Source organism: Sorghum bicolor, chromosome 6 (assembly GCF_000003195.3).
Source record: "Sorghum bicolor cultivar BTx623 chromosome 6, Sorghum_bicolor_NCBIv3, whole genome shotgun sequence".
Lineage (NCBI taxonomy): Eukaryota > Viridiplantae > Streptophyta > Magnoliopsida > Poales > Poaceae > Sorghum > Sorghum bicolor.
The window spans coordinates 53,117,325-53,178,272 of NC_012875.2; the positions used below are offsets into that span (position 1 = coordinate 53,117,325).

The 60,948-nt window shown below is 43.4% G+C and overlaps 8 protein-coding genes across 9 annotated transcripts; 4 read left to right on the top strand and 4 right to left on the bottom strand.

Moving 5' to 3' along the window:
- On the top strand, positions 13,851-20,336 carry LOC8155556 (acyl-coenzyme A thioesterase 8). 2 transcript variants are annotated; one of them, XM_021462876.1, is made up of 17 exons: positions 13,853-14,079; positions 14,161-14,253; positions 14,773-14,840; positions 15,316-15,397; positions 15,528-15,574; positions 15,698-15,820; positions 16,135-16,212; positions 17,133-17,220; positions 17,895-18,007; positions 18,508-18,570; positions 18,648-18,703; positions 18,989-19,081; positions 19,249-19,305; positions 19,383-19,484; positions 19,584-19,632; positions 19,719-19,787; positions 19,878-20,336. In XM_021462876.1, the coding sequence occupies exons 1-17, from the start codon at positions 14,064-14,066 to the stop codon at positions 19,953-19,955; spliced, it is 1,275 nt and encodes a 424-aa protein (XP_021318551.1). In that variant the 5' UTR covers positions 13,853-14,063; the 3' UTR covers positions 19,956-20,336. The 2 variants fall into 2 exon arrangements, with proteins under 2 accessions (XP_021318550.1, XP_021318551.1); XM_021462875.1 differs by having other exon boundaries at positions 13,851-14,253.
- LOC8155394 (acyl-CoA thioesterase 2) lies at positions 22,246-28,394 on the top strand. The gene is made up of 17 exons (XM_021462877.1): positions 22,246-22,454; positions 22,529-22,621; positions 23,234-23,301; positions 24,031-24,112; positions 24,241-24,287; positions 24,427-24,549; positions 24,852-24,929; positions 25,545-25,632; positions 25,994-26,106; positions 26,707-26,769; positions 26,845-26,903; positions 27,169-27,261; positions 27,431-27,487; positions 27,565-27,666; positions 27,760-27,808; positions 27,895-27,963; positions 28,054-28,394. The coding sequence occupies exons 1-17, from the start codon at positions 22,433-22,435 to the stop codon at positions 28,129-28,131; spliced, it is 1,284 nt and encodes a 427-aa protein (XP_021318552.1). The 5' UTR covers positions 22,246-22,432; the 3' UTR covers positions 28,132-28,394.
- On the bottom strand, positions 28,564-31,125 carry LOC8064638. Its single transcript, XM_021462878.1, has 2 exons — positions 30,260-31,125; positions 28,564-28,986 (listed from the first exon to the last, which is right to left on the bottom strand). Exons 1-2 carry the CDS (start codon positions 30,489-30,491, stop codon positions 28,787-28,789), a joined length of 432 nt encoding a protein of 143 aa, XP_021318553.1. The 5' UTR covers positions 30,492-31,125; the 3' UTR covers positions 28,564-28,786.
- Positions 33,348-34,257, bottom strand: LOC8064639. Its single transcript, XM_002448270.2, has one exon. It carries the CDS (start codon positions 34,121-34,123, stop codon positions 33,758-33,760), a length of 366 nt encoding a protein of 121 aa, XP_002448315.1. The 5' UTR covers positions 34,124-34,257; the 3' UTR covers positions 33,348-33,757.
- Positions 36,762-39,420, top strand: LOC8064640 (subtilisin-like protease SBT1.4). The gene has a single exon (XM_002446882.2). It carries the CDS (start codon positions 36,830-36,832, stop codon positions 39,215-39,217), a length of 2,388 nt encoding a protein of 795 aa, XP_002446927.1. The 5' UTR covers positions 36,762-36,829; the 3' UTR covers positions 39,218-39,420.
- On the bottom strand, positions 41,086-43,284 carry LOC8056592 (subtilisin-like protease SBT1.7). The gene has a single exon (XM_002448271.1). It carries the CDS (start codon positions 43,282-43,284, stop codon positions 41,086-41,088), a length of 2,199 nt encoding a protein of 732 aa, XP_002448316.1.
- Positions 50,279-52,865, top strand: LOC8064641 (rop guanine nucleotide exchange factor 3). Its single transcript, XM_002446883.2, has 7 exons — positions 50,279-51,016; positions 51,112-51,228; positions 51,318-51,472; positions 51,551-51,625; positions 51,745-52,032; positions 52,122-52,454; positions 52,552-52,865. The coding sequence occupies exons 1-7, from the start codon at positions 50,689-50,691 to the stop codon at positions 52,669-52,671; spliced, it is 1,416 nt and encodes a 471-aa protein (XP_002446928.1). The 5' UTR covers positions 50,279-50,688; the 3' UTR covers positions 52,672-52,865.
- Positions 53,120-59,575, bottom strand: LOC8056593. The gene is made up of 7 exons (XM_021463087.1): positions 58,508-59,575; positions 57,719-57,902; positions 57,529-57,581; positions 55,384-56,857; positions 54,462-54,556; positions 54,120-54,369; positions 53,120-54,035 (listed from the first exon to the last, which is right to left on the bottom strand). The coding sequence occupies exons 2-7, from the start codon at positions 57,852-57,854 to the stop codon at positions 53,458-53,460; spliced, it is 2,586 nt and encodes an 861-aa protein (XP_021318762.1). The 5' UTR covers positions 57,855-57,902; positions 58,508-59,575; the 3' UTR covers positions 53,120-53,457.

Genomic DNA, 60,948 nt, shown 5'->3' on the forward strand with positions numbered 1-60,948 from the left:
TCACCTGGGCCATGTCAAGAACGACAGTCTTTTTATGACATAGCTTAGGCCATGTTTAGATTGAGGCCTTGTTTAGTTTCTGAAAAATTTTGCAAAATTTTTCAGATTTCGCGTCACATCGAATCTTTAGACGCATGTATGGAGTATTAAATATAGATGAAAATAAAAACTAATTACACAGTTTGGTCGGAATTGACAAAACGAATCTTTTAAGCCTAGTTAGTCTATGATTGGACAATATTTGTCAAATACAAACAAAAGTGCTACAGTGTCCATTTTCCAAAAAATTTTGGAACTAAACAAGGCCTGAAGATGAAAATTTTTTGAGTGTCCCACCTCTTCTTTCATTGTCCTTTTTCATTTTCTTGTTGGTGGAGTCTTCAGGTAATAGTGCCAAATAGTATGAGCGTTTGCCAAATTGTGGAAATTCTTAAATCTCAGCTTCTTGCACCTTTTTTCATGGATGTAATAGTAACAATGTGTTGGGCAATTTGGTCCTCGCGAAATGATAAGATCTTCAGAGGCATTGACAACTCTATCTGTCGCTGTAAGGAGCTCTTCAAACAAGAATTTGCTCAGGTTATCCTACGAGCAAAGAGTGACTTGCAACCATCGATGAAGACATGGCTACAAGCTTATGTATAATATTTTTTTATCTTTTTCCACTCTTTTTTTGTCTCCTAAGTGAGGCTTGTAACACTTTGTACTTTTTGTTCTTTTCAATAAATTCCAGTAGGGGGTGAAACCCCTCATGTTTCCTCAAAAACATTGGATATGTCAGAAGAATGTCGGTAGGAGTTTTTAGAAACTAATAAAAAACAAATTACATAGTTCGTCTGGAAACTTCAAGACAAATCTATTAAGCATAATTAATTTGTCATTAGTACACGTGGGTTACTGTAGCACTTAAGGCTAATCATGGACTAATTAGGCTTAAAAGATTCATCTCACGATTTTCAACTAAACTGTATAATTAGTTTATTTTTTTATCTGCATTTAATGTTCCATGTATGTGTCCAAAGATTCGATGGGATGGATTAAAATTTTTTGGGTAGGGAACTAAACAGGACCATGCTAGAACAAACTTATTTTTGGGATCGAGCAAGTATGTTCGTGGAAGTTCGATTCTTACTTTGAGCTAATTTTTATTTTTATTTCTTTTGTTTTCTTAGGCCAATCTCAGTAAGGTTTCATAAAAATTTTATGTGCATTAAATATGCTAAAGTGACATTGTATTGATGAGAAGAGAGATGATAAAAGTTTTATAAAAAAAAAGAAAAAATTTCATGGGAGTAAAACTCTTTTGCATTGTTTCCAAAAAATTTCTGATCTGATACAATTTAGACGTATACAACCCACATACTCTATACTCACACATGTGTGCGCGTACCCTCTACACTCACACACATCTTAAGTTTGAAACAACAGAAACCGTGGTTTCGTCACCGAGCTAAATCGGTTCTACAACATCATAATCTAATAAGAATCATTTAGTGAGATATTGCTCCATTGTCGTGCCATATTCATTATAGAAGACTACATTTATTATAAATATATTTAGCCACATTTATTGAGTGTGTTTTTTTGACATCTTATTGAGTATGTTGTCTTCTTCGAAGTTGATGAAAAGATATAATCAAGACTTAAATGTCCCTTAGAGAGTAAACAACAAGATATAAGGTCAGTCTCAGTAGGAGTTTCATCTAAGTTTCATTCACATTAAAGAGGCTGTCACATAGGCATTTTGGATGACATGACACTGTATTTAATAAGGGAGAGAAGAAATGAGTTTTATCTAGATGAAACTCTCTTGGCACGATTACCAACTCTCCATGAATCTTGAAATTAAATGTCTATGAAACTATGGAATGAAACTCTCCATTAAAAGTGGCTGTTTCATACAAGTTTTATTTCATTTCACATGACATGGCAACTTTGGAAACAACGCTATGAAACTCTCAATTGAGACTGGCCTAATCAAGACTTAAATATCTGTCACATTTTATTGAGTGTGTTGCATGTATTTTTCGAAGTTGTCTTCTTCGAGCTTAGGCCTGCTTAGCGAGTGTATGCGCTAACTTACTACGTGATCTATTTATGTAAGAAAACTAAAAAATCAAGAAAGGCATTTCTAAGAGCATCATTCTCCTCCAGAATTCGTCTATCACGGACGGTCGGACGCTGAGTTAATTTCTTTCTTCTTCCACGGCTGGACCAGCTCTAAGCAATCAGTTTCCAAATGAATTCGTTGCACACCATCTTGTCTAGATAGCAACATTGAGAGCGTCCCTGCAAACCAGCGCCTCCCTCATGCAGACATCAAGGCCCGATCATACCACCTTGCCCGAGCTGACGGTAATTCACCCTAGTGATCACGGAGAGAACACACGTCTCTCACCCCATTATTCAGATCCGCATAGAAGGAAGCGTCAGAATTTGCTTTAACCCAACCTAGTTCTGGCGGCACCCATCTAGGCTTCAGAGGCTCCTTTCTCCTTCGGATAATAACGAGATGAAGCAGCTGTCAAAGGCCATAGGCTGTGTCCTAGACCCAAATCACTGCTAACATAGATTGTTGATCATGTCATCAAATACTTTGCTTGGGCCCAAAAATCTTTTGGCACCGTGCAATCCAATAGAACATGTCTTATAGATTCTTCCTGTTCCCCACAAACTTCACAGGAAGCGATCGGGTTCGGTTCTATATGTCGTTTGTGTAGAACTTGGCGTGTTGTAAGGAATTGATGGAGGACTCGACACCAGAACACCTTCACCTTTGGGGGAACTACCAGCTTCCACACTGCCCTCCACGTACCATCTCCTGAAGAGCTTGGTTGATGAGAAGCCGCTTCATTGTGTTTCCTGCTATACACCAATTTGCAGGCTGACTTAACAGAGTATACTCCATACTTCTCCAAGTTCCATGTCCACACCTTGATCACCTGATCCAATAGGAAAAAAGCTCCCCCGAATCAGAGGCTCATTCTAGAATTTTTTCGTTGTCAGCAAATCAGAAACTCGTGAGGGATTCAGCTCTACCTTGGGATTGATCGACTTTCCAGCAAAGTTCCTACAGATCCACTCCATTTGCCACTCTTCTTTATCAGGCCATATTGCAGCAGTTCTCTGCCTGCTAGAATTGCCCGCCAAGTTTTACAAGCATGATTTTTCCTTGTAGCGTGCATAAACTTTGAATCATGGAAATATTGTCCTTTTAGAACTCTAGCACGCAAGGACTTAGGTCTTGTTATTAACCGCCAACCCTGCTTATTGTCAAGCATTGCAATATTGAAGGACCTGAGACCACGACAATTCATACATCCTTCGGGTTTTGGTTGGGTCAAGCAATCCTAACTTATCCAATGCATATGCTTTGTTGTCTACTGAGCTATCCCACCAGCAGTTGGAGATGGCAGTTCTCATCGTAGAGATAGGCAACAAAAACAACTCATGGAATATGTCGATACTGCCTATGCGACCGACTTCAACAGAACCTCCCAACCTGAATAGCTGGCCTCTCTCCCACTCTATCCATTAATCCGATTTTTCACTTGAGCCGGTATATATTCAAAAGCTTGACTCTCGTAGCTCTACCAGCCCCAGTATATAAGCACACCATTAATTCTAATAGAGAACGACACTAATGTCATACTTCCTCTATCCTGTTCTAAAAGTTTTAAGACAAATTAAGAGAGAACATAAAAGACGCATGTATTCTCATTTTATTTTCTAATTGGTTGCTATTATCAACGTGATTAAAGTTGATTGGTTGATAAATAGAAAGTATTTAATGCAAAACTAGGTATTGTCCCTCCAAAATGTATTATATTTGATGACAATTTTTAAATGCTAGATCTTTTTTTAGATAAAGGAATCAATGCATTCCGGCCTCCCACATTCATAAACGAATGGATGCAACCCAGCTGAACCAACACAAAGTTGTGATCCATGATCAACAAACTGCTAAGCAGAAAAACTTTCCCCCTAGACCGCCAAAACTTAAGCAACAAAAGCAGTACCTAAAACACTGTGGTCCGGCAAAGACCGAACCACAACCTCCTCAACAACTAAAACAACCAAATTCCAGCTCGAAGCTGCAGCTAGATCTAGAATGCATTATATTATAGAATGGAGGGAGTAGTACACCTCTTAGATTCACGAAGGTGTTATGAAAAGGGAGCTTCAACATAATTTTTCACAGAAATTCCAACTCCATCCGATTATATGCTTTTGTCATGTCCAATGTCTTCCTTTTCAAATAATGAATACTCCTACATTCATACGCAATTAGCACATTGTCCGTGATCAGCCGACAGGCATGCCAGGACCAGGAGCGCGTTCAAGGTGACAGCTATCTACAATAACCTGATATGAGACACGTGCAAATACGTTGCGGTCAGATTGCAATGGACGGATGTGGAAAGGAAATGCGATGCAGCCTGTTCGTTGATCTAAAAAGTCATGATTAAAAATACTGTTTGTTGATTTATTATGAAAAAAATAATATTAGCTAGTAGAAAAAGTATGTGATATTTGGGTGTATGGACCACAAGCTCGATAGTGACCCCGGCTGGACAAGCACGTGCACATGCCAATCATGCACGCATTAATCAAGTAACCATTTTAATTGACAATTGACCAAAACCACCACGGATGCATTATTGCGCACACCGTTGTTCCATGCTTGCTTGCTCGTAACCCTGTCTTTGTACGCAACACTCACCTATAGTATCATTGGCATCATTCGTGCCCTCCCTGTGCTTGCATTCGTTCCACACGCTTAGGGATACTAAGTGTGAAGATAAGTTTAAAGCTAACATAACTAATGGTATCCGCTCAATTAAGTGGAAGAATGTTAGAATGTGATGTCATGCCAAAATATTAGGTCTATCTGTCAGTGCCAAATTGTTAGATCATTTGCTGCGATCAGCAGCAACTCTAAGGGTTATCTGGGGTCAGCCCGGGACTTGCAATTGTTGGTTTGATCTCCCACCAATATGGCCCAATGGCCTTATTGGGCCTTGTCTCGCACCCTGATCGGGGGCGCCCAACCCTATATGGTTGGTGGGCCCCCGTCGCACTGCGCTATAAATAAGAGGTGGGGGCCGGCGGCACTGTTCACGAGTTGAATAGTAGCCACTCCTCCCCACCGACATCCAAACCCGAGAAAACCCTAATCCGATCTAGGGAGCGCAGCCAGCGACGGGAAGACTCACCGACGCCGGATCTGCGCCGCCTCGACGTCCGCATCACTGCCACCACCGACGTCGAAGAAGATCCACTCCGCCACTGACGTGATGGCCTCGGGATCGTCTTCCGCCGCCCCTGCTGCTCCTTCCGTCGACGGTCTAATTCTATTAATCCCGATCTATTTAATCCTCGTATTTACAGTTTCCTTTTACATCTTGTATAGAACTTGTACTCTGTTGTTTACAAATCAAAGAACGTACCCGCCTAGATCTACTGCTAGTCGATCCTATGCGCAGATTATTTCTATCAATGGTATCAGTCGCCTACCTAGTTAGTAGATCTAGATCGGGAAAGAAGAAAACCGACCGGTTCGGATCTGTCAAACCTAGCAGAGAATAGACAAAGAAAAGAATATATTTTTTTCCTCGGCTTCGGCTCATAAACAGAAAGCCTAACCCTAACAGAAAAGAAAAAAGAAACACACACACAGATCCGCGCGGCGAAGGGCACCACCGCGGGGCCACTTGACGGTGCCGCGCGCGGCTCCGGCCGCACGCGTGCTCCGGCGAGGGGCGCCGCAGTGGCGCTGCTGTCTCTCCTCCGGTCGAGTCGCCACGGCGACTGCAGGCCTTGTCTCGAGCTGGGCATGGCAAAGAAAAGGAGAGGGACAGGATAGAAACAGAGAGAAGAAAAGAAAACACCGGCCGGACTTGGTCCGACGGCGGCCATCTGGTTCGCTCGCCGGAGCTGCTACTGCGGGCCGCCGTTTCTCCCTGGGCGGCGCAGTGTAGAGAGAATGGAGAGGGAGGAAAAAGAAATGAGGGCTAGGGTTCCTGGAGCCAGCCGCTGGGGGTTTTGATGCGCCGAAATGCGTGCGGCGCCGTTGGATCAAGAAAACCTAAATCCTACGGCTCAGATCTGCCACGCGACATCGGGCCAAATTTGGCCCAGGCGGGTGCAAGCTTTCCCGGCCCAGGCCCAGGTTGCGGCCTGGGCGCGGGGGTGCAGTGCCTGCAGCTCGTTCTCGGGCCGAAATCCGCCAGTGGCCCAACTACTCAGAAACAAAAAAAAAGACCGCGGCCGCTGGGCCGCGCTCGGAGCCGGGCCGCGCGCGCGCCAGCCGCTGCTGGGCCGCGTGGGCCGCGGGCTTCTCCCAGGCCGAAATGGCTATTTACACAGTAAATTACACAGTTTTTCCTTTTCTTTTTCCAGAAGCAGTTTTATGCATATTTAATTATATTTTGCACAGATTTTATTGCTTTTCTCTGTATAATTTTTGTCCAACGATAATTTTATTCAGAGAACAGTAAAGTATTCAAATGTTTCTGGAAAATATATAAAGAAATTATTAAAGTTTCCGCTGCGTATTTACAGATATTTGTTTCACTATTAAATTCGAACCAACGGGAGAATTTAATTTTGAAAATAGATATGTTTTCCAGATTATTATAATATTGTTATTATTCTTACCAACGTTGATTAATGACATTATTATGATGTAATTAAAAGATTATTATGCATTAATTCTATTTCTGCCCAACGGTGATATAGTTTTATTGCATAAACAGTTGTATGTTTTAATTTTGACCAACATTGATACTAAGGCATACAATTGTGATTATTTATGTTCTCACCCAGAGGTTTGTGTTTCAGGAGCTTACTCGTTGATGACGTTCATCAACACCATTCCACCACTCAAAGGGGACAACTACGTTGAGTGGAGGAAAAAGATCGACATGGCCTTCACCTTTGCTGAGGTGGACTGGGTCCTTGACACAGAGCGTCCCGTCCAGCCCGTGCCACCTGTGCGGGCAACAGATGAGACAGATGATGCATGGCAGAAAAGAGAAAGAGAGTTTGCTCCCATCCAGATGTCCTATGACCTTGAAAAGAAAAAGTGAGAATCAGCAAACAAGAAATGTAAAACGCTTGTACAGAACACGATGGAGTCTCACATATCAGATTCCATTCCAGTAGTAGACAGCGTTAAAGATTACCTAGATACTATAAAGAGGCAGTTTACTGGCTCTACAAAAACGTATGCAACAGAAATGATCAAAGAACTGATCTCACAGAAATATACTGGTGGTGGCACTGGTATTAGAGAGCACATCCTTAGAATGAGTCACTTGGCATCTAAAATCAAAAAGTTCAAGGATCTCACCATTACTGATGCTTTCCTTGTTCATTTGGTTTTTGCGTCGTTGCCAAAAGAATTTGAAACCTTTGTTGTTAACTACAACATGCAACCAGAAACATGGGACTTAGAAAAGACTATTGCTATGTGTGCTCAAGAAGAAGAGAGAATCAAAGCTTCAAATGGTGGTTCAATCAACCATTTGAGGGACAACAAGAAAAAGATTTACCATTCTCCTTCAAAGAACAAGGGAAAGGGCCCTATGCAGCAACAGGGCAAGCCTTCCACCCAGCACCAGGGCCAGAACCAGTCTCAGCCTACCATGCAGCATCTCCCTCAACAGAACCAGTTTGTAGTGAACCAAAACCAATGTCTCTACTGCAAGAAAGAAGGACACTACAAGAAAAGATGCCCTGATTGGCTACAGATGAAACTCAGATCATGTGGTGAGAATATTATTACCTTTGTAAATGAATCCCTGTATATAAGTTATTCTAAATCCACTTGGTGGGTTGACTCAGGTGCAACTGTTCACATTGCTAATTCTTTACAGGGGTTCAGCTCGACAAGGACGACAGCAAGAAGAGAAAGACACATTAGAGTGGCGAATGGAGTCAGAGCAGATGTTGAAGCTGTTGGCGATGTCTCCCTGGAACTTGCTAGTGGCTTCACACTTTTACTTAGAGATGTCCTTTATGTTCCTTCGCTTCAGAGAAATTTGATTAGTGTTTCACGATTGGACGATGATAATTTTGCTTGTCATTTTGGTGATGGCAAGTGCCAGATTTATTGTAATAATGACTGTGTTGGTGTTGCATTCCAACAACAAGATCTTTATTTATTATCACTTCGTGAAAAACTGTGAATTCCGTATGTGATGCTACAGAAAATACGTCCTTGTCTCAGAATGAGAATAGAAAAAGAAAGCGAACTCAAGATGTATCATCGAAATTATGGCATTGTCGCTTAGGCCACATTTCGAGGGGGAGAATAGAGATATTAGTAAAGAATGAAATTCTTCCTCCACTTGAGTTCTCAGAATTAGATCAATGCATAGACTGCATTAAAGGAAAATTTGCAAAGAAAATTAAAAAGAATGCCAAAAGAAGCACAGGGATTTTAGAAATAATCCACATGGACATCTGTGGACCGTTTCCTGTGAAAAGTATGGATGGCTATGACTCGTTCATAACATTCACAGATGATTACTCCCATTTTGGGTATATTTATCCAATTAAAGAAAGAACAGAGGCATTAGATAAGTTCAAGATATTTAAGGCTGAAGTTGAAAATCAGCACAACTTAAAGATTAAGATAGTCAGATCCGACCATGGAGGGGAGTACTATGGTCGGCACACCCCTTATGGCCAAGTTCCTGGACCTTTTGCAAAGTTCTTACAGGAGCATGGCATAGTAGGCCAGTATTCTACACCGGGCGAGCCTCAGCAGAATGGAGTAGCTGAAAGACGCAACCGTACCCTGATGGATATGGTGCGAAGTATGATAAGTTACTCTACATTACCGCTAAGTTTGTGGATGGAGGCATTAAAAACCTCCATTCACATTCTAAACAGAGTGCCCAGTAAATCGGTGCCTAAAACACCGTATGAGTTGTGGACAGGAAGAGTACCCTCGCTAAGCCACTTGCGTGTGTGGGGGAGCCCAGCTGAGGCTAAAGTATTTAACCCAAACATTGGAAAGCTAGATCCCAAAACAGTTAGTTGCCATTTCATTGGCTACCCAGAGAAATCAAAGGGTTATCGTTTCTACTGTCCAGACAGATATACCAAGTTTGTAGAAACGAGACACGCCGTATTTCTAGAGGATGAGCTGATTAGGGGGAGCGTGGTAGCTCGAAAGATTGATCTTGAAGAGAAGCGGGTGTATGCGCCCACTCCGATGATTCAAGAGCCATTTTTTGAATTACCCATTGTGAATGCACCGATAGTGCCCGACACTGTGATGCCAGAAACAATTGTTCACTCTCCTATGGCAACAACAGATGAAAATGAGGAACCTGTCCTTCAGGAGCCCATAGAAGAACCAGTTGCCACAGGCGAGGGGGAGCAACAACAGCCCCAACCAGATCAAGTGCCAACTGTGGAGGCACCGAGAAGATCTCAAAGAATCAGAAGGTCAGCCATCCCAGATGACTATGAAGTTTTTAACACAGAGGAATTTCATATGGAGGGTGATCACACCTCATATGATGAGGCCATGAGAAGCGCCAACTCACAGAAGTGGCTAGAAGCTATGATAGAAGAGATGAAATCCATGAACTCCAATGGAGTTTGGGATTTAGAAGAAATTCCTAAAGGAGCCAAAACAGTAGGCTGCAAATGGGTCTACAAAACCAAGTATGACTCCCAAGGGAATGTAGAAAGATTTAAAGCGCGACTTGTGGCAAAAGGCTTTACGCAAAGAGAAGGGATTGATTACAATGAGACATTTTCTCCAGTCTCATGTAAGGATTCCTTCAGGATCATAATGGCTCTAGTAGCACATTATGATTTAGAATTACATCAGATGGATGTTAAGACGGCTTTCCTACATGGGGATTTAGAGGAAAATGTTTACATGGCACAACCGAAAGGTTTTGTCATGGAAGGAAAAGAGCGAATGGGATGCCGCCTAAAGAAATCCATTTATGGATTAAAACAAGCTTCAAGACAGTGGTATTTGAAGTTTGATGAGACCATAAGAAGTTTTGGGTTTAAACAGAATGTAGAGGACAACTGCGTTTATGCAAAGTTTAAGAATGGGAAGTACATCTTCCTAATCTTGTATGTGGATGATATCCTACTCGCAAGTAGCGATGTCGGTCTACTGCAGGAAACAAAGAAATTCTTGTCCTCGAAATTTGACATGAAGGATCTTGGTGAAGCATCATATGTTTTGGGCATACAGATTCACCGAGATAGAAAGAAAGGGGTATTGGGATTATCACAGAAAGCATACATAGAAAAAGTTCTAGAGAGATACAATATGCACAAATGTAGTAGTGTCCCAAGAATGAGTATAAGCTCAATCAGATGAGATCAGTTCCATATGCTTCGGCTGTTGGAAGTTTACAGTACGCTCAAGTATGTACTCGCCCTGACTTAGCTTTTGTTACCGGGTTGCTTGGCAGATTTCAGAGTAATCCAGGTGTGGAACACTGGAAATTAGTAAAGAAAGTCCTGCGTTATTTGCAAGGAACAAAGAGCCTCATGCTTACATACAGAAGATCAGATTCCCTACAGATAGTAGGATATTCAGATTCAGATTATGCGGGAGATAACAGAAAGTCCACGTCAGGCTATGTATTTACTCTCGCAAATGGAGCCATATCGTGGAAAAGCAAATTACAGACGGTCACTACATCGTCCACAATGTATGCCGAATTTGTAGCATGTTTTGAGGCGTCGGGGCAGGTGAACTGGTTAAAGAAGTTCATACCCGGTCTGAGAGTGGTTGATAACATCTCTAAACCACTACAGTTATACTGCGATAATAATCCAGCAGTAGAATATGCACACAACAATAGGTCAAGTGGTGCTGCCAAACACATTGACATAAAGTACTATGTTGTGAAAGATAAGATCCGGGATCATGTCATAAAGCTTGAGCATATAAGCACTGAAAAGATGCTTGCGGATCCGCTTACCAAAGGTTTACCACCCAGCGTGTTTAGAGAACACGTAGCCGGCATGGGTTTAAGGGAAAGCCTATGATTCCTGGACAAAGAGGCCCAAAGAATAACAGAATTTGTTTCAGATCAGAGAAGTGTATTTGTAGCTGTCAAGTCTATCGGCGATAGACCGTGATGATGACGCAGTTCTATGCACTAATTTGTGATGAAATAAATAAGGTAAAAGAGTTTGAAAAGAAAGAATGCAGACAAAGAATAGAGTGAGATCAAGGGGGAGAATGTTGGTTTGATCTCCCACAAATATGGCCCAACGGCCTTATTGGGCCTTGTCTCGCGCCCTGATCGGGGGCGCCCAACCCTATATGGTTGGTGGGCCCCCGTCGCACTGCGCTATAAATAAGAGGTGGGGGCCGGCGGCACTGTTCACGAGTTGAATAGTAGCCACTCCTCCCCACCGACATCCAAACCCGAGAAAACCCTAATCCGATCTAGGGAGCGCAGCCAGTGACGGGAAGACTCACCGACGCCGGATCTGCGCCGCCTCGACGTCCGCATCACTGCCACCACTGACGTCGAAGAAGATCCACTCCGCCACTGACGTGATGGCCTCGGGATCGTCTTCCGCCGCCCCTGCTGCTCCTTCCGTCGACGGTCTAATTCTATTAATCCCGATCTATTTAATCCTCGTATTTACAGTTTCCTTTTACATCTTGTATAGAACTTGTACTCTGTTGTTTACAAATCAAAGAACGTACCCGCCTAGATCTACTGCTAGTCGATCCTATGCACATATTATTTCTATCAGCAATGTCTATATAAATAAGCCAAAAGGTGATTTTGGGATGATTAAGGCTAATCCCTCGACACCTAAATCCATCTAACCAATCAATTAGGTGTTGCGAGGGGTTTGAAAGCATAACTTCATATTCGAGTAGTCCAGAAGGCTGCAGGTCCGGATCAACATCAAGTTTTTCATCGAGAGGTTCAACTCTCAATTGGTGAAGAATAATTAGTACATCTACTTCATCTAGTCACTAAGATTAATTTTCATACTATGATGAGTTTCATATTTAGGATAAGCTTAAGATATTGTCATGCTAAGATCTATTTCAACATCCTTGACAAAACTAGGGGCAAATGATAGCAAAATCACAAAGTGAAAAAAGAGAGGGCCAAATCATTCTCTGAAAACACCTTCGTTCGCTTATGCTGATGGTTATACTGAAATGCTATGAGAGGAAAATATTATTCGTTCACTAAAAAAATACTGATAAAAAGTAGTGCAGCAGAGCATAGCCTTAATTTCAGCGAATGCCATAAGAATTTGGTTCCAACTTCCAACCGTAGCTGCACTTTCTCATGAACAGGATAGAACATGAAATCGACAATTCCTGGTTCAGTCAACAGCTTCGCACATGTTAAGCTGACGACGCTTCATCTATCTTCATGGCCGGTGCTCATGAGCAGTGAATACGAGGGGATTCATACGTGAGACGAATCCCTGTCTGGTATTGGTACCTGAGAATATTTTACATTTTTACAGTGCTGCAAATAGCGCAAGCTTGTGCAGAGCTATTTGTTGCGAGCAGAAAGTGCGCATGGGTATTGTGACATATATGTATAATAAAAGTTTATGTAATTATTATAACGGTCCACACACACGGATATATAATAATTATTATAAAATTACATCATATATGTATAATAAAAGTTTATGTACTTATGAATAGGCGCACTTCACTGATAGTTTTACGGCTAATATAATCCATACTTCGTATATCTTTTGTATAATAATGCCCGAAACGAGAAAGCTTGTGAGTTTTTTTTTACAACAAAAGCTTGTGGGTTAACGTTCTTTGAAAAAAAGGTATGGTGCAACCTTCGTGCATGCTGTTGTACTGATCGTCTGCCAGTTTCGCAAAGCAAAAAAGCTGAAGCAGCAGCACAGACAACCGCGATAGAAAAAAAGGCAACCCACCACAGGGCTTATTCTATTTTTCAAGATTCATCATCACATCAAATCTTGCGACATACATGAAACATTAAATATAGATGAAAAACAAAAACTAATTACACAGTTTGTCTATAAATCGTGAAACGAATCTTTGAAAGTGCTACTATAGCGAAAATCTAAAAAATTTTGTGAACTGAACCAGGCCTTAACCGAAAAACTATGATATTGTTTGATGATTTGTTCTGAGAAAAAATCACTACTGAATGTCTAATAGATTCGACAGATATTCGACAGATAAGAACGTTAGTAGCAACAAGCAAAGCATGCCATTCAACGGCTGCTTGGTCCGTACCGAAAGGAGATATGCTCTGATAATGAATACATGACATACAATCTTAATTATTACCTCCATGTCTACTGTGTCTATTTCAAAATAAGTGTTACTATAGCATTTGTGCAGGTCAAATCTTTTTAAATTTAACTAGGTTTATTAAAAAAATTAGTAATATTTATATCTCTAGATAAATTTATTATAAAATATACTTAGTGATTTTCTGAGTTTACACTATAACTATTACTAGACTTATTTATTATATATAGTTGATCAAATTTAAAAATATTTGGTCGCTCAAAAACAAAAATAGCATTTGTTCGTGGGACCGCGATCCAAGTGTACTGGCAAGTGGCTCCACGCGGGAGTAATCCATTCCTCTGTCACTACTCACTTGCAATTGCAATCACACCAGCGCTCCCCTAAAATTTCCACTGACAAGACGGCCCCGTCTCCACCAAGCACATCAGAGGCCCACTAGTCATGTCCACAGAGCCACGAACGGAAAAAGGACACCCAAGTCTCCAGCCACCCCTAGCCTGACACGGAGGGCCCGGACATCGTCCCCAACCACGCGCACAAATTGGAGTCTCTCTCCTGGTTCAGTCGTTCTCCTCTCGTCTCCACCTTCCCCACGACCACGAGTCCCACGGGCACGGCCAACCAATCTCTGCTCTCTATCTCTCTCTCTCTCTTCTCCGCGTCTTTAAATCCGAGACTATTTTTTTTTGTTCGCGTCCTCCTCCGCCCTCAACCGTAGCCGCCTCGCTGTCCCGACCGCCGACACCCCCTGCTCGCCGTTGCTGCAGCCGCGCAGGCGATGGATCGTGAAGAAGGTAAAGCAGCGCCCGCTCGGACCTCGCCGAATTTGGGAGCGATTCTGGCTAACCTGGGGCCTGGTTGCCATTGGTGTGCAGTGACCGAGTTCCTGGGGCAGGTGCCCCTCCTGCAGTGCCTCCCGGGTTCCTCCATCCGCAGAATCGCCGAGGCCGTCGAGATCAGGAACTACGGTACGTACCTAGCGCGTCCGCGTGCGTTACTGTGTGCTAGCAGTCTGCATCGATTGGCCGTTTGATCGGTTTCCTGTGTTTGAGGCGGATACGATATGAGATTACTCTGTTTGTCTGCGACAGTATGGCATGTGTGTTAGTTTATTTATACTTTCTGAAATCGACGTACTCTGAGTGATTACCTGACTTTGTGCCAAGTTCACAAAGTATTTGCGAGTGTTTATTGTTAGTCTATGATATGAGATTACGTTACAACAAAATTCGAGTTTCAGAACCAATGCGAACATAGCTCTGTGAGAAACAGGTGATGGTCGTTTAGTCGAAAGCTCTAACCAGTAGTCCAAAATGAATTTATTGTATTTAAGTTCAATTTTAATTGTTTGGCCCTTGGTTCCTGCTTAGTGTGCTCCCATTATATAAGGCTCTACTTGTTAAATATGTTTTTATTTTGTTTTTGTCATTGAATGTGGCGTGGCATCAAGATAAATCATATTTGGCTCTGATACTGGTACTGTGCAGAGCCTGGTGACTATGTCGCTCGTGACGGTGAACCTGTTGATGGCCTTTACATAATATTGGATGGTCAGGTAAAATTTATGCAAATTCTTACTTTTGTTGGATCCATGCATACATGTAGAACTTAGATGGCTGAGCTAAAGCTGTATATGAAATTTAGCCTGACTTTTCTTTCAACATTGATTACTAGTAGACTGCAAAAGAACAACTTCTTTAACAATGATTGTTTGTTTTGTTCTTTGGGTGAAAGACTTAGACTTCACTGAGTGAAGAACAGTATTTATAACAATGATCTTATGTTCCTGATCTTCCATAGATTTTCCTGCCCAACTGTATTAAATTGTTAATTTGTCTTGCTGCTGTGTTCATACCTTTAACTCATTATTTTGCAATTGCTTTGATATGTGTTAGAATCAGTAAGAAAATATGCTAGAATTACATGTACCTTTGATTTTTACCATAGTGGGAGTGGGGGCAGAGGCTGATTCTATTTTTAGCACTAATAGTACTTTCTGCTACTTGAATGACATCCTCATTATCCTGAAGGCTGAAGTTTCTGCACCTGCAAATGCTGAAGAAGCGAACCGCCCAGACTATGTGTTAAATAAATACGACTACTTTGGTTACGGTAAGACATTTTCTGTCATGATAATTTGGTTTAACTCTGTTCAAACTCATTCTGCATGAAAAAGATATAAAACAGTGATGTTTTATGTGATTTCATTTCGTTAACACTGATGCTTTGCATTATTTTGTAGGAACTAATAGTTCTGTTCATCAAGTAAATGTTGTTGCACTATCAAAGGTGCTTATTTCAAACAGCTTTTAACTTATCAATTCTTTAGCTGTAGGATTCTCTTTTCTGAGTGAACACTTGGTTTATGGCTTTTATCTGTATAACCATCTCTTGCTTATTGTTGACTAGCAGCTGACCTGCTTCATATTGCCCAATCAACATGGACATTTGTTACAACCAAAAACAATTTGGAATGCGGAGGAAACACCTGAACATTCTTTGCTGGAACAAATTTTGCACTTAGAACCACTGGAGGTAAGTATAATGTAACACCGTAACTACAATGTTTTATCCATTGTGCAACAAATGGATTTAAGACTGGCAGTGGAATAATATTTTTTCCCATTTGAGGACTAATATTTTGCTTTTTACTCACCGTACTTTGATTTACATTTACATCGCCTAAAATAAACAAACATGAGAGCAGACATGACTTTCAGAGTTTTGCATGGTTGCATTTTCTTGATTTGCTGTTAAAAGGACAAACATGATAAAATAAAGTGTCATATTATTATTTTTGCATTGAGTTCCCTTGTGTTGCTCACCACAATTCTTTTCTGTCGTTTTAGGTAGATATCTTCCGTGGGTTTACTTTGCCAGAAGCTCCAACTTTTAGGCAAGTTTTTGGAGGACAATTCATTGGACAGGCACTTTTCAACCTCCCTTGCTTACTTTCTAGATCTGATAACTATATGTATTTGACCTCTTTCTTTTACTACTGAATTCTAGCTCATCATTTTACTTTCAAGTACAAATTGTGAATTACTGAGTCAATAACTAAAAATAAACTTCTCTAGACATGCTTCCTCTACTTCCCATAATCACCTGGGTTGGATTTAAGAACATCTCCATGAAACCAATTATTCAGGAACAAACATACAGATTATATTTAAAATTCTAGTCCTTGTCAGTTTCCTTCGAGACATTCCATTTTGCCTTATTGTCTTATGTATTATGATATGACTATCTCCTTCATGATTTATTCACTTGATATGTTGCTAAATGCCACAGGGTCACAATTAAAAAAAAAACTCAACCTGCGGGGGGTAAGACAGCCCCCGAGCATTGCATTAAGAAGAAGACCTTCTCACGCAGGTCGAGAAAAACCCCGAACCCCTGCCCCACCCATACACAGCGGCACCGAAGCCCATGTGAGAACGACCGGGACCAGGCCTTAGACCTGTGCTTTGGCATGGGACAGACGAGGGGATTTTTTTAACCTTAGCCTGAAAATTCGCTCCTACGGGGAGTTGAACCCAGGACCTAAGGAGTGCCGCCGGGTTCCTCTAACCAACTGGACTAGAGGCCCTTTGGCAAGATATAAGAAATCATTTCTTAGGTGTCTTTTGAGTACCTGTAGGAAGTTTGAGTCAGAACTCAGAATAATCCCTATTTTGAGTTCAGTTATGTCAACTTTCTTGCTGCTGACAGTTGGTATCTTTTGGATGAATGTATTTCTTTATGCTCTATGCTTTTTTTCAGTAAAGGCTGGGGATCCTTGTAAAAGGAATAAATGATCTCAGTATGTTGTAGCCACTAACCAGTTCTTATGTTTGATCTCATGCAGGCACTAGCAGCAGCATCCAAGACTGTTGATTGTCTAAAAATGGTGCACAGTTTGCATGCGATTTTTCTTGTTGCTGGAGACAATAACAGTAAGGTTTCCTAATGCTGTGTGATCTTTTGCCAACGTTAATTTGGCCAACCAAATGTAATCTGAGAACCAGTAATCTGTTCATAAGGACTCTTACTAGCAGCTTTTAGTTTGGGCTTTAGCTAGGGCTTCTATTTTTATTCTTTTTTGTTTCATGTAATATCATGATTCAGTTGCGTAACAGTCAGTATTTTCTTTTTTTTAAGTAAAGGCAGGAGCTCTGGTTCTCAGTTAAGATGGAAAAAAGAGTTTTATATACAAGGGCCAAACACACCGCTCATAGGACCAAATCACAAATAGCCACCACTCTCACACTTGTTTTACCCCGCAAAGCACGCCCTACGCAAATCACAAAGAGGCTGATATTTGGTGTAATCTATCCCATTCAACCTAACACAGCATAAGATCTGCTCGGGCAGCTCTTCAGCTTTATTTCCCTGAATAGTCAGCCCAACATCTAGAACACATGCTTTTAGCCTGCCCAAAAATGTTTCAAAACCTTTTGCTTCAGATGTAGCTAAATCTGTACATGTCAATGTTGATCTCGAAGTAGTTATCACCTAGGTAAAACTCATGCTGTGGTCTAGAAAGGACATGCTTTCTCATTGTACGCATGCATTATGGCCGCAAGAAGTTTGATGCTCATGGCTGTCTTTGATTTGTCCTCTGGTGAAGTACCAATAATATATCAAGTTCATCGGGCACGTGATGGATCCAGCTTTGCCACAAGAAAAGTGGAGGCAAAGCAGAAGGGACTAGTTGTATTCACCTTGATTGCTTCTTTCCAGGTGCTTGTACTTCTGTAAATGATAATATTTGAAACTTCTTTGGACAGATTAAACAATTTATACAAACCTGTACCAGTTATGATTCTCTGCATCAAGTCACTGTTCCTTTGGTTGTTTTAAATGGTACTGTTAGTCCAAACTATTATCATACTTAACTTAAGGTTAATTGAAAAAACATCAACTGTTGGATAGAAAATGGCTACCTTATAGCCCTTGCACACCTTACTAAAATTTATGTTCATTAAACCCACAACTTTATGGTATTATCTTCATCATCTACCAATCAATATCATCCTTAGTCTCAATAGCTTCCAGACAATATAGTTCCTGGTCTCAATTTGATTAGTACAGTTGCTTATGATCCACGGATAAATTGTTTTTGAGGTACAACTGCTAGAATATATACTGCTAGGTTGAAATTTTTAGGACTGCAAAGGTCAGCCTCGTAAAATATGTCTGTGAATTTGGTCTGACTCCCTGTTCAATTGATTATCTCGCAGAAGGAAGAAGTGGGTTTTGAGCATCAGGCTGCAATCATGCCTGATGTTCCTCCTCCAGAACAGGCAAGGATTTTTCTCTCTTTCCTTTGATATCTGTGGAAGAAAAAAAAAGCAGATATCTAATAAGCAATCAAACGCAGCTCCTTAATCTGGAGGAGATACGAGAAAGACGGCTTACTGATCCTCGCTTCCCATCGTAATTTTTCTGACTTCCTATCATATAGTTCAATGGTTACTAAATTAATGATGTTATCAGGTTATTAATTGGTTTAACCATCAAACCACAGCCTTCGCCCTTCAGGATTTACTTCCATTGTGCCATTGAAAAGCATTATTTTTCAAATGGATCTACCTTGCTGTTGATTCAGCAAGTTAGATAGCACATTTATAATATCAAAATATTATTTTTAAGAAAAAAATAATATTGTTCATCTCTATCATTTGGTACTTGGTAGCCAATTGAATGTTTATTCATCTGCAGCCAATATAGGAACTTGGCAGCTAAAAAGAAGTTTACTCCTTGGCCCATAGAAATGAGATTCTGTGAAGATTCAGCATCTCAACATAAACCAAGGTATCCACATACATCTTTTCCCTGATCATCAACCTATTCATATTTTTGGTTTAAGTTATATTGATCCTGCAGATCCTGATTTCCTCCAAAGCAAGATTTTCCCCATTATATTCTTTTATATTATTAAAAATAGTTATGATTCAGTAATGCGTCTGATTCTTTTTTAGCTTAAACTACTGGTTTAGAGCTCGGGGAAAACTTTCAGATGACCAAGCTCTACATAGGTTAGTCATTACATCACCGTACACTATCGTTAGTAACTTTTTATGCTTGCACATAATGTTATTCTGCAATACTACAGATGTGTTGTAGCATATGCTTCGGACCTACTATATTCTGGTGTGAGCCTTAACCCTCATCGGGAGAAGGGTTTGAAGACATACTCGCTCAGTCTTGATCATTCGTACGTAACATTCACTCAGTATAGTTCTTACGATCATCATCAATTTTAGCAAATTTTTGTTTGTTCTTACGGCTGCCTCCTGCCTGTCACTGTCTGTAGCATCTGGTTCCACAAACCTGTGAAGGCTGACGAATGGTTGCTGTATGTGGTAAGTGATTGACCGATTGTAGATCTGTTCATCGATGCAGATGAGCCCATGCGAGATACTAATGTACACATTGCTCCCATGAACAGATCGAGAGCCCATCTGCACACGGTGGTCGGGGTTTCGTCACTGGACGCATGTTCAACAGGCAAGGAGAGGTATGCATTTGTCTGAGCTCTGATTCTGCTTCTGCACCTGTTCGTGAGAGTTGGGACCCAAGTAATTATATTCTCTTCTGGAATACGCAGCTTATCATGTCGCTAACCCAAGAGGCGTTGATTAGAAAGGAGAAGCCACGAGGACGAAATCTGAGGCCGAAGCTTTGAGAGATGCACCATCCTTTCTTCTAATTTGGTTTAAATATTTATGAATTCACAAGCAAAAATGTACAATCAGTGGTGGAGCAGCTTTATCGAAAACCTGGAGTTCCTAGAGGACCCTTTAGGTGTTCTCTTAGCTCTATTTTTTTTCCCCTAGAGCAGAGTTTGTAGAGCTGCACCTATTTAGCTGAAAAATATGGAGCGGTACAGTCAAACACGCCCTTAGTGCTTGCACCATTCTCTTTCTGGAGTATAATACGTGGTTGATACGAAAAGGGGGGAAGGAAAACAATATTTGGTTGTGCAATATATATGCTCAAGACATGTGTAGTAGCAGTCTTAGCTAACTTTCAGTGAATCAATAGTGCCAAGAAACGTCTCATTTTATGGCTCGTTTGTTTAACTTTGTGGCATCAAAAGTCAAAGCTATGTTTATAATGATTTTTCAGATCCAAAACTACCTTTGGCACTTTTGTCTGGAGGTACTTAATCAAGTATAGAATGATGAAACCTAAGGCTAAACCAAGAGGTCACTTGAGTTGAGCTTAACTCGAGAACTCCTGATTTGGCAAAGAAGCGCCTAAATCTTGAAATGGAGTAAATGAGGGAGGATGAGCAAAGCAAGAAATGGGATCAAAGAAGTAGAAAATTGCATTGGGGATGAGAACCGATCAAACCTCCAGAATCACTAGTGACGCTTCAACTATCCTTCAACTCTGGCAACCTTTGGTTTTGATTAAGGCTAGGGTTTGGGTTTAGGGATGACATTTTGTCCACAAACTTAAAATGGGATGGTCGAGTGCATTGTCAGCCTGACGACAATGGTGTGTGGGTGTAATAGGGTGTGGCAAAGGCAACGCCGCTAGGGTGGTAGACTAGTAGTGGAGGCTGGTTGTAGAGCGTTGTTTTCAAGTGGTGATAAATTTACAACAATTGGCGGGGATGGTGGTGGAGGGTAACGGGAGGGTCAAAGGCTGGGGGGGGGGGGGGCATGTTCTCGTTGGTGCCAGATTAGGAGGGGCGCGATGGAGGTGGGACAGCGTGAAAAGAGGAAGCACAAGCAAGACGAAAAAATCGTAAGGAAGACGCACGAGTGGTGTCGGGGGGATATGTCAATATACTATTGGGGGCTAGCTTATTAACGATTAATGATGGGTTTGGAGGGCGAAATATTGCTCAAAAGGGATTACTAGATTAATGCCTATATTAGGGTAAAAGCCCTATATCCTTCATGTAATCGGGTTGAACATTAACGGGTTGCATCTGATGTGTTATGTTAGCATTAATCCTTCCTTCAACGCATGGCACACGCTCTTAATATTATCTATTTGCCTCCAGGCTTATTTATTTATAGCCATGAGATGCGATCTAAGTGTATTGGCATATCCAGCAAGGACACACGTACTGTTATCGAAAGGATATGGATACGCAGATATGATAATTTCTCGGAAAATATGAAACGTGGATACGTTTTATTAATACTATTTTTAAATAAAAAAATATATAATAATGGAAACTAAAAATGTGAAAGTGTAAAATATGAGTAATAACTAATCATTAGTTTAGTACATACAATCATATATGATACATCACTAGATCACCGTGTAGTAGTTTTTTTTTAACAGGAGATTTAAATCCAAGTATACTGGATGAATGCAGAAGTATATATATAGAGCACATCAAGTCAAGAATGAAAAGGGGGTGTAGTCATGGGAGGTCGGCGCAAGCTAGCTTTGGTGCTGAGTGCTGAATTGTCTTGTTCTTCTGCATCTCTTCCCTGTATCGTGGGAGCTAGCCGCGTCCGTAGCGGACTGGTGGCTGGTGGGTGGTTCCCAGCGCAGTGCTCCCTGGCACGACGATCTGGAGGACGAGACGTCGATTTGCGCGGGAGGCGGCGCGCGTGCGCAGGATGCGGCGCGACGGGACGGGGGCTCGTCGTCGACGACTGGCCAGCTGCGGCGCATCTCCTGCGCGAGGGGGCGGGGGTTCGTCGCGGGCAGGTCGGATACGTATCAGGTCACGTACCAAATATTCCGAAAATTAAATAAAAAATCGGATACTCGCATGATACGTATCGAAGCCGTATCAGCAGCGTATCCGTATCCATGTTACATATGGCAAGTGGCTCATTTGCAATCACAACAGGTCAACAGTGCTCCCCTAAAATCTCCACTGACAAGCCGGCCCCTGTCTCCACCACGCACAACACCGTCCAACGACCCTCGGCCTGACACAAAGGGCCCGCCTCACCGCGCGCACAACCCAAATCTCAATTATAAAGTCTCTCCTCTTTCAGTTGTTCATGTTCTCCTTTCCTCTCCAGGTTTAAAATCCGAGACTTTTAGTTTCAAAAAAAAAAAAATCCGAGACTTTTTTTTTTGTCCGCGTCCTCCTCCGCCCTCAACCGTAGACGCCTCGCCGTCCCGGCCGCCAAGCCAACCCAACAACCCCCTGCTCGCCGTTGCTGCAGCCGCGCGCAGGCGATGGGTCGTGATCGCGAAGACGGTAAAGCAGCGCCGGCGCAGACCTCGCCGAATTTGGGAGCGATTCTGGCTAACCTGGTTGCCATTGGTGTGTAGTGACCGAGTTCCTGGGGCAGGTGCCCCTCCTGCAGTGCCTCCCGGGTTCCTCCATCCGCAGAATCGCCGAGGTCGTCCAGGTCAGGAGCTACGGTACGTACCTCGGTACCTGGCGCGCCCGCGGGCGCTACTACTGTGCTCAGTTGGCTGTTTGATCGGTTTCCTGGCTTACTCTGTTTGTTTACGGAAGTATATGGTATGCGTGTCAGTTTGTGCTTTCGGAAATCGACGTGATCTCGGAGTGAGTGCCTGACTTTGTGCTAAGCCCACAGATTATTTTTGAGCTTGTGAGTGTTTATGGTTAGTCTACGAGATTACAACAACAAAACTCAAGTTTCAGATGTAAGCAAGCAAATGCGAACATAGCTCTGCGAGAAACAGGGTGGTGGTCTTTCAGTCAAAGCTCTAACCAGAATTCCGTAATGAGTTGATTGTGTTTAAGTTTAATCGTAATTGTTTAACCCTTGGTGCCTGCTTAATGTGATCGGTGATCCCATTATATAAGGCTCTACTGGTTAAACAAGATTTTATTCTTCTGTCATTGAATGTGGTGTGGCGTCAAGATGAATGAATCATATTTGGCTCTGATACTTCCCATAATATAAGGCTGTACTGGTTAAACAAGATTTTATTCTTCTGTCATTGAATGTGGTGTGGCGTCAAGATGAATGAATCATATTTGGCTCTGATACTGGTACTTTGCAGAGCCTGGTGACTATGTCGCTCGCGAAGGTGAACCTGTTGATGGCCTTTACATCATATTGGATGGTCAGGTAAAATTCATGCAAATTCTTACTTTTGTTCCTTCTATGCATACATGTACAACTTAGATGGCTGAGATAAAGATGTATAGGCACTGAACGTTTCTTGTGGCGTACCTTTGCACCTCATGGTTACCACCCATCTTCTGAGCTGACGCTTCATTGAATCTGCACTGGTGCAAAAAAAAAAAAAATTAAAAACTTCTATACTTCATTACCACCCATCTTTGGCATTGGTGATTATTTGACTGGTGCGCAGAAGGCTGTAGTACCACTGAAAAATACCCAACATGGAGATATAACATCAGTAATTGACTACTCATTTGAAACAGGTGGACCATATAATTTAGCCTGGCTTTTCTTTCTACATTGATTCCTAGTAGACTGCAAAAGAACAACTTTTATAATGGTTGTTTGTTTTGTTCTTTGGTTCTAAGACTTAGACTTCACTGAGTGAAGAACAGTTTTTATAACAATGATCTTACGTTCCAGATCTTCCATAGCTTTCCTGCCATCTTCCATAGCTTTCCTGCCCTAACTGTATTAATTTGTCTTGCTGCTGCGTTCATACCTTTTATAATGGTTATTTTGCTTTGATATGTGTTAGTATCAACGAGAAAATATGCTAGAATTACATGTACCTTTGATATTTACCATAGTGGGAGTGGGGGCAGAGGCCGATTATTCTATTTTAGCAGTAATACTTTCTGCTACTTCAATGACATCTTCGTTATCCTGAAGGCTGAAGTTTCTGCGCCTGCGAATACAGAAGAAGCAAACCGCCCAGACTATGTGTTAAATAAGTACGACTACTTTGGTTACGGTAAGACATTTCCTGTCATGATAATTTGGTTTAATCCTGTTCAAACTCATTCTGCATGAAAAAGATATAAAACAGTGTCTTATGTGATTTCATTTCTTTAATTACTGATGCTTTGCATTATTTTATAGGATCTAATAGTTCTGTTCATCAAGTAACTGTTGTTGCATTATCAAAGGTGCCTATTTCCAACAGTCCCACTTTTAACCTGTCATTTCTTTAGCTGTAGGATTCTCTTTTCTTAGTGAACTCTTGGTTTATGTTTTCTCCAAATGTGTATAACCATCTCTTGCTTATTGTTGACCGTTCTGTTGCAGCTGACCTGTTTCATATTGCCCAATCAATATGCACATTTGTTACAACCCAAAACAATTTGGAATCCGGAGGAAACACCTAAACATTCTTTGCTGGAACAAATTTTGCACTTAGAACCACTAGAGGTTAGTATAATGTAAGGCAATATCTATACTGTTTTATCCATTGTGCAACAAATGGATTTAAGACTGTCAGTGGAATCATACTGTTACCATATGGAGACTAACCTTGTGCTTCTAACTCATCATATACTTTGATTTACATCGCTTAAAATAAACAAATATGAGAGCAGGGATGACTTTCAGAGGTTTGCATGGTTGTATCTTCTTGATTTAATGCTAAAAGGACAAACATGTTAAATATAGTTTAATATTTTTGTATTGAATTCCCTTGTCTTGCTCACCACAATTCTTGTCTGTCTGTTTAGGTCGATATTTTCCGTGGGTTTACTTTGCCCGAAGCTCCAACTTTTAGGCACGTTTTTGGAGGACAATTCATTGGACAGGCACTTTTCAACCATCCTCGCTTACTTTCTAGATCTGACAACTATATGTATTTGACCACTTCCTTTTACTTCTGAATTCTACCTCATCATTTTACTTTCAAGTGCAAATTTTTGAATTACTGAGTCAATAGCTAAAAAGAAACTTTTTTAGACATGCTTCCTCTGCTTCCCATAAGCGCGTGGGTTAGATTTAAGAGCATCTCATGAAACCAAATATTCAGGAACAAATATACAAATTATATTTAAAATGATTTAGTCCCTGTCAGCGTCCTTCCAGATATTCCATTATGCCTTACTGTCTTATTTATGATATGACTATCTCCTTCATGATTTATTCAGTTGATATGTTGTTAAGGGCCACAGGGTGACAATAAGAAGCTATAAGAAATTATTGCTTAGGTGTCTTTTGAGTACCTGTAGGAAGTTTGTGTCAGAATAGTCCCCTTTTTGTGTTCAGTTATGTCAACTCCCTTGCTGCTGACAGTTGGTATCTTCTGGATAAATGTATTTCTGTATGGTACTGTTAACTCTATGCTTTTTTTCATTAAAAGCCGGGAATCCTTGTAAAAGGATTTCAGTATGTTGTAACCTCTTCTTATGTTTGATGTCATGCAGGCACTGGCAGCAGCATCCAAGACTGTTGATTGTCTAAAAATGGTTCATAGTTTGCATGCAGTTTTTCTTGTTGCTGGAGACATTGACAGTATGGTTTCCTAAAGCTATGTGATCTTTTGCCAACATTATTTTGGTCAATCAAATGTGATCTGAGAACCAGTAATCTGTCAGTTAATTAGCGGGGGTGAAATAACTAGAAGCTTTTAGTTTGGGCTTAGCTGGGGCCTGGGGCTTCTATTTTTATTCTTTTTCGTTTCATGTAATATTATGATTGAGTTGCGTAACACTCAGTATTTTAACTCTTGAAACTAATCCACAAGTCTGATACCCATACAGCATATTTCTGGCTTTGTAGTAAGCTGGGATACTTAGTGCACTTTCTTTCAATCCAAAAAAGAAGTTTGATGCTCATGGGCGCATGGCTGTCTTTGATTTGTCCTCTGGTGTAGTACCAATAATATACCAAGTTCATCGGGCACGTGATGGATCCAACTTTGCCACAAGAAAAGTGGAGGCAAAGCAGAAGGGCCTAGTTCTATTCACCTTAATTGCTTCTTTCCAGGTGCTTATACTTCTGTAATGATAATATTTGAAACTTCTTTGGACACATTAAACAATTTATACAAACCTGTAGCAGTTATGATTCTCATTTTTCAATATTTTGAACTTGAAAAGACCTCTGCCTTGTTCATGCTGAGAATTTGCGAGTTAGAAGGTAAATGATTATTTTGAAACTTGTATCTCCCAAAACTCTGCATCAAATCACTGTTCCTTTGGTTATTTTAAATGGTACTGTTGGTCCAAACTGTTATACTTAACTTCAGATTAATTGAAAAAACATGAACTGTTGGATAGAAAATGGCTCCTTGTAGCCCTTGCACACCCTACTAAAATTTTTGTTCATTAAACCCTAAACTTTATGGTATATCTTCATCAGCTACCAATCAATATCATCCTTAGTGACAATAGCTACCAGACAATATCGTTCCTGGTCTCAATTTGATTATTACATTTTCTTATGATCCACTGATAAATTGTTCTGTGGTACAACTGCTAGAATATATACTGCTAGGTTGAAATTTTTAGGACTGCAAAGGTCAGCCTCTTGAAATATGTCAGTATGAGTTTGGTCTGACTCTCTGTTCAACTGATTATCTTGCAGAAGGAAGAAGTGGGTTTTGAGCATCAGGCTGCAATCATGCCTGATGTTCCTCCTCCAGAACAGGCAAGGATTTTTCTCTCTTTCCTTTGATATCTGTGGAAGAAAAAAAACAGCTGTCTAATAAGAAATCAAATGCAGCTCCTTAATCTGGAGGAGCTACGAGAAAGACGGCTTACTGATGATCCACGCTTCCCACCGTAATTTTTCTGACTTCCTATCATATAGTTCGACGGTTACTAAATTAATGATGTTATCATCTTATTAATTGGTTTAACCATTAAACATAGCCTTTGCCCTTCTGGATTTACTTCTATTGTGCCATTGAAAACGATAATTTTTCAAATGGATCTACCTTGATGTTGATGCGACAAGTTTAGCACATTTATAATATCAAATATTCATATTGTTCATCTCTTTATCATGTGGTACTTGGTAGCCAAATGAGTGTTTATTCATCTGCAGCCAATATAGGAGCTTGGCAGCTAACAAAAAGTTTACTCCTTGGCCCATAGAAATAAGATTATGTGAAGATTCAGCGTCTCAACATAAACCAAGGTATCCACATACATCTTTTTCCCAGAATGCAACATATTCATATTTTTTTTGTTTTAAGTTATATTAATCCTGCAGATCCTTGTTTCCTCCAAAACAAGATTTTCCCATTCTATCTTTTTACATTAGTAGAAATAGTTATGATTTAGTAATGTGTCTGATTTTTTGTCAGCTTAAACTACTGGTTTAGAGCTCGGGGAAAACTTTCAGACGATCAAGCTCTACATAGGTTAGTCGTTACATCACCGTACACTACCTTTCATCATTTTCTATAATTGCACATAATGTTATTCTGCAACACTACAGATGTGTTGTAGCATATGCTTCGGATCTACTATATTCTCCTGTGAGCCGTCACCCTCATCTGGCGAAGTCTTTGGAGATACACGTGCTCAGTCTTAATCATTCGTATGTTAACATTCACTCAGTGTAGTGCTTCCGATCATCATCACCTTTAGCAAATTTTTGTTTGTTCTTACGGCTGCCTGTTACTGTCTGTAGCATCTGGTTCCACAAACCTGTGAATGCTGACGAATGGTTGCTCTATGTGGTAAGCGATTGACCGATTGTGCATCTGTACATCGATGGAGATGAGCCCATGCGAGATACTAATGTACACATTGCTCCCGTGAACAGATCGAGAGCCCATCTGCGCATGGTGGTCGGGGTTTCGTCACTGGACGCATGTTCAACAGGCAAGGAGAGGTATGCATTCTTCTTAGTTCTGATTATGCTCCTGCACCTGTTCGTGAGAGTTGGGACCCAAGTAATTATATTGTCTTCTGGAATGCGCAGCTTATCATGTCGCTGACCCAAGAGGCGTTGATTAGAAGGGAGAAGCCACGAGGACGAAATCCGAGGCCAAAGCTTTGAGAGATGCACCATCCTTTCTTCTAATTTGGTTTAGATATTTACGAATTCACAAGCAAAAATGTACAATATCAACCATGGAGCAGTTTCACTGAAAATCTGCACCCTTTTGGTGTTCTCTTAGCTCTATTTTTCCCCCCTAGAGCAGAGTTTGTAGAGCTACACCTATTTGGTTGAAAAACATGAAGCGGGGCAGTTAAACATGCCCTTGGTGCTCACACCTTTCCCTATCTGGAATATAATTCCCTTTTTTATCGGAAGTAAAAGGGGGAAGGAAAACGATATTTGATCGTGCAATATATAACTCAATAGATGTGCAGTGGCGGTCGTAGGTAACTTTTGGTGAATCAATAGTGCCAAGAAACGTATAATTTTTTGGCTTGTTTGATTAACGAGTGGTGTCTGTGGAGATTCACCAACATACTAGTGGTGGGTTCAAAGGGCGAAATATTGCTCAAAGGAGCACACACACATAGCGGATTACTAGGTTCATGCCCCTGTTTTAGGGTAAAAGCCCTACATCCTAGCTGAGTCGGACATGCATCCGTGCATTAGGCATGGAATTGTAGAGTTTACATGGGCAGGGGATGGCCTTTGGCCTTTACACATAGGGGAGCTCCAGCCTCCCACCACAGTTCACACCACGACGTGTCAAACTCTACAGCTTCATTTCACACAAAGGATTGACATTACCATTCTGATTCATTGACTTCTCACACCGAGCAATGGTTTCATTTACTTTTTTAAGTACCTTCGGCAGATCTGCAACATTAGCTTCAATCTTAGATTTGAGCATGTTTACTTTCTCAAGCACCTGGTCATCTTCAGCAACTAATGTTTCCGAGAGAACTGCAACTTCTGCAATATACATGGACATATTAGCAAATATTAATGTAATAAATAAAGAACTTAAACGAGTATGTCAGTTGCCGAGCTTCAGAAACATTTGTTATCCTGAAAATGTTAGTATTTTTTATTTCGAACTAGCAACAGCAGATGTAAAAGATTAGGCATTTTTTAAATTTTGATAGGTAGTTCCTTATCTAGATGATGATCCACCAGATTTGGAAAATCTAGATGGAGAGAAACGAAAGAAAAAATCAGCTATCGGGGGTTAATATGATGCAAGGCAAAGGAGAAGGTTCATCCAATGGTCAGAAGACTAAATCAGTGAGAAGATCCCTGGATTTTCTTGAGGAATTTAAAGAGATCAGTCTTGAAAGTGTGGACTTACTCAGAGCTATGGAATTAGAAGGTTCTGAAGTTGATGAACAGGAATTCCAAGCAAATGCTCAGGAAGAAACAATAGATGATGATGAGCTGATCCATCTCCTGGTGGAATGGGTGGATAAGTTAGATTCTCAAAGGAGAGAGCAAAGCAATGAGGGACTGCTAGATAAGGAACTTGCTAAAGAATCTGATTTTGTAGAAAGCAGTAATCCAGAGGAATGTGGAAATCAATGGACCCAACCATCTGAGGATGTTTTGGAGAAAACAACGGTTCAGATGGAGCAGGTGGATAAGACTAAGAGAGGAAAAAAAACAAGTTTGGGGTCTGATTCCAGCACAAAGGAAGAGCAAGAGGTTCAGTGATGATGGGAGAAGCATGTTAGAAAAGGCTCAAGACTGCAAGAGGAAGCATAATTTGGATTCTATGCGAGGTAATAATAGTAAACCTTCTAGTAAAACTAATTCTTCTACTTTTGTCTAATATTGCTTCTGAGATTAGCATTATATCTAGGGACAGCAATCCTCTTTCTCAATCCATGTTGGATAACATGGTTAAGCTAGATAATCTTAGAAATGAAAACTATGGGAAGATATGTAGGAAAAGAGCTAGTACTAAGGCAGTGGATGCTGCTGGTTCTGGTAATCAGAATAAAAATGATGCTGATATTGATATACAAACTGATGGTGAAAATAGGGGAACTATGGGTGGCTGCCCAAAAACCCCCGTTGCAAATAGCATGCAACCCATACTAATAGAGGACTGAATTGGATTTGAAGAATATAAAGTTTACTTGGACTAATAATCAGGAAATTTTGATTATGGCTAGAATAGATAGAGTGTTTGTCAGGGCGGAGCAATCTCAAACCCTAGTACGATAGCTTGGCAGGGAGAGGGGCGTACCCAGCCGGTCGAGCGAGCGGAGCGCGGCGACACGGGAGGCGACAGCGTCAGAGAGGCGGGTGGCGGTGCCGCGGAGGTGCTCGAGGATGCGGCGGTCCAGATCGGCGACCTCTCTCTCCAGCTCCTCCGCCTCCGCGTCGTCCTCAGCGGCTGCGGCGGAGGCCGGAGCCTTGCGCTTGCGCTGGTTGGGCGCGGCTCCAGTTTGCCCTGGCTCGAGCGAACCGCCAGCCATTGTGGATTTTGCGAGGTAGACAAGGGGAGCGCCGCGCAGCGGATTTCAGTTTGGGGGAGAAGGAGGAGCGCAGGGTGCGTCCGTGCGATTTTTGCGAGCAGATAGGCCCGGTTCAAATTAGGGGCTTCTGATACGTGGGCCCAGATGGGTCAGGTTGGCCGTTGAGTAGGGTTTTTTTTTGTTTGGTTCCTATGCTTCTCTGGCCATGCTCAATGGAGCTGATTTGGGTTTGCTTGATGGCCCGAGCATGCAAAGTTTGGTCGCCTCTAAGGAGTTTTTACCCAGGCTTTCTAGGATGCAGGGGTGGATTCCATTAAACCTGGCTTTGTCTAGCCGTTGTGCTCGATTCCTCTCACCATGTGCTCTCATCTCTCGGCCTCGTCGCCGGCTGCTGTCTTGAGCTCTTAGAAATGGCAATGTGTTCAAATCCTCAATTTCGCACGTTTAATTTTTCTTTTAGAGGGCGAGAATGAGTAATTTAATCCCCACAAGAATTAAAATTGAGAAAATTAGTTCTCGTTGGTTCCTACCTTACAAACTCAACTTCTTGAAATGCTAAAGTTCAACCTAGTATAAATAGCAACCTACTCCCTCCATCCCAAATTATAAGTCGTTTGACTTTTTTTACCTCAAGTTTGACCACTCGACTTATTCAAAAAATTTATGCAAATATAGTCAAATTTAAGTCATTCTTGAAGAACTTTTATTAATAGACCAATACACAACAAAAAAAGTGATATTTTATACAAAACTTTGAATAAGACGAGTGGTCAAACTTGATATTAAAAAAGTCAAACGACTTACAATTTGGAATGGATTGAGTACATCCTAAAAAAGATGTCTCTTATTACATGAATTTTTGCTTGTTTAACTTATATTTATTTGACACCATGAATTTGTTTTGCTCTTTAAATGTTACTCCCTCCGTCCCAAATTATAAGTCATTCCAAGAATCTTGAAGAGTCAAAGTTTTTCAAGTTTGACCAAATTTATATAGCAAAATAATAACGTTTTTGGTACCAACCAAGTATCATTAGATTCTTTGTTAGTTATATTTTCATAGTGTACCTATTTTATGACATAAATCTTTGTATTTCTCTCTATATTTTTGGTCAAACTTGAAAATACTTTGACTCTCCAAGATTCTTAGAATGACTTATAATTTGGAACGGAGGGAGTACATTTTATCATGAGCAATCCTTCGACGAGGAATTCCCCATTGATATCCCTAGAGCCCACCCTGCACCTCATATCTACCCCACTAAGCTTCGTCTCCACCCTTGCCGCTCTTGCACCTCCATCTCCACCCATATGTGTTGTTTTCATTCGCCACACTGGTCACCACCCTAGATTCATTCTAGACCTCATCTTCAACCCACTAGACGCCTCCCTCCATCTCGCTTCCACCAACCAGTCACCACCCTCCACCTAGCCTTTCCTTGCTAAACCTGTCTCCAACCCGGGCCACACCCTCGGTGTGTCTGCACCATCAGCCCTTGGATCTGTGCCTCCACACACGCGCGCGCGCGTGCACTTATACTAGCGTGTACAGCACGAAGAACCCACCTTCACAAGCGCGTAGAGGAGAGCACAAAGAACAACAAGAAGTGAAGAGGAGGTGATTTCAGCTAAAATGCACCTTGACAAAAGGGAGAAGTAATCCTATATAAGCTAACTAGGGAACCAAACATGATTAGTACAAGTAAACTAAGCACAAGTCTCTTGCATTACTGAAGCAGCTAGCCAACCTAGCTCTCCAACCGTCCAACGTGAACCAAATATATCCAATGTGTTCTGGCCACTTGAGCTATCTCTGTACTCGAGAGAGGATATTGAGTTCCTTTTGGCAACGTTTCTAATTTTACGAGAATCGGTATAATCACTGCCAAAACGATAAGAAATGCTTCGCTCGAGAGGGAGACAGGATTGCACCGCTTTTGGTTATGATCTCTATAAGGTCTTGTTTAGTTCCGAAAAGTGAAAAGTTTTCGGTACTCTAGCACTTTCGTTTGTTTGTGACAAATATTATCTAATTATGGACTAACTAGGATCAAAAGATTCATCTCGTGATTTTACAGCTAAACTGTATAATTAGTTTTTGTTTTCGTTTATATTTAATGTTTCATGCATATGCCACAAGATTCAATATGACGGAGAATCTTGAAAACTTTTTGGTTTTCAGGTGAACTAAACGAGGCCTAAATATTGAAGCAAAGCTTTCAAAGACGACGATGGTCCGCAAATGGAGACCCTGCATACTAGTTATTCTGTTCAATTAAAAAAACAGCAGATAGGATGACTGGTGTGGAAGATTTTTGAATAAATACGTTAGATGTAGGAGTAGTACTTAACAGATACAGTCACTGGTCGACTCATGGGAGGACCACACAGAGACCACCAGGAGCCTTTTGACGTTTTGTCTGTTTGGTGCCTTAAGATATTTTCTTACTCAAGTTGCGTGTTGACGTGCCAGCAGAGTTAAGCCAACAAACAGGCTCGTCATCAGGTTCAAGCTGTAAACTGCACTGCACCGATGGATTTTTGCAAGAATATTCCAAGCCTCAATAAGTGCGCATATCCCCTCTCTATCTCGTTACCTTTGCTTTTGTAAACAGAAGCAGGCACCCAAATCTTGAATTCGTCCTCTAATAATTGGACCAAGACAGGAGAAGTAATTCCACGATAGCATCAGTGACACAACTTGCAGGGAGTATTCAGCGTAGTGGAGACACTAGTAGCATGATATCTACAGCCTACAGGTGCAGTCTCAGCTGCATCATCAAAGCGTCACAGTTTAATGTATAGCACCGCGAAAAATCTGAAGCTTTGGCAAACAAATATGGATGCGTTGAGGGGGAAAAAATACTATGAAGTAAAGGTGAATGTTGCCATCTCCACAAAGAACGATTTAGGCCTAATTCAGAACAGCAATTACTGTGCCGAAGCCCGAATCACAAGCGTACATGAACACATAAAAAATTCAAGAACGCTGCCGCTGGCTGAATGCACAGCAAATCGGCAAGAAAAATTTTATTTTCGTCTGAGCGAGCTCGATTACGCTATAATAACGAACCTACTTAATTACATCCATCCATGATGCATATGAGTCGATCGACGGCGTGTGCCATGTATGTACATTTATCAACTAAAAGACGTGTGGAGCAATATTACCAGGAATTTGCCGCTAGCCCTTCCATAGGCGCGCGGGCGAGCGGCGAGCACCGAGCGTTACGGGAGGTAAAAGCCGGAGGACGTGTGGTACGCCGTCAAGCGGTCGCGACGACGTCGCGCGCCGCGGCCGTGGGCCGCGGGAAGCCGGCGGCGTGGCGCGCGGGCGCGAACCTGGCGCTGAAGTCCGGCTCGTGCTCCTCCAGCTCCAGGCATCCGTCGTCGAAGTTCTGCGCGTAGCTGAGCGGGTCGTAGTTGAGCCCGCCGGCGCCGAGGAGGGAGGAGCGGCCGCGCCGCCGCATGCGCCGCACAAGGCTGAGACGCTGCCGGAGCCTGCGCCACAGCGCGGCGGCGCCGAAGCGGCCCCAGCAGGAGGCCATGGCCCCGTGGTACGCCTCCCCGTCCTCGCCCTCGACGCACTCCTCCAGCGCCGGCAGCCTCCCCGGCGACCCCGGCGCCCACATCTGCGCGGCGCAGCGCAGCGCAGCTCCTCCGGTCCTCTCCTCCCTCTGCGCGCGCAACTGGCCTTGGCAAACTGACTGGCAACTGAATGAGTGATGTGTGTGTAGGTAGCTGGTTGATTGGCTGGTCTCTCGTCTCGGGCTCTCGGCAGATGAGGCGGGATGGGAGAGCGCGGAGGGAGGCGGGAGCCGTGGGATGCGAGGCGGACGGCGGAGATGGGGAGGCGCAGCGGGTGCCGTGCGTGATGAGATGATGTGCTGCCCCCGGCCTCGTCGGCACGTTCCGTCGTGCCAGCGGGGATCTCGACTGACGTGGGGACTGGCGCGGCCCCACGGCGGGGGCACGACTTCAGATCCGGAGTGCAAGCCTGGGGCTCAAATTGCGTTTGAAATCAATACCAGTATTACTTGAATGTTGGAATTATTTGACAGCCGATGATGATTGCTCAATCACCAGCAACGAAAAGATTCTCCTACATCATACAAACTTGGGCTAGAACAGATCAACCAGTTTTGTTACTTCGTTTCTGCGGGTTTCTTTTTTTTTTATCTGAGCATTGCAGATCGCGAGCTAAGGCTTGCAGAAGATCCAGTTTAGAGATGGGACAAATCCGACATCTATCCCTAATACTTAATCATGGAAATTTCAGTCTGCCGAAAATTTATCCGTCTCCCCCATCAAGTGTCCCGTCTGAGTGCGTCCGTAGCGGAAGAAAAAACAAAATAGAAATATTTCTAGAGTTTCTAATATAAAATCTCCTATACACATTAAACACATTAAAAATAAGAAAAGTACAGGGGCGTAAAGGCAAAGTGTTTATTCTATTAATTTACTTTTCTTTTATTCTTTAAATCAGTTCAAAATTGATAAATACGTAGTAATTCATAGAAAAATCTAAAAATTATAAAATAAATTTTGTTCAGCTCCACATATGTAGATCCATGCAGTAAACAAAAATATCACAAAATTTTAGTACTTTTTTTTGCGGAAGATGCTTGCCTATGTTTTTAGTGTAAAAATTGATTGGTTAAAAATTGATAAATGCGTAGTAATTCATAGAAAAATTTAAAAATTATAAAACAAATTTTGTTCAGCTCCAGATATATAAATCCATGCAGCAAATAAAAAATATCACAAATTTTAGTATATTTTTTTGTTGGAGATGTTTGCCTATGCTTTTTAGTGTAAAATTGAAATTATAGTTATCTTCTCCAATTATTATAAAATTATTATGGTAGCCAATTTAATGTGATGCTTGGTAAATGTTTTAGCACCATTCCTACATATCTCACCGATTTACTAATTTACCTAAATTTATGCTTGAGAATGCTTCCACTACCTTTTGCACGATTTGTTGTTATATCATATGAACACTTCATAATAAGTATCTAATACCATAGATGTCATGGTTATCAATAAAAGAAATTATAGAATTTAAATTTTATAAAAAAGATAAATATAAATAGATATGTAACATTCATTTGATGTTTTTCTCCCGTTGCAACGCACGGGTATATTTGCTAGTATACATAAAAAAGAACTATAGTATGTCTGTAATTTGCGAGACAAATTTTTTAAACCTACTTAGTTCATGTTTAAACAATAATTATACAAACGAAAGTGCTTCATTATCCAAAAACTTTTCACTAGGGACTAAACAAGCCCTAGTCGATATTTTTTTTAATAATGTATAAAAGTATCCGGCCTCTACATCCAGGGATGTACACAGACAATTATTACAGAGATTTGGAAAAGAGAAAAGGCCAAGGTCTTATAGATCGACCCGGACCCTAATTCAAACAATAAATGTGTTTCCATCCTCTATTGGATAACTCTAAAGCAATTACTTCTAATTTTTGCTCATCGTTGATAGTGCGTCCGCAGCTGTCTCATCATGCTGCAACGGTATCAGCATTCATTTTTAGTGGACGATCTGGTATCATGTTGAAAGTCATTCATTTTTAGTACACGGCATTCAACTAGTTCTTACATGAAAGTCATGGAGTTTATGCATTTATATTTTTGTAAAATGAGCAAAGCCAGTAAAATCTCAGTCTCAGTTGTAGGCTACACGCTTCAAAGTTTTATATGGATGCTCCGGAAGGAAGCTAGGATCACATTTAAGTACAACATGAAGTGGCAAGCATTGATCCTCAAGTTGTCGGCATAGACCGGGTGGTACTTTACGAAGGTCAGCAAAGAGATGATAAAAGCACTGTAGTGTGTTGTTTCCGCATGAAGATGGAATTTGTTGCAAGGTTTTTGACTATATTATTATGGACACTTTTTATAGTTTAGGGTGTGCTTTTGTGACTTCTATGAAGTTTTATTACTCCTAGTTTACTTGATGGGAATTATCTGGTGGCATGTACGTACACTCAATTTGAAAATCTTGCTTGATGTGGTAGAGCTCACTATGAAAACAATTTCCCAGGTCCCAATTATATGCATTCCTTAGTTATAGGAGACGCGCAGGTCTCTCGTCTCCATTTCGTCCGCAAGAAATTGTGTGGACATGCATGACCAAGCAGCATATACACAAATTAATCTTTGCATCCATTTCCTATTTTAAGCCACCTCACCACTTGACCACAGAACGCTTTAGCCATTTTTGGATCACAAGAAGAAACCTCTCTTACCCATTAGGCATGTAGCGTACCTCGTACTACGTACCATCTCTCGCTCCCATTTCGTTCCGCCACTCCCATATGGATAATCCGATCCACAGCAGGTGCACGCTACCGTGTCTCGGTCTCCACGCTGCCGCGGCCGTGCTCCTCCTCCTCCTCCTCCTCCTATCTCCGGCGGCGGTCACCCCGGTCGCGAGCCACAATGACCACGGCGAGCACAAAAACTACCTCGTCATCGTGCGCAGCAAGTACGAGTACGATAAGAACGTGCACAAGAACGTGTCGAGCTGGCACGCGTCGCTCCTGTCGTCGGTGTGCGACACTGCCAAGGAGGCCCTGGAAGCGGACCCGTCCGCCATGACCCGGCTCATCTACTCCTACCGCAGCGTCGTCAACGGCTTCGCCGCCCGCATGACGCCCGAGGAGCTGGACAAGATGTCCAAGATGGAGTGGTTCGACCGAGCCCTCCCCGAGCAGACGTTCCAGCTCCTGACCACGCACACGCCGGAGATGCTCGGGCTCATGGGCGGCCGCCGGGGCGGCGGCGGCGGCCTGTGGAACACAAGCAACATGGGCGAGGGCGTCATCATCGGAATCCTCGACGACGGCATCTACGCCGGGCACCCGTCGTTCGACGGGGCCGGGATGCAGCCGCCGCCGCCCAAGTGGAAGGGCCGGTGCGACTTCAACAAGACGGTGTGCAACAACAAGCTCATCGGCGCGCGGTCCTACTTCGAGTCGGCCAAGTGGAAGTGGAAGGGCCTCCGCGACCCGGTGCTCCCGATCAACGAGGGGCAGCACGGCACGCACACGTCCAGCACGGCCGCCGGCGCGTTCGTGCCCAACGCCAGCGTCTTCGGCAACGGGCTCGGCACGGCGACCGGCATGGCCCCGCGCGCGCACATCGCCTTCTACCAGGTGTGCTACCAGGACAAGGGCTGCGACCGGGACGACATACTGGCGGCGGTGGACGACGCCATCGAGGACGGCGTCGACATCCTGTCGCTGTCGCTTGGGCACGAGGATGCCATCGACTTCTCGGACGATCCCGTCTCGCTGGGCGGCTACACGGCCGTCCTGAACGGCGTCTTCATCTGCGCGGCGGCGGGCAACACCGGCCCGGCACCCGCGACCCTCGTCAACGAGTCGCCGTGGCTGCTCACCGTCGGCGCCAGCACCACCGACAGGAGATTCTTGGCCTCCGTAAAGCTTGGGGACAACGTCGAGCTTGACGGCGAGTCACTCAGCGACCCCAACACCACCATGGACGGCCTGCTCCCCTTGGTGCACGACATGTCCGATGGCCAGTGCCTCAACGAGAACGTGCTCAAGGCAGAAAACGTCACCGGAAAGATCATCCTCTGCGAAGCCGGCGGTGATGCCAGCACCGCCAAGGCCAGGATGCTAAAGAGCATCGGCGTCGCCGGAATGATCGTGGTCACCCCGGAGGTGTTCGGTCCGGTGGTCATCCCGAGGCCGCACGCCATCCCGACGGTGCAGGTCCCTAACGAGGCGGGGCAGAAGATCAAGGCCTACCTCACCAAAACGCGGGGCGCGACGGCGACGTTCGTCTTCAAAGGAGCTGCGCTCAACACCCCCAAGTCGCCGATGGTCGCACCCTTCTCATCGCGGGGCCCCAACAGGAGGAGCCGTGGGATCCTGAAACCCGACCTCATCGGCCCCGGCGTGAATATCCTCGCCGGCGTGCCCTCGATCGAGGACGTGGACCAGCTGCGCGACGCGCCGGTGCCCAGGTTCGACATCAAGTCCGGCACGTCCATGGCCGCGCCGCACCTGAGCGGGATCGCCGCGCTGATCAAGCACGCGCACCCGACTTGGTCGCCCGCGGTCATCAAGTCGGCGCTGATGACGACGGCGGAGCCTACGGACAACCTCCGGAAGCCGATCCTGGACGTCGACGGCGAGCCGGCGACCTTGCTCGCCCTCGGCGCCGGCCACGTGAACCCGAAGAAGGCCATGGACCCTGGCCTCGTGTACAACATGACGGCCAAGGGCTACGTGCCGTACCTGTGCGGGCTCAACTACACGGACGACAAGGTGAGCACGATCATCTACCCGGAGCCGCCGGTGTCGTGCGCCAAACTGTCAAAGCTCGAGCAGGACGACCTCAACTACCCGTCCATCACCGCCATCCTCGACCAGCCGCCCTTCACCGCGACGGCCAACCGCTCCGTCACGAACGTCGGCGCCGCCAGCTCGACGTACACCGTGGAGGTGAACGTGCCGGAGTCGGTGACAGTGGAGGTGAACCCGACGAAGCTGACTTTCAAGGCGCTGGAAGAGGTCTTGAACTACTCGGTCACAATCAAGTCAGCCAACGGCCGGGCGCTTACCGGCCCTGTCGAGGGGGAGATCAAGTGGGTCTCCGGCAAGTACGTCGTGCGCAGCCCGATCCTCGTCACTACCGGAGCCCTCCCGTCCGCGGCGGCGACACGCAAACCCTAACACTCGATCGATAGCAGCTGGAGCGTTTGAGATCGATGTGATTGTGACTTTGTGAGCTTCATTCACTTTTGATTCGGTAGACTAAATTAGGCATGCAGATGCAGAGCTGAATCCCTCCCTTTGTGGAAGTGAGAGATACATGATACTTATTTTTATATATTTACTATTAAAAAATAAAATAGCTGACGAATTTACAAGTTTAACAATGTAGATCTTCTATCTTGTCTCTTGACGCTGTTAAACGTGGTGGTTCAACCATTAACAATGTATAGATTAATTCAAATTTTATTGCATGACTAACGTTGGCCTCAAGCTATGGGGAAAAGTCCTGGTACGAAAACCAAATGTATCCTCATTTACAAATTATGGTTTTGCCATTTTGATTATAACATGATTAATTGAAATTGAACACGTCTTCTCTTTTCCTTTTGTTCATTTTAAACAGCCACTAGGATACGCAATTTAAACTCGACTACCACTTGACGAATCATTCTCTTCTACTGTTGTGAGTTAATGACTTTGTGAGGAGACAGTAGCCTAGACTAACAACCTCTATGTGCATATATCTGCCAAGAATAAGATTATAAGAGAGAATAATTTGTTTATTTTTTCTACGTTAGCACTTGTATTTTCCACAATATGGATGGACCCATTATTCTCTTGTATGTGATCTTTATCTCTTTGATTTTCAATGTTTTATTTAAACATTTCGTATTAGTTATGTTCTAATTATCATTACATTTGATATCATCACACTTTCAACTTTAAACATGTTTAAGTCAATTTTAAACTCTTGAGAGCGTTACATATGAATGAGGTGGTGCTTTATGTTTCTTTAATACTAGCATCGATGGGTGATAGAGAAATATGTATTCTATGGGTATTTTAGGTAAAAACTTTTATGTGGTGGCAGTAATAGATAATTTATTAACACTATTATTGGCATTATGATTTTATTTTTGACTAATATCGTAAACTTTAGGCCTCCACAATTAACTTGGATTTTTTAATTAAACATTTTTTGAGGTGTTTTTGTTAAATTTAAATATTAAGATGATAAATTATGGGACAAACCAAAGGTCGAAGTTTATTTATCTGATTATCTCCTAGGTCCTAGACTAGGGCCTACATGCGAGCCATGTTGGATAAGAGAAATGGACCACCATGACAAAAACTTTTTCTTGCTATGGGTCAATCAAGTCTTGTTTTGACTAGGTCAAAATTCAACAAAGGATAGTTTAATGTTGTCATACATATTACCTGCATAGGCTAGCTATATACAGGTAGGCTAACCCACAAATCCGTATATATAGGCTTTGTTTACTTCCAAAATTTTTATAAAACTTTTTAATATTCTCGGTCACATTATTAAATCTTGCGGCACATGCATGGAACATTAAATATAGATAAAAAAACTAATTATAAAGTTTGCTTGTAATTTGCTAAACGAATCTTTTGAACCTAGTTAGTTCATGATTGAATAGTATTTATCAAATACAAACGAAAATACTACGGTGTCTATTTTGCAAAAAAAAAAATGTAACTAAAAAAGACCATAGTTTTGTGGACAACCCACAAAATTAAAATCTATATATGTGTTCGCTGGCTAGCTCATTTACTACATGCATAGCCATAGATGTGCAACCTCTCAACACTTATAGTTGCAGTTGTAAATACGATCTGGCTTCTCAGTTCTCACCAACGAGTGTCTATAGTCTCTGTAGTGGGTGGGATCAAACTCTTTTTGGAGAAAGTGGTAGTGCGTGACTGCCATTGTATTTTTTACCTTGGGGTGGGCTAGTGTAGTGAGTGACTGTCGTTCATGTGGAAGACGAATTAAGTAAACCCAGGAGCAATTGTCAAGTCGATCAGGCGAAGGAGATGGAGACGGGGCTCCTCACGGTGTGCTTGTTAGACACCCACCGGAGCGATCCCTCCACAATCTTGTCGTCAGTGCTCTGCCCCCGCCACACGGAGACCGTGAAGCTCTGAGCCTGGTTCGCCTCGGTGAACAGCAGCGAGCTCGGAGTGACCTTCACCTGCACAGATGCTGGCAGGTCGACGTGGGGGTAGTACACCGCCGGCGCCTCCCCGACATTCTTCACCGTGCGGCTCACCATGACCGGAGCCGTGGGGTTCGTCGTCGACGGGAGCGTAACCGTGATGGATGGGTAGTTGAGCATGAGGTCCGGAATCACCGTGATCGCCGAGCAGTCGATCGGGCGGCGCGCGATCACGGACACCTCCTTGCTCGTGTACATGCTGCAGAGGAAGCCGATGTACTCGGCGGGCGCGATGTCGTAGACCAGGCCGGGATCCAGGGCTCTGTCGGGGTTCACCTGGCCGGCGCCTGTGGCGAACAAGTTGGCCGGAACGTACTGCTCGTCCACTATTGGCTTCCCGGATTTGTCGTCGGGGTCAGCGGTGGTCATGATGGCGGACTTGATCGCCGACGGCGACCAGTCCGGGTACTTGCTCTTGATCAGCGCGGCGATGCCGCTGAGGTGCGGCGTGGACATGGACGTGCCGGATTCGAAGTTGAACGTCGCCGGCTCTGTGGACGGAGGACCGACCCGGAATGGCCACGCCGCGAGCACGCTCACGCCGGGGCCTGTGATGTCGGGCTTCAGGATGCCGGGGTTCTGGACGCTAGGCCCGCGCGAGGAGAACGAGGTGATAGCCGGTGCCGGCGACGTGCCAAGCACGGTGCCCTTGAAGACGATCTGCGCCACCGGGTTCGCCGTGGAGTTGATGTACTCCTTGATGGCAACGCCGGCGGCGTAGCTGACGTGCGAGGCAGGGAGCACGTGCGCGTCGGCGTTGGTGCTGTACCCGTCGGCGAACTGGTTCGCCATAATCATGCCGAACCCACCGGCTCTCCTCACCTCGACACCTTTTTCAACCCTGTCGACCTTGTTGCCACGGTCGCACAGCACGATCTTGCCCTTGACGTCGAAGCCGTCCAGCGAGCCGTTGCCGCAGAAACTGGCGTTGGGTGTTGAGCTGGCGCCCGCGTAGACCAACGGGTAGGCAACGGTGGTCGAGATGTTGGGCTGGAAAACCGACTCGCCGTCGAACGTCGAGCCGTTTCCGAGGCGCACCTGGGCAGCGATCAGACGGTCCATGGTGCTCGCCGCGACGGTGAGCATCCACGGCGCGTCGTTGGACAGCGTGCTATCCCCTGGCCCGTCGTTGCCAGCCGCCAAGCTGACAAAGACGCCCTTCTCGACGGCCGCAAACGTGCCAATGGCGATGCCGTCCTGGTAGAAGGGCAGCGTCGGCCCGCCAAGGGACATGGAGATCACGTCACAGCCATCACCGACGGCCGCGTCGATGCCGGCGAGGATGTCGGCACTGGTGCACTCGTGGCCACACACCTTGTACATGGCGACGTGCGCGCGCGGCGCCATGCCGGAGGCGGTGCCGGCGGCCTGGCCAAGCACCTGGGCGCCCGGCACGACGGCTCCCGCCGCGGTGCTCGACGTGTGCGTTCCGTGCCCGTCATGGTCGAGCGGCGACGGGTCCGACTCGAAAGAACGTGCGCCGATGAGCTTGTTGTTGCACGCCGAGGCGTTGAAGTCGCAGCGGCCTTTCCACTTGGCCGGCGGCGGCGGCATGCCGTCGCCGCTGAAGGAAGGGTGGAAGGGATAGACGCCGGTGTCGAGCACGCCGATGATGACGCCCTCGCCGAACCCGGAGGTGTAGTTCCTCCCGCTCTGCGGCAGCTCCAGTCCGAGGAACTGCCGCGTGTGCGTCGTCAGCAGCTGGTACACCTGGTTCGGCACCGCCGTGACGAACCCTGGCATGCCGGACAGCGCGTCGAGCTCCTGCTGCGTCAGCCGAGCGGCGAAGCCGCTCGCGACGTGGTGGTACGAGTGGACGAGCCGCTCGTCCTCTGGAAGGAACGTCTTGTACCATGTCGTCCTGTCGTCGTCGGACGTGCTGAACACGTGGCTCTCGTGCGGCTGCACGTGAACGATGAACGTACGGAGCTCATCGCCGGACACCGTGGCGACGACGACTGCAAGGAGAAGGATGGGGAGCAGCGGGAGCTTGGAGCTTCCCATGGCTGGCTTGCTGTGTGCTAGTGTGGGAGCGTGCATGGACTTTTTATAAGACCTACGTGCTCGTTTGTTTCATTATTATAAAGGTTCCATATGCGTTAGATTAGCGTTCTTGTCGCTGTTAAGGAAAGCCGCGGACGAACGGCATCGTTCTGGCCGCGGCACGGAGCTTCGGAGCCGTGCCAATGTTGGGAGATGTTTGCAAGCACCAGAGGGCTGAGTTTACGATATGGGCATGATAGAATGATTGCTTGGGAACTGCCGTGTCGCGTTATTAGAGAGGGAGACGATTGTTTGCGCGCGGTAACGGCAAGAGTTGTCCGTGGATAACGAGCAAAGAGGGCAACAGGGTAGATTTCTGGGGAATCACGCGGCTCTTGAGCCAGGTCAGAGAACAAGCATCTACCGTATCACAACCCGTGGCATTGTGTGCCTCGGCGTTTCGTCGATTGCAACAACGAGCGATGAAATTGGTACGTGTCCTTCGTATGTCCTGCTAGTTGTCAGTGCTGTTTTACTGGTATTTACGGACAGGTAACTTCTTGCTAGTAGTAATTTGTTTCTGTTGTCAGAAGTATTACACGTCAAATCAAGAATTAAAAAAAGCATAAAACGCAATTCTTATCGACTTGTAATTGTGTAAAACTTGAGAACATCTCATCTAACAGTATGGATAGTCCATTCTAGAGTTCATTTCAGTGTCATTGCACGAACTATGTGGTGTTTGGTCTGATGAACCATCTCATTCTGGATGAAGATGATGTGTCATGAGTCCATCTATGAAAATTTAATGGAATGACTTTATCTCTAATGCTTATACTAATTATTAACTTATAGAAGATGATGTAGCAACCGAAGAACACATGTTATCGCCCCAAACAAAAAAATGATAAGAGATATGATGACGAACTACCCCAATTTTCAAACCAAACACTCAATGACAATGCAAGGTACCCGTTTACGATATTATTATGAAAACAAAATTGATGAAAAAACACCTAGTCCTACCGATGTACATTTCAGCATATTCTGGATATTCTGCAAGAGTCATACAAAAGCTAGAGAAAACTTCCTATATGGCCCTCTTAAAACTCAGCCTTCCCTCCTTGGTCTTAGAACTTTTGAACTTACCTATATGACCTCAAATCCATCTTTCGTTCCTTTTTGTGCCCTTTCCACCAGTTTAGCCATATAAAGGTGTTAACTATGTGAAAGAAGTGAAAATAATGCTCAAAATGAAACATGTGCAAACTACAAGCATGTACAAAAAAAATGCAGTAAAAATTTTGAACTCTATACCTTCAATAACGTTACTTTGGCGCACAAGGATAAAATGGACTTTTCGTCTCTCACTTAACACACTGTTACATGACTAAACTGATGGAAAGGCAAAAAAAATATTTAAGATGGATTTGGGGCCATATAGGTAAGTTCAAAAGTTCCAAGGTCAAGGAGGAAAAGACTGAGTTTTAAGAGGGCCATACAGAGAATTTTCTCCAAAAGCTATTGTTTCAATCAAACTATTAAATGAAGTGCCAAGAGCAAAACGACAAATTAGAGCCTTCCACGAAGTATAATTGAACACAACTTAGCAAAAAGCATCAACTGTTTTCAGATAATTTAAACTGTTAAATACCACTTTCTAACTCAAGTAAGTAGGGAGATAATTTAAATGGTTTTAAGAGTTGAGGGAGGCAAGTTACCTAGTTTTTTAGAGAGGAAACCTTGAGTAAACCCAATATTCATGAAGGCTACAAAAGGATTGCTCCTTCTTTTGACTAAGGGACAAACACTTTTCATAGGAAAAAACATAGGATCCTCCGTCCTATAGAATTTGTTATTATAGCACCTTTTGGAACATAGGATTGTGCCACATGAAAAATACAGAAAACTTTCCATGTGTGATTTTACAGGAATTTTGTAGGATCCAAAACATCCACTACAAGCTCATGTTTTTCATTTTTGTGCTTTTCCTGTGAACCAACCAAACATCAATTTCTTTGATTTTCCTTTGTTTTACAATCCTCTATTTTGCATATGAATTCCTATTTTTTTTTCTATTCCTATGTTCTTCTAGTCTTACGTTCCAAAGGAGCACTAAGTGTTTTCAACTCCTAGGTGGGCTTATTCTTGAGCTGCACCTATTATTATGGGCTTGGACCTTGGAGGCTCAGTTAGGTATAAGTGTCCATACTTTTTGGACTTCTTTCTGTTTTCTTAGAGCTAAATCTAATTTCTTGAAGCTTCTAGATATATTTTTATGAATTTTAAACCTGTCTACTCCCTCCGTCCATAAAATACTGCAATCGTAGGACCAGAAGGAGGTAACAAGGACCATGACAAATGACCAAAATACCCCTATAATTGATTTGACATTACACTGCACCAAAGTTCACGTTCACAATCATTTAGCACTAAAAAATTGCAGCTAGAGTACATGTGTCCATACATAAGATTGGCTCAAGTTCTGGCCAGAAGCCTCTAGAAACAGGAGAGAAACACCCAAAGCTTCCGTGCACCTAATACAAAATTTAAACTGAACCATGCCCAAGTCTTATACGTGAGCTGGCAGCGGTCTAGGGGGTGCTGTGGATGTGGGTCCCCCACCCTAGGCCCTAGTAGGCTACTTTAGCATTTTTTTTTTGGAAAAATTTGAACTCCCGGATTGCAATATTTTGTGGACGGAGGGAGTACCCAATAACCAGATGTTTTTTACATTCCAACACACGATTTTTTTTGCCATAGGATGAAGATCCAACATCCTCTAGCTATCTTCTTCCTCCAGTCTTCTTCTTCTCCGGCCATAGATCATAAGAAACATTTTTTTCTATGGAAAAACAGATCATAATTTTTTTCTACGGAAGCACAATCACAAATTCATGTGTGGATCCCAAAGTCATAAACACAGAAAAATTCATGCGTTGGAATGCTAAAAAACACATGGGTATTGTTTAGCATTCCTGTATTTTTTTCATGATTTAAAAACTTCATTAGGAGTTCATAGAAAAAATTTAATTAAAAATAACAAAACCATCGCACTCAGGCACAGTTTTACAGTTTAAGAATGCAATGGAAGACCCAATTTGCACAAAAACAAAAAATCATCTCGCTAGATAGACCACTGGTATCAATTCAAGCCAAGGAAATGGAGAGGGGGCTTACGGTTCCTTACGGTTTATATTTTCTGGTAATGCCTAAATAAACCTATTCACTGGTCTGAATTCTCATGGGCAGTGCATTCATGGTAGGGAATTACATGCTCAGGGTCAGGGGTCACTAAAATGTGAGCTGATGCGGCGGAACTTATTTATGGATTTATTGGCACACGAAAGATATCAAAAATTTCTTTCTACTTACATAAAATATTATTTTAGCTGTATAATAGAAAAGTCTATATAGTAGAGTTTGTGAGTATATGACGTCGCGCTCTTCATGACTATTAATTTCACGAGCTTAGTTTTTTTGGATTAAAATGTCACTTTAGCATCAGTATTTAATTTCACAATATTATTATCTTATCGTGCGATCCATGTATTTTTTATATAAAAGTTTAGTTGTCTCGTAGCAACGCACGGGCACGCTACCTAGTTCTAAATAAAGGTGGGATGTGCAGCGCGCTACAGCATCCGTTGTTACTATTCACACTGGGCCCAATTGGCCTGTTTTAGTTTGGACACCTATGTAGCTCGTCATGGCTGGATTGGGCTGTGACATGAGCAAAGCTTCTTTTTAATTTCTTAGAGGGTATACTTCCCGCTCTAATTGTTAGCTAAGCTGTATATTTTCAGAGTCTTGGGTGAAATGGGTTCTGGTCAGCTTCAATAATGGTCAAAGAAAGAAAAATACCTCTAGTGAGTTCCCTTCCTTAAAGCGATCAAATTAGTACAAGCTTGCACATTGATGCCTACCTTATCTATAGATGTTCTTTTGTCAACAGAGTTTACACTTTATTCACGTGATGATCACAAACATTTGCAAGTGTGAGAGTGCTGTTCAGTTTCTGTCATCCTTCGTTAAATGTCGTTTTTTGCGAGAGAGAGAACACATCATGGCGCATATTTCATTAAGAAGATTAAAATGTCGTCCTATTTGGCACTTAGGATTTCGGTTGTATCATTTGTTCCTGCACATGGATCATTATCTCTTGTCCGATATCTTCGACAGTAATTGAAAAATTATTATTTTAACTAAATTAAGAAGAAATGCTGCATGAGAGATTATTCAACTGTTTAACATGTTTTAAACAAGCTCTTAGAATCAATACCAATATTGGATTAAGGGTACAAGGGCATACATGCTATTGATGATGATAGCCGCAAAACACGAATGATGTGCACAAGTTAAAAGGGTATCATAAGTATCATATGTGTCATGGTGTTGTTCAATTTATGTTACTATTCAAGTATTCTCATTAAAAATCCAATTTAATAAGTGTTATTTGGCACTTAGGATTCCAAATTTATCGTACATGCCTCCATGTGAATCAATATGCCCTGTCAGATATCTCTGTCAGTCCATGCATATTATCATATTAGCTAAACCGAGATACCTATAATGATGTTCTCTTGTAGCTTGCGAAGAACATTATGTTAATGAATAATAACGAGAACATGAGTTTCTTAAAAAAATTAACGAGAACATGAGGGAAAGCTAATCAAGCTAAGCCATGTTTAACACAAGCACCTGGAATCATATAGTCCCCACTATTGGACTTAGGTTACAAGTGTAATTTTGTACCTTCATTTAGAAAAAAAGTTGAAATTGCAGCCACAAGACACCAATGTGCTTACATTATACTAGCAACTGAGGCATCACGGTGTATAAAGTTAGATTTTGTCCTATGGATATCATTGGGAAGTACATTTAAAGAGTTGATCTTGAGAAGTCATGACTCCACTTTCTGAATACTTTCCATTTTTTTTATTTTCTCATTTTTCTACTTCGAGAACTTTGTCATTTTTTCCTTTAAAAATGTTTTCCTTTCTACTAGTTCATCATGCCAAATTGTGCTTGGTTCCACACTTTTGCTTGCTGCAAGGTCCATAGGGCGCTGATACACGTTAAACATTATTTGCACCCAACGAGCAAAAGACTGAAGACCTTATTAGAGCATTAATAAATTGGCATTAGAAGGTAGTCATGCCGGCCACAAAGAGCTCACTACTGAGACGCATGGTGGCTGCATGCCTTCGTAGTAGTATCTGGCAGTGGCATCTTAAGTTCTCAACTACTGCTGGTGGTGCATGGATGCATATAAATATTGAGAACACTGAACCTAAACGCCATCTGGATATGTAAAATAAATAAGGTCTGCTAGCTTATACCCAACTTGTCATCTATCAGTTGGATTATTGCGTAAAGTGCTCTAGCTAGTTGGGGTTGTGAATTTGAAAACGAAATAGCAGTTTCTCTATGGAAACATTGGACTAAAAATTTCAATATTACTACTCAGTTTGCTCTTCGATTCTCCCTAGTCAACGGAAGTATAAACCCATTACTAATAAATAATAATGCAGTCATATCTTATCCAGGATACTGAAAGTTTATTACCAACAAGAACAGCTCAAGGAACTGAATCCATTGTCCATTGGATTTTATAAACAGATAACAGAATTCAGCACAACACCAGCCAACTAGCTTATATACTAGTAATTAACAGTTTACACAAATCCATGAGCATTAACAACCCTAAGGGCCTAGGCACGTGGCGCTATTCTGTAGGCTATCATGAGCCCACACAGCTCAATCAAAGAGCTGGCATAAGCGTGCTTCTGCTTAGGATAAACTAAAAAGAAGCCTCATCACATCAGCTAAGCTCGGCAGTCCGCTAGTGATTAATAAGTTATGCAGCCTCTCCTCTGCATGATCTCCATACGGCCAGCCAGTACATACACTTCCCGTACTGTCACAGCTTGTTGTCAGCTGCGACCTGCTAGGAAATGTGGAAACCCCAAAATGCCCTGCTTTCCTGTACTTCTCTACCCTTGCACCAGAGTGTACCAGTCTGCAGACAGAGAGATGGCCTCCGGATCATTAGGGTTCCTTTTCCTCTGCTAAGAATTTGGGGTCCCTTTGAAGTTTTCTCAGCACAACTGGGAGTTGAAGAACACAAATTGACATGAACAAGAAAGCGACGCCTCCTTCCGTTCCGTCCATGTCCATGGATGCCAGAGAGAGAGACGAGGACGACGAGGGGTAAAAGACGGCACTAATTGCCCCTTTGCGGTGGCAATCCGCGGGGGGGTCCCCGGCGCACGCAGACCGCCGGTCATGATCGGCGGCCCTCCGCTTTCACCTTTGGCCGTCCGTAATGTCGCCATGATTCTGACGACCGGCATGCTCGGCTTCACTTTGTGTCAGGCCTCAGACCAGAGGAGGAGGAGGCCCGCGCGACATGGCCCCCGCTGCCACATGCCCATTGGGGCTTCTTTTCCTTTTCCTGTAGCGCTAGCAGTCTGTAGTAGAGACTAGTAGAGTAGAGCGGCTGCGCGTCCGTCGACCGTCGTCCAGCTCCAGCACCCCCCCTGCCGGGCCCGAAATGCCAGCTCGGGCAGAGCTCCCGTGGCTATTCTACTGCACTGCTGACACTGCGTCGTCAATGCCGTGCTTGATTACTGGTAACAGTCGCAGTTCGTCGTCTGATTAGCTCGGTGTAGCAGTGCTGATCATGACAGAAGGCATGGAGTACTGTGAGACAAATGGAATCCCATGGCTCCTGCGCTGTTTAAGGAGACAAATGGTGCTCTTGATCAGCCATCAGGCGTGCTTAACCGCGGTGCTTTTGTGTAACGGAGCCCATGATCGTCTGTCGGCAGTGTGTGTGAGCCAGCCCCTGTCGCTTTGCGACTGCTAATTGTGTCAGCCTGTCAGACAGTGTAGTACGGAGTACTGCAGACGCAGACTAATCGCAGAGTGTGTTGGATCTGAGCCCTACTCCTGCCGATGCTAGTGTTTAGTACTCGTACTACTCGTACACGTTTCAAAGAAAATTTTGGCGGGTGGACAGAGGGAGTACTCGTGGATAATCAGAGAGCGCGCGCGCAGGGGAGGGGAGGGGCATCATCGGCATCGAGAAGAGCGAGGGAATCGCACGCTTCCCTTTCCTTCCAGCGTAAAGTAGGGGCCGGGCGTACCTCATCGCCGTCATCGTGGGCCTCCGCCCTCCGCTCGCCGCGGCAACTACTTCTGCTGCCTGCTGGCTGCAGCTCCTGCTGCTCATTCCATTCCATTCCACTCCCTGCGCTCATCGCTCGCTCGCCTGCCTGCCACTACTCCGGCCGCGTGCTGCCTGCCCTGTCCGCCACTGCGCGAGCACAAAACCGCGTGCACCGGTCGGCCGGCCACCACTGACCATCCACCGCACCGCCACCGGCGCCGGTCTGGTTGGTCTGGTCGGTCCATGCCAGGATGGAGACCCCGTCGTCGACGTGCGACGAGGGCTCCGAGCTCGACGCGCGCTCGCAGTCCGACTACGCCGACTTCGACGACCTGGAACGCCCGCCGCGGGGCCGCCACAGGCGGGAGCCGTCCTCCGACGTGTCCTCCGAGTGCAGCGGGGAGCCCGGGAGCCCCTACGGCTCCTCGCCGTACCCGCGCTGGCCGGTGTGCACACTCGCCACGAGGGCGCCACCGCCGGCCGCAGCGCTGCTCAAGAGGCTCAGCACCACGCGGCGCGGCGGCGGCGGTGGCGGCGGTGGCGGTGGCGGCGCGCGTGACGGGAAGGCCGGCGACGGTGGTAGGACTAGGACCCTGTTTTCTGTCAATGTCTTCTGGTTCCAAGTCTTGTTGCTCGGTGGTGAGGTGACGCGAGAAATTGCTGTGAATTCGCAGAGCTGCAGCTGATCAAGGAGAGGTTCTCCAAGCTTCTCTTGGGCGAGGACATGTCCGGGAGCGGCAAGGGGGTCTCGACCTCCGTGGCCATCTCCAACGCCATCACCAACCTCTATGGTCAGCGTGCTTACACTTCTTCCAACTTCCCGAGATCAAATCTTCAGGTCGCCTAGCGTGCTAATGCTCGTCGCCTCCTCTGCTTACAGCGACTGTCTTCGGGAGCTGCCACAGGCTGGAGCCCCTGCCGCCGGAGAAGAAGTCCATGTGGCGGCGGGAGATGGACTGCCTCCTCTCCGTCTGCGACTACATCGTCGAGTTCTTCCCTTCCAAGGAGATGTTGCCCGACGGCACCACCCGAGAGGTGACAACTGGAATCACGGCTGATTCTCTGAAGCATTTTGATTCTGTCCAGCCAAACTGACGATTTTGATTCTGTCAGGTGATGGCGACCCGGCCGCGATCCGACATCTACGTCAACCTCCCCGCCCTCGAGAAACTTGACGACATGTTGCTTGTAAGATCAAAGATTCTTCCTACTAGGCTACTATGCCATGTCATGAGCTTGAGCCATAAAAATTGTTGATTGCTCAAATTTAGTAGGGTGGGCTAAAATGTTCTTCTGCGCCTTGGCAGGAGATTCTGGAGAGCTTTCAGAAGACTGAATTCTGGTACGTCAATAATAAGGGGCAGAAAGACGATTCCGTCGCGACGCCGTGCCGTCCGGTGAGCCACCGCGGCGAGGAGAAGTGGTGGCTGCCCGTGCCGTGCGTCACCAAGCCCGGGCTGACGGAGACGGCGCGGCGAGACCTGCAGCAGAAGCGCGACTGCGCGAGCCAGATCCACAAGGCGGCCATGGCCATCAACAATGCCGTTCTTGCGGAGATACGGATCCCCGACCTGTACAAGCAAGCACTACCCAAGGTACCATCAGATCATTGGATCCCAAGAATTGCGAGTCATCAGCATCGCTGAATCTGAAGACGTATTCTCTAATTTGATTCTGATTTCAGTGCGGGCGGGCCAGCGTGGGGGACCTGATCTACCGGCACATGTCGTTCCCGGGCAAGTTTTCGCCGGAGTACCTGCTGGACTGCCTGGAGATCTCGTCGGAGCACGAGGCCCTGGAGGCAGCGGACCGCGTGGAGGCGGCGATGCACGTGTGGCGGCGGAAGGCGAGCCAGAGCCACTCGAGGTCACCCTGGAGCGCGGTCAAGGACCTGATGGAGTCCGACAAGAACGTGATGCTGGCGAGCCGCGCCGAAGACGTGCTGCTCTGCCTCAAGCAGCGGTTCCCCGGCCTCTCGCAAACCACGCTCGACGCCAGCAAGATCCAGTACAACAAGGTGAGCAAACCTCAATGATGCAGCATCATCTGCATCGCCATGGGTACGACGAGCCTGAAGTTTCTCACGGAGCTTGTGATGTGAATGAATCTTGCAGGATGTTGGGCAAGCAATACTAGAGAGCTATTCGAGGGTGCTGGAGAGCCTGGCGTACAACATCGTAACATGTATAGATGATGTTCTCTTCGCAGATGAAGCCGCCAGAAAGATAGCATGAGTGATCATTTGTTCATCCTTCCTTTCTGATCAGGGAAACCAAAAATAAGGGGGTCCATATCCATGATCCATCCACAAAATGTACATTATGCCATAACTTGTAGCAGTAGTACCATCTATCAATGGATGATAGCACGAGCAGTTAAATACAGTACTCTACTCACCTAGGCAGCCATATCTTGGTTTTCATCCCAATGGTCCCTCAGGGCCTTTGCATCCTCTTTCCTCTGTCATCACCAATTCACCATGGATGTCAGATGCCATAGCTGTGTGATTGCAGTATCAGCTGAAGTACTGACTTGTGAAATCTTTGATACAGGGCATGAGCATGACCTGACCGAGTGACCGGTAAAGGTTCATAGCTGATATATTCACAAAATGTTTCAAGTAATTTTTAGAACGCAGATAGTGTATCTCATAAGCAAAGGAAAACAATATTATGCTCACAATGAAAACAAAAGATTTACCATAGATAAGTGGGGTACTTTATATACAGCTGCACTTATTTTGATGTTTTCATACATCTACAGAGAACAAAAGGAGCTTAAAGAAATTGAATAATTCTGAGGTTAAGAGCAACATTCAATCAGGATTCTGACTTAGAATAAGCACAAATCCAAAAGAAAATGGAAATCAACTATATTGATGAACTGCCTACCTCTACAATATTTGGCAACCTGCCGAACTCACTTTTCCCTATCCTTTCACAAAAGGTTTCTGTATCTATTAACCCCATGTCAGTACTAGTCGAATATGCCTGCATGGATTACTACAAAGCACTACAGTATCAAAGCCACAAATCAAAAACCACTTCCTCCAGTAAGTCATCAAGCAAACCAGCCCACAACTCAACTACAACACTTTCAGTATCGCCTCGAAGATCCAGCCACGACCCACTGTCCAAGTCTTTCATCATCACCTGTTCTAAAGTGTTTGGAAATTCTTTACCGACAAGAGAATCGATTCCCTTAGTCACCTCTTCAACGAGCTGTCTTCCTACTGGAGCTGGTCGTACATTGTGTTTCAGAAAATTAACCCAAGGGTCGGTACCAAAGAACTTGTCCCTTATCTTGAGAAGAACTTCTTCCACACAGTCAAACAAAAGCACTGCATCATCTGTCAGGCAGTATGAATTTCCTACTTCAGCCAACACAGATACATCAAGCAGTGGATCTTCTGTGTACCATCTCTGCGAGTTTTCCTCGGACAGCAATTCTGAAGCTTCTAGGGCGGCCACGATGAAGGACACCCTTGTGGCTTTTTCATCCAAAATGGCTACTTGTGGTCCATTCCACAAAGCTGGAGATGTTGAAGGAGTGTCAACCTCTTTGAACAGCACTCTGGAAGTAGGCATGGAGAATTCATCTGCAACAACATAAAGTTTTTCTCTATTATGTTCAGGTTATGAAAGGCACCAGATGAGATTTTTTTTTGTTTTGAGTTCAATACCTCGTTTTGGAGTTTTGTGTCGAGCACAGGTAACTTCACCTTCAATGGGATCAAGAACAGATTGTGGACTCAATTTCTCCTCTTTGTCATTAGTATTTTCTGGTGAATATGGAAATGTCAATAAAGATGGTTTGACTAATTCAACGACTTCTGATGGAATATGGTTCTCTTGTTCATTAACGGAGCCATCTGGAGAATACAGGGCCAGTTCTGGTAACAAATTCATGGATTGTGGTTCCTCCAATGAACACTTCAGCAGAGGCGACAAAAGGAAAAAAAAATAAACAGTGTTAAACACAGATGTCATCAGCTTTCTTGAATTTGCTACAAAGCATGTCTTACATCGTCTGGATTTGTCTCCCCCACTCCTTCCTGCGAAGTATCGGTCTCAGCACAGAGCGGTGAGTTCTCCATTGTATCTAGCATGATCTTAACCCCTGCAAAAAAATGAATATTTTGAACAGAACAAGAAAGCTGAAAAAAAACTCCCTGTCCGAAAATAGGGACTTAGGTTTGGAGTTGGGAATTAAGGCCTTGTTTAGTTCGCGAAAAAATTTGGGTTTGGCTCCTGTAACATTTTCGTTTGTACTCCCTCCATCCCAAACTGTAAGTCGTTTGACTTTTTTTACCCCAAGTTTGACCACTCGTCTTATTCAAAAAATTTGTACAAATATAGTCAAATTTAAGTCATTCTTGAAGAACTTTTATTAATAAACCAATACACAACAAAAAAAAAGTGATATTTTGTACAAAATTTTGAATAAGACGAGTGGTCAAACTTGATATTAAAAAAGTCAAACAACTTACAATTTGGGATGGATTGAGTATTTGACAATTATTGTCCAACTATGGATTAACTAGGCTCAAAATATTCGTCTCGTAAATTACAGGCAAACTGTGCAATTAGTTTTTTTATTTATATTTAATGCTTCATCCATATGCCGCAAGATTTAATGTGACGTGGAATCTTAAAAAATTTTAGAAGGCCTAAAAGTAAAAGTGAAAAGGTGTTGTGCACAGAAAACAAGGAGAGATGGATCATGAAAAGAAAAGGGTGTATTGGAAGAAGAGAAAGATGCATTGGGAAGTGAGAGTGTCAAGTATTTTGGGATAAAATTTGAATCCTATAAGGTCATGTACTTTATTTGGGCTAGAAGGAATAAATATCTAATAGAGGCATATTTTACAGTAAAATATTTTTAGATTAAGGAATAAAACATTCTAGCCTCCAATATCTTACAGTACAATAACATGAACAAATTACCTTCATGGATCAACTCCTGTGAGATAGTGCCCTCATTTTGTGGATGGCTACCATGATCTATCGTGGGCTCAATCAACATTTCTGTACCTAAGTTGCTAGTGTCGACTGATTCTGTCTCCTGGTACAGCCTTGTTGAGTAAGGGCTTGCTGAACCATCCTCTTGCTCAGTAATATGCAAGTTCAACGGTTCTGTAGCTTCATGTGCCATGCTAATTTTCTCCTCTTGAGGGCAATCACTTGTAGAAAATCTATCATTCTCGGGCAGTGAAATTAATCTCTCAAAAGATTCACATTTTTGTACAATTTGATAATTTTCTTCGCCTTGATCATTTAATCTCTCAATTATATACATCTTAGCTTTTTCATAGGAGAAAGAGCTGACACCGACATCATGAGCGACATCATTTCTCATCCCACTCACACTATCTTCCGTGACTGTTTTCTTATCAACAATAGATGGTTCCTTAGACCTGTCAGAAGGATCTGTACTTGCCAGACTCTCCGTCTCCGACATACTTGTGACTGGAAGCAGTTTGCTAGAATCAGCCTCAGCTTTATGAAAATTACTACTCGTGGAGTTTAACTGGTAATCCTTCTGATTATCGCTAATGGCAAGTCTTAGCCTCCTTTTAAGCTCTCTAAGTGAGAAATGGCAATCAGGTTTATCACTGGCTTCCTGAACTTGCAAATCAATATGATTTGATAGTGGTGACGAAGTTGTGCTACCTGAGATAAGACTGCTATGACCTCTTGCTGGACTTGGCTTCAAGATTACTATTCTGCTAAGGCCACGAGAACTATCATTTAACTTTGGTGGTTTCCTCATGACCAACCTATCCTCCTTCAAGAAAGAATTATGCCTTCTTTGCACCTTACTTGGAGATGTCACTGACTGCTCTAGACCATCTGTCATACATTGCAACTCAGTTTCTTCGTCATATTCTTCAGAGTCTAACTTGGTACTTCCTAGTGACATGTAAAGGTTTTGGAGACATTCTAACAACCTAGAGCTTGGGTCTTGCATAAGCATCAGAAACATTTCCTTGTTTGAGCTCAGTAGCTGTAGGGCATCAACGAATTCTCTGGACCTAGTTTCATCACTGCTGTTTATGTAGTTTTTGTTTGCAGATTGATGTCTTATAACTGCTTCAGCAACATCTTCTAGAGCTCTCTGGATACTAGATGGGATCTGATAGAGATGAGCAGGAGGGTCAGTATTGTTCTCTTTGTCAGTCGAAATGGAACTGTGACCTGACTCAATTGAATTCCTGATTTCTTGACCTTCAGTACGAGATCTGTAGATTTCCATGAGACTTGCAGCCAAGTTTAGATCAATATCTTCAGAGCATATCCCAGTTACATTGCTTTGTGCTTGCTTCAAGGGTTGTGTGCTGCTGGCCATCTCTTCTTCCATCAAAGTTCTAATACTTGATCTACCAGCATAAATTAATTCAACACTGTGGTCTTTTCCATTCTGAGAAAAAAACAATAAATTCGAGTTTATATTGCTGCACTCATCAGCTCAAACCTCAAACAAAGGTTTGAAAAGCTTATGTTATCTTGCATGCCATACTCAAATATTTTGTAGCATCATAACTTTATTACTTCATATTTTGCATTCAAAACTTTCTGATTCTACTTAACTTTTTTCGTAGAGATGTATCTTCAACTTGAAAAGCCTATAAAAAAAATCCTAAACTTCCATATCCAGAGGCTCGTAGTACTATTTTTTCTCGAATATTCAGGAGAGTTGCGAATCATTGCATTAAGGAGGAGGCTTGTAATACTATATACTGTTGTTTACTAGGAATATTTGTGTTTTAGGAAAATACATATCAATCTTTTTATAAACCAAAGTTCAGAATCAACAGAACAGTTAGTGTTGGTCAACATTATCAAAAGATGTTAGCCTAAGACAAAATTATGCTGACACTATCACAGAAGCACGCATTATACCAGTCTAAGCTTGTAGTACAAGCAGCATCATGACCAGCTTTATAAATGGAAAAAAGGTTTTCAGCTCAATACATATGTAATGAGCTTGCAACTTCTTTTTCATTATCAGCTGTTAGTTAGAGCAAGCAGAAGAATTTTGTAGGTATTATAAGAAATACTAGACACAATGGTTTCATCTTGAAAACTTACAATAGCAGATTTATTTCCATGGATATCTTCAAAACCTTTTGGATCTCTTTTGACTGCATGAAGCAGAAATCACTGTTAGAGAAATCAAGAATCTCATATTATTTCAATTAAAATTAGCTCATACTGTTATATTGCAGTTAACATCTTCATCTTATTAACATAAAAACTGAATGTTGGTGAATGCCCTCACCTGTCCCATCTGAAAGAAGTTTTGGACTGCGACGGAAGTCAAGCATGCGAATCAGCCCAGACATACAGCCCACCTGGATTTTCTCAGATTTGGAATGCTGTTTGTAACTCTTCTTTGCCATGATAGCTGAGAACATGGTCAGATAACTTTCCTTCTACGGGCTTGCTTTAGACAAGCTTATAATCTGAAAGAAAAAAAATGCATGCAGCAGAATAAAGTTGTAGTAGTATGAACGATGCAAAATTAGAAATACAAATGCAAAAATGTTTCCCATTTTCTGCACTAACAAGTCTTGCTCATATCTTCCAAGCTCTAATGAATGGCTTCAAACTCTAGTTTCATAAAAGTACAGTTCTATGAAGAAAACAAAACATGGAAGAGAAGAAAACCAGTTGGACCCCACTTACGCAACGCAAATGCCAATTTCAACATACTCATGTCACATTTTGTACTTAAAAGTACGTTCTACCCGCATGATATTCCTTTGTGCAAACATACGAGACAAGATGTCATAAGAACTGTAAAGACCAACTAAAATTAGATAAATGGAACAATTCGGAGCATCCAAAGGGGCCAACTTGATGAAAAATCTTCGCCCCTCAAATTCCTGTTGCACTAAAAAAATCTCCAATACACAGAGAAACTGCTAAAAACATATTTCAGTGTATCACTAAGCCTGAAACGGATTAAGCATTGCCTACATTGATAAAGTAAAATATCGACCATTCAGATGAATGAATCTTCCAAATTGGCGAGTACCTTTTACCAGTACTTGATCAGAGAACTCACCAAGTATAACAGCAGAGGCGGTCCTGCTACACTTCACAGACAGTACCCAAAAGGCCAAAAAACCACCAAAGGAAGATTTGCAGAGATCACTCAATCCAATCTTTAAGTCTTCAGAACCAAAAAATATTGCCGGCAGGAACAGGTTAGGATGTTCTGATAGCCCCAAGCAAACGAAGGCCCTTGAAATTGCCGTGCTTCCTCGGTTTCCACGAGATGCCGATACCAAGTCGGAAACAAAGAAATTCTGAAGTGTCAGGAAGGGATATCTCAGTAGGATCAGAACACGCAAAAGAAAGGAAACCGAATCTTTTTCTTCCTTTTATTCCAGTTCCAGCTATAGTCGTCTTCACCAAAACAAACACGCAGAGCACACCAACCTCTCCATCTTCATTCTCCAGCAAGACAGACCCCTGCCTCAGAACAACCTCAGAATTCAGAACCACAAAACCAAGGAAAACCGACGAGAAACCCACTTTTCCCCCCTTCTGAATTCTGATCCTCTGGTTCTTCACAGGAACCCCTCAAGGCGTCAAAACACTGAAGCCAGCACGAAAATCGATCTTTCGGCCTCCAAAACTTGAGAATAAATAAATAGCAAACCAGCGGATATCACAGCCAAAAAAAACTGCCTTTTTTACAGAACCGTATGAATGGGCCAACCGAATCGTAGTTGCCCTTTCCGATCCTCCTCCCTTCCTTGAAATCCTTCAAGACGCGGACGCAGGACCATGCCCGGCAACAGCGCATGCAGCGCTCCTCGCCGACGGAGGCTTTGCCACTGTGGCCGCGCCAACCTCTACCTTGTCTCTCTCACTCTCGGCATTCTCTGTATCCTCTCTAATGGCGGATGGAGAAGGTAGGATTTGGAGGGTGGCCTGGCCTGTACTTTGGTTTTGTAGATTATAATTGCAGTTAGGGGGATTCGGATTTGTCTTTTTGTCTCTATTTTGGCCTCTGCCTCTTTTTCTACGTCAACAGGTGTGCGATCAAGATCAAGTTCAGCGCGTAGTGGCTGCCAACAAAAAATGGGAGATGAGAACAAGAACGGACAGCGCTATGTTATTCGCTCGCTCGGCAAATCGACATATATACAATACAGCCTTGAATTTCACAATTAATTAATGCGTGTGACAGTTGGGTGGCCTGAATTGGAAATACAGAATAAAAGGATCTCTTGATTTTTAGAATATTTTTAAATGCCTCAAAAAAAAATGGATATACTGATATCTTCTTTTCCATGTATAATAATGTAAACGTGCATAGAAAACCGCCACGTGTGCAAGTGTCACGAGCACTCAGCTGAAAACTGCATGTATGCAAAATAGATTGAGTATCAAATCAAATCAAATGTGCCTATATATTCTCAAGCTCTCATAATAGTGCATTAACGCGTCCTAGTGTCTAGACGAGGATTATTAGGTTGGAATATAATATTGCTTTGAATTGTAATTTCGCATTGTTTCTTCTGTTGGAAGACAAATTCTCAAGTGCAATGTCCTTCTAGCATTAATTATGGGTGTACCGAACAAGAATGAACAATCATTAGACAATATATATACTTCTCTTGTTTGGATACAGAAAGCAATTTTTTAAAAAAACTTTTAGATAGATCGTTTCGGCTGTCTACATTGAATTGCAGCTCGTGGGTAGATTCTGAATATGGTACCTGACAATTGGTTTATACCTGAAGTGAAAAGGATTGCAAGACACCACAAAGAAGTGCAGCAGTATTTTTTTTAGGATAAAATGCTTGATACACTTCATTATTCATGCTACAATTTCTAATCAACCCGGCCGAAGAATAAAGGACGAATTGTGATATATCCCCTATGCTATTCTGTACATATTTAGTAGTGCAGACGCTGATCCACTGAAAGCCTCAACAGCTAGCAACAGTCGTCGTCAAATTCTTTAATTAAATGCCAGGATCGATGTGACAAACCAACTAATTGGAAAAGATTCGCCAGAAACCAGTTGGATTAGGATGCATAACAAACCACTAAACAATTCCCCTGACCCCTGGCCTTTACGCTTTTCGTCATAAACTAATCTCTGTAACAGTATCAAAGAATTATTATTGAACATTTCCAAAGTACATAGAGAGATGTTTTATACTTTGAGCCTTCTTGGAAGGAACTACGGTTGTTGCAGTACATACGTACTAACGTACGGTCAAATTACGTAGACGCTACAATCCTCTGAGTGGTGAGTACACGCATATACGGACATCTTTTTTTTTTGAAAAAGCACGCACATATTGACATACTCCTACGGGGGCGGATGTACCTGATACGTCATTATCTAAAACAAGTACCTGATACGTACAAATCTGCATGCCAAAGATATATCACCTATACCACACTTATACGTTTTCAATGTATGTAGTCGAGGTACTCAGGTACACGTGGCTGCTCCCGGAGCCGTCCGATCAAGAATCAAGG

What these genes read in the sequence shown, in the direction of transcription:
- LOC8155556 (XM_021462875.1), top strand. Translation starts at nt 14,064, where the DNA reads ATGGATCGTGAAGAAGGTAAAGCAGCGCCCGCTCGGACCTCGCCGAAT. An exon ending in TGTTGCTGGAGACAATAACA is followed by an intron (nt 17,221 to 17,894) that starts GTAAGGTTTCCT and finishes CCTCTGGTGAAG; the next exon opens with TACCAATAATATATCAAGTT. An exon ending in GCATCTCAACATAAACCAAG is followed by an intron (nt 19,082 to 19,248) that starts GTATCCACATAC and finishes ATTCTTTTTTAG; the next exon opens with CTTAAACTACTGGTTTAGAG.
- LOC8155394 (XM_021462877.1), top strand. Translation starts at nt 22,433, where the DNA reads ATGGGTCGTGATCGCGAAGACG. An exon ending in CGTCCAGGTCAGGAGCTACG is followed by an intron (nt 22,622 to 23,233) that starts GTACGTACCTCG and finishes GGTACTTTGCAG; the next exon opens with AGCCTGGTGACTATGTCGCT. An exon ending in GTGCTCAGTCTTAATCATTC is followed by an intron (nt 27,667 to 27,759) that starts GTATGTTAACAT and finishes TACTGTCTGTAG; the next exon opens with CATCTGGTTCCACAAACCTG.
- LOC8064638 (XM_021462878.1), bottom strand. Translation starts at nt 30,491, where the DNA reads ATGGCTGGCGGTTCGCTCGAGCCAGGGCAAACTGGAGCCGCGCCCAAC. An exon ending in CCGCTCGCTCGACCGGCTGG is followed by an intron (nt 28,987 to 30,259) that starts GTACGCCCCTCT and finishes TGTATATTGCAG; the next exon opens with AAGTTGCAGTTCTCTCGGAA.
- LOC8064639 (XM_002448270.2), bottom strand. Translation starts at nt 34,123, where the DNA reads ATGTGGGCGCCGGGGTCGCCGGGGAGGCTGCCGGCGCTGGAGGAGTGC.
- LOC8064640 (XM_002446882.2), top strand. Translation starts at nt 36,830, where the DNA reads ATGGATAATCCGATCCACAGCAGGTGCACGCTACCGTGTCTCGGTCTC.
- LOC8056592 (XM_002448271.1), bottom strand. Translation starts at nt 43,284, where the DNA reads ATGGGAAGCTCCAAGCTCCCGCTGCTCCCCATCCTTCTCCTTGCAGTC.
- LOC8064641 (XM_002446883.2), top strand. Translation starts at nt 50,689, where the DNA reads ATGGAGACCCCGTCGTCGACGTGCGACGAGGGCTCCGAGCTCGACGCG. An exon ending in AACTTGACGACATGTTGCTT is followed by an intron (nt 51,626 to 51,744) that starts GTAAGATCAAAG and finishes GCGCCTTGGCAG; the next exon opens with GAGATTCTGGAGAGCTTTCA. An exon ending in ACAAGCAAGCACTACCCAAG is followed by an intron (nt 52,033 to 52,121) that starts GTACCATCAGAT and finishes TTCTGATTTCAG; the next exon opens with TGCGGGCGGGCCAGCGTGGG.
- LOC8056593 (XM_021463087.1), bottom strand. Translation starts at nt 57,854, where the DNA reads ATGTTCTCAGCTATCATGGCAAAGAAGAGTTACAAACAGCATTCCAAA. An exon ending in ACAGGAGTTGATCCATGAAG is followed by an intron (nt 54,557 to 55,383) that starts GTAATTTGTTCA and finishes ATTTTTTTGCAG; the next exon opens with GGGTTAAGATCATGCTAGAT. An exon ending in ACACAAAACTCCAAAACGAG is followed by an intron (nt 54,036 to 54,119) that starts GTATTGAACTCA and finishes ATGTTGTTGCAG; the next exon opens with ATGAATTCTCCATGCCTACT.